Below are 62,837 nucleotides of genomic sequence, written 5' to 3'. Positions count from 1 at the left end.
CACACACAGAGGCAAAGACACAGGCAGAGGGAGAAGCAGGCTCCATGCAGGGAACCCGATGTGGGACTTGATCCCGGGTCACCAGGATCACTCCCTGGGCTAAAGGCAGCGCTAAACTGCTGAGCCACCCGGGCTACCCTATGAAGTCTATTTTAAGGAAATACTAAAAGATACGCAAAAAATAAAAATAAAAATAAAAAATAAAAGATACACAAAAATAAACTTGGATTTAACAAAAACAGATTTTTTATTTTAATGTTTCATTTTTGGGGAAGCCTGGGTGGCTCAGTGGTTGAGCCTCTGCCTTGGGCTCCAGACATGATCCTGCGGTCCGGAATCAAGTCCCACATTGATTGGGCTCCTTGCAGGGAGCCTGTTTCTCCCTTTGCCTATGTCTCTGCCTCTCTCTCTCTGTGTGTCTCACATGAATAGATAAATAAAATCTTTTTAAAAAATAATGTTTCTTTTTTTTTTTTAAAGGAGGCTCCATATCTAATGTGGGGCTTGAACTTGCAACTGTGAGATCAAGTCTCACTTAGCCAGCCAGTCGTCCCCAAAACAGATTTCTGATTTATAATAAGACAATTGCAAGGCAACTGCGAGGTTTCAACATGAACACTGTTCATCTGCATTAACATCCAGAGAGAATTACAGCACTGTTGGTCATCGCTTTATTTAAAAACAAGATAAAATTAAACCAAGCTAAAGAATATCAATCTATAGGGAGGTACAGCAAAACTCTCTTCATCAGGTAGGTAGAGCCTGCAGCTATAAAATAAGGAAAGGTTTGGGATCCCTGGGTGGCGCAGCGGTTTGGCGCCTGCCTTTGGCCCAGGGCGTGATCCTGGAGTCCCGGAATCAAATCCCACGTCGGGCTCCCGGTGCATGGAGCCTGCTTCTCCCTCTGCCTATGTCTCTGCCTCTCTCTCTCTCTCTCTCTCTTTGTGTGACTATCATAAATAAATAAAAATTAAAAAGAATAAAAAAATCAAATAGGGAAAGGTTTTCTGGAGGAGGTGAAGTGGATATTTATCTAAAGTATTTATTACAATTTTATTACTTTTTATATAGGAAATGAAACATGTTCATGTCCCTCCCTCTTTCTTCCCGGGTAAACGAGTTAGGGGGTGCCTGGCTGGCTCAGTTGGAAGAGCACATGAATCCTGGTCTCCAGGTCATTAAGTTCGAGCCCCACGTTGGGTGTAGTGATTACTAAAAATAAATAAATAAATAAATACACTTTTTAAAAAGTGTTATAAATGAGTTAGGATTCCCATAATCTAGATTCACAGTACAGAAATAATGAAGGGACATTCAAATCTTCCCCCATCATATTTATTTACTAAAACTAACACATCCATTAAGATCACATCACCTGAAATTAGTATTTCCTTGGAATGGTTGCCAGCACAGCAGATGTGTTCATTATATTTGTGTTAACAATCAATGTCAATTGCCACATGATCAATTTGGTTTCAGCTGCCAACACCCCAAAAAATAAATGCCCTTCAACTCCTCCTGGTGTTAGCATGCCCAAAACGTATACATCTTTGCAGCTCACATACCTTGCCTGTGAAGCTTTTCCTGATCTCCTCCACTGAGGAGGATCTGTGTTTCTTTGTTCGCAACTGCTTGCAGGCCAGACTCCCATCAAGGCCAGCAGAAGCAGTGGCCCTTAAGAGCTTGTTAGAAATGCAGAGTCTCAGACTCTACCCCAGACCTATTGAATCACAATTTCTGGGGAGGGAGTCCGGTGTTCACTAGCCCTTTGGAGTTTGCATGCTAATGTTTAAGAAGCACTGACTTAAGAGCACTTCACCAGAGCCTCATCAGTTTCTGCGTACAAATGAGGTCACATTGACATTAGTGCTCAAATGACCTGAGCTCCCTTGATCACCTACATTTGCAGGACTCTGAAATCCTTTTCAGGTCTGCTTCCTCCCCCAAGAGTATTTCTGGGAGTCCTGAGGGTCTGCTCATACATGCAGCAGAACTGATCAGGATTGCTGCTCACCTCTGCAGTTGTTACTGATCTCCGCTGTTATACAATACTTTCAAGCAGACAATTCTGCACAATCCACTTAAAAGCTAGTCCAGTCCCCAAAGTTATAGAAAGTACAAAATGCATTTTGGCCTGGGTAGGGTGAGATGAGGAAACTACTGGACACAATGTGGAGCTATACATGATGTTGGCCGCCAGACAACTCACACCAATCTATCGAATTGCCCAGCCAGAGGCCACTTGATTGCATCCCTCCAACTGAAATAGCCTACTCCAGGGCTTCAACTCTGCTATTCTCCTCCCTTCTCCTGTACATCCATTCATCCCTTCTGCAACTTCCCAGCAGCATATATGTGATTTAATATAACCCACTTAAAAAAAAAAAGATTCACACACACAAAAAAAGGATTCTTCATGCTGTTCTGGCAAGTTAAAAAGCTTGGAAGTCACCACTCTGTCCTAATAACAAGCAGAAAGCTGAACAAACTGAAAAATCACCAACTCTTCTTAGAAAAGATAAGTGGGGTCACAGGGCAAACTGCTGCCCCGAAATTGGAGAGACTGACAGGCAAATACAGAGAATCACAACTTACTGGAGCAGAAAGCTCCAAGGGATGCAGTGCTGGGCAGGAAACCTGAAATGTAATTGACACATTGCTGGAGGCTCGTTGTGACAGAGACCAAAGACTCCAGGGGAACCCAGTCATCACTGGGTCTCCACAGTCTTGTGAGTTTTAGCTCTAGGAGCTTGATCAGGTTCTCACACTGAATATCCAAGAAAAATCCCACCTCCTGCTTCTGGCAGTGGGAGGGGAAAACAAACCACTTTGAACACATCAGAGCATTCTGGGATTTTTGTTTGTTTGTTGGCATTGTTTTTCTTAACAAGGTCTGCCCTCAAAGAAACAAAAGCAAAAATGAACTATTGGGACTTCATCAAGATAAGAAGCTTTTGCACAGCAAAGGACACAGTCAACAAAACTAAAAGACAACCTACAGAATGGGAGAAGATATTTGCAAATGACGTATCAGATAAAGGGCTAGTTTCCAAGATCTATAAAGAACTTATTAAACTCAACACCCAAGAAACAAACAGTCCAATCATGAAATGGGCAAAAGACATGAAGAGAAATCTCACAGAGGAAGACATAGACATGGCCAACAAGCACATGAGAAAATGCTCTGCATCACTTGCCATCAGGGAAATACAAATCAAAACCACAATGAGATACCACCTCACACCAGTGAGAATGGGGAAAATTAACAAGGCAGGAAACCACAAGTGTTGGAGAGGATGCGGAGAAAAGGGAACCCTCTTACACTGTTGGTGGGAATGTGAACTGGTGCAGCCACTCTGGAAAACTGTGTGGAGGTTCCTCAAAGAGTTAAAAATAGACCTGCCCTACGACCCAGCAATTGCACTGTTGGGGATTTACCCCAAAGATACAGATGCAATGAAACACCGGGACACCTGCACCCCGATGTTTATAGCAGCAATGTCCACAATCACCAAACTGTGGAAGGAGCCTCGGTGTCCATCGAAAGATGAATGGATAAAGACGATGTGGTTTATGTATACAATGGAATATTACTCAGCAATTAGAAACGACAAATACCCACCATTTGCTTCAACGTGGATGGAACTGGAGGGTATTATGCTGAGTGAAGTAAGTCAATCAGAGAAGGACAAACATTATATGGTCTCATCCATTTGGGGAATATAAATAACAGTGAAAGGGAATAGAAGGGAAGGGAGAAGAAATGGGTAGGAAATATCAGAAAGGGAGACGGAACATGAAGACTCCTAACTCTGGGAAACGAACTAGGGGTGGTGGAAGGGGAGGAGGGCAGGGGGTGGGGGTGAATGGGTGACGGGCACTGAGGGGGGCACTTGATGGGATGAGCACTGGCGTTATTCTGTATGTTGGCAATTTGAACACCAATAAAAAATAAATTTATTATTAAAAAAAGAGCAAGGATAAAGAAATCTTCAGGTTTTCAAAAATAATAATAATAATAAAAACAAGGTCTGCCCTCAAGAGAAGCAAGTTACTAGGATTTTATCAGAGCCTAACTGACCTTGGGGAATGGAAAGTTGATTCTTGAACAACATGGGTTTGAACTGCATGGGCCCACTTATACATGGATTTTTTTCAATAAATATAGTACTGGAAATGTATTTTCTCTTCCTTATGATTTTCTTTTTTTCTTATGATTTTCTTAATAACATTTTCTTCTCTCTGGCTTTACTTTATTGTAAGAATACAGTTTATAATACATAGACCATACAACATGTGTGTTAATTGACTATTTTATTGGTAAGGTTTTCAGTCAACAGTAGCCTGTTAGTAGTCAAGTTTTGAGGGAATGAGGGGTGCCTGGCTGGCTTAGTCAGTGGGGCATGCAACTCTTAATCTCAGGGATGTGAGTTTGAACCCCACAATGGGTGTGGAGATTATTTTAAAAAATGAAATCTTTTAAGAAAGAAAAGACAAGAAGAAATTACAAGACATATTAAAAGGCAAAAAGCAGTTTGAAGAGACAGAGCAAAGAGAACCAGAGTCAAATATGTCAGGAATGTTGGAAGGCTGAAGACTCCTCATCCAGGCCCCTGGCTTTAAATATCATCTCAATGCCGATGTCACCAAATTTAAATCTCCAGCTCTGACTTCAACCCTAAGCTTTATAGACATATCAAATTGCCTGTTTGACATCTCATGCAGATGTCATATAGACAATTCAGGCCATGTGGTTGGGACAGAAGCCATCGCTTGCTCCCCTCCAAGAACCCTTCCCTTCCCTACTCTTCCCTGCTACAGCTAGGAGCACCAGCAGTTGCTTGCTTGGCCAGGACAAAATTGTATAAAATCATTCCTGATTCTTCTCTTTCTCTCAAGCCCACATCCACTCCATTAGCAAATGCTATTACCTCTACCTCCAAAATATATGCAGAATGAATGCAGTAGTTTCTCACCGTCTCTACTGCTATTTGTTTAGTCTGAACTATATCACTTGTCAGCTAGACTCCTGCCCTCGCCTTCATTCTTTTCCTTCTCTCCAGTCGCAGTGATCTTTCTTTTCTAAATTAAATTAAATTTATTTTATTTTATTTTTTAAAAGTAATCTCTACGCCCAATATGGGTCTTGAACTCATGACCTCAAGATGCAGAGATGCATGCTTTACCAACTGAGCCAGCCAGGCACCCCACAATGATCTTTCTTGAAGCATAAACCAGACCACATCACCCTTCTGCTTAAAAGCTCAAAAGAATTTCTTTTGTAGGGATGCCTGAGTGGCTCCGAGGTTGAGAGACACAGAGAGAGAGAGGCAGAGACATAGGCAGAGACATAGGCAGAGCGAGAAGCAGCTCCTCGCAGGGAGCCCGATGTGGGACTCAATCCCTGGACCTGGGATCACGCCCTGAGCTGAAGGCAGATGCTCAACTGCTGAGCCAAAATTTCTTTTTTTTTTTTTAAGATTTTATTTACTTATTAATGAGAGACACGGGGGATCCCTGGGTGGCGCAGCGGTTTGGCGCCTGCCTTTGGCCCAGGGCACGATCCTGGAGACCCGGGATCGAATCCCACATCAGGCTCCCGGTGCATGGAGCCTGCTTCTCCCTCCGCCTGTGTCTCTGCCTCTCTCTCTCTCTCTGTGACTATCATAAATAAATTAAAAAAAAATTAATGAGAGACACGGGGAGGGGGGGCGTGCAGAGACACAGGCAGAGGGAGAAGCAGGCTCCATGCAGAAAGCCTGACATGGGACTCGATCCCAGTTTTCCAGGATCACACCCTGGGCTGAAGGTGGCGCTAAATCACTGAGCCACCTGGGCTGCCCCCAAAATTTCTTAACATCCTCATCCCCCACGTTATACCTATCTCCAAAATATGTTCTGAATCCAATCATTTCTCACCATTTCCACAGCTATGACCTATACTACCATCTTTACTTGCTTGGACTACCAAAATAGTCTCCTTTCTACTCTTTCTTCTGGTTCGTTCTCTACACAGCAGTTAAAAAGATCTCTTTGAAACAGAAGTCAGGTTGCATTACCAGTCTTTAAAAATCAACTCTCAGGGATCCCTGGTAGCTCAGTGGTTTAGTGTCTGCCTTTGGTCCAGGGCGTGATCCTGGAGTCCCGGGATCAAGTCCTGCGTCAGGGGCCCTGCATGGAGCCTACTTCTCTCTCTCTCTCTCTCTCATAAATAAATAAATAAATAAATAAATAAATAAATAAATAAATAAATAAATAAATAAAATCTTTAAAAAAATCAACTCTCAGGGCACCTGAGTGGCTCAGTGGGTTAAGCATCCAGCTCTTGATTTCTGCTCAGGTCATAATCTCAGTGTTATAATCTCAAATAAACTCTAATGGAGTCCCATGTTATTCCAAATAAACCCATGCCCTTCCCATGGCTCTCAAGCCATGCCTCAGAATCTTTTTGGTCATTATTCCCTCTGTCTAGAATCATCTTCTTCAGCTCTTCACCTAGCAGGTTCTTTCTCATAATGTGGGTGCTGTCTTAAATGTCACCTCCTCAGCAACCTTCTCTTCTTACCACCCTAAAGAATGCTCTCCTGCTACCAAATTGTCTGTAGCAAATCATCCTGATTTGTTTCTGTGCTATCTTAATTTATCTTTTAAAAATATATGAGTATTGTCTATTCCCCCCCCCCCCCCCCCCCAGTTTTCTCTTGTTAATCCCTGTATTCTCAGACCTAAAACAATGTCTGGCCCATAGTTTGGGTTCATTGAATGAATGAGCAGATGAACTAATAGTCCAGAAAGTTTTTTTTAAGACTTTATTTTCAAGTAATCTCTATACCTAACGTGGAGCTCGAACTCGATCAGAGTTCCAGAGTTGCATGCTCCACCAACTGAGCCATCCAGGTGCCCCATTTCAGAAAGTTTTATAAACAAACTCCCAATTGCATGGGACTCAGATATAAAAAGCCTAAGATTTGTAAACCTGCTCTTGTATTCCATGCATATACTTGAACACTTCCACTCATTCATTTGAAGAGGTTCATTGCCTTCATCATTATCCCTATCATCATTCTGGGTGATTTCAACATCAAAGTGGTTGATGAATTTCATTACCTTGGAATTGAGATAGTGAATTTCTAACAGAAATATAAGTAAATGTATGATAAAATATAGTCTTCTTGCCAACTTGTCCAAATCCCTATTAGTAGTGCTGGCATCTGCATTTGAATCTGGCTCTCATTTCTTCATTGTCATCAAAGATGAAGATAGTTCTAATGGTTAATGATAATGTGTCTAGTCAAACTGGAAGGGACCCAAACACGTTTGTAAAGTCACAGAATTTTGGTAAAATTTTCCAATTTGTGGAGCAGGTGGAGAGAATAAATAACAGAGAGGAAGAGTGTAGGGAAGTTAGAGAATCAAGTCATTTTAGACATCAAATCAAGGTATTTTCCAAAGGAAATTTTGTATAATTCATTTAAGAAAGACATTTTATATCCAGTAAGATTTCCAGAAATGTGGATTCCATAAGCTCCCCTCTGAGAGGCCCTAGTGATTGTTAGAAAGCTTAACATGTCTTACCAAGGCCTTTTACTATAATTCAAATCCAGTTCTCCATGAAGATAATGAACAAGAATATAATGAAACTGTAATAATATAATCTTTATGTCCCCAAATGGTGATTAACTCTATCAGTGAGCCTTGTATTTTCAAAATCTCATCTCATTGGTTTAGTATTATAGATAATTGTTCCTACTCCCCTTCTTTTGCCCTACTTAAAGTTCTGCACATTTCTCTAAAAATGTGGAGCTCCTCACAGAATACAACACATTCAGGATGAATTATTCCCAGCCCTGAAAAAGTATTTGATTGTCTATTATATGCCAGTTACTGCTCTAGGCCCTGGAGAGACAGAAGAGATCAGGAGAAAGCCTGGCTATTGTGGAGCTCACATACTGCTACAGTGAGGGGAGGAGGGGACGAGACAAGTAAACACATAAACCAAATAGTATTAGAGTGTATAATTACTCTGGAGAAGATTCCACAGTGGAGGCTTGGAGGAGGAGCTGGATGGAGAGGAGGGGCAGGGGACCACAGGACGGTCAGGATTTCTAAGTAGGTGATACTTAAGTAGCCTGAAGGATGACAAAGATGTAGCTTGGCTGGGGAAAGGGCATTCCAGGCCAAGGTACATGCAAAGGTCCTGACATTGGGTGAGAAACAGCTAATGCCCACATGACTGAAGAGTGGTACAGTACACTAGGGAGAAGCACCCTGCAATGAGTCTGGAGGGGCAGGCCACAGTGAGGAGTTTGGATTCTATTCTAAGAGCTATTGGAGCATGGTAATAGAATGCTACTCAGGGCATTTTTTAGGCAGTGAAGTTTTAATTGCCCTGGTTGTCATGTAAGAAAATCCTTGGAGGGGGACAAAAGTACAAATGGGGAGTCCAACTTGGAAGCTCTCTGATGGGGTTATGGTGCTTTGTACTACTGTGGTAGGATGGGGGCATGGGGAGAAGTATTTAGATTCTGCGTATATTTGGACTTCGAGGCTCTGTCAGGGCTTGGATGTAGGGGGTGAAGGAGACCGAGAAATCAATGATTCCTAGATTTTTGGTTTGCACAGCTGGGCTGTTGAGATGGGAAGACTAGGGTGGGGGTGGGGGGTGGTTAGAACAGCATTGTTTACTTCAACACTGAAACCATTAAGAATGTTAACAAGGTAATGGTGAAGCCAATGAACTTCAGTGATGATGAATGGGGATATGCAAGTATATCTATAGGATAAATGAATTCATCCAGCAACTATTGAGCCTCTAGTATGCAGCAGGCTCTGTTCTAGACTCTGGAAATGATATTGCTGGATCAATGCCACATTTTTGGGGGGCTGCCTTATCTTGACATAGATTACAACTGCCATTTGAGGAGGGTCTACACCTAATGCTGCCTTTATGTCCACTGCCCTACCTCTTCTAGCATATTAATGGACATGCAGTAGTCTAATCTCTACTTGCTAATTGAACCAAATTATATTAAACAGATGCTGTATTAAATCTAAATCAGTAAGACTAAATCAATAAGACTAAATCAATAGTCTAACACTACTAATATCTCAGTATGGTAATAAATATATTTCCAGTAAACAGTGCTATCAAAAGCATTGAAGTAATGTATAAATTTTTGAGACCCTAATCTATAATTTCTAAGTATCACCAAAAAACCCAAAGTTTATGGGGCACCTGGCTGGCTTAGCTGATAGAGCATTCAACTCTTGATCTCAGGGTCCTGAGTTTGAGCCCCATGTGGGGTGTAGATTACTTAAAAAAAAAAACTCCCCAAAGCTTACATTGTTTAAAAGCAGTATAAGGGCAGCCCTGGTGGCCCAGTAGTTTAGCACCGCCTTCAGCCCAGGGTGTGATCCTGGAGACCCGGGATCAAATCCCACATCAGGCTTCCTGCATGGAGTCTGTTTCTCCCTCTGCCTATGTCTTTGCCTCTCTCTGTGTCTCTCATGAATAAATAAATAAATAACATCTTTAAAAAAGCAGTATAAAATACTTTAAGAAAAAGAGAGGTCAAGTTATCACATTTTCAACTTTAGACATATAGTTGAGTCTAGAAATTTGATGTTGATGCTGCAGGTTTATCATCACTATTATTTCAATCTAATTTCTATGAAAAAAGTTGGAAATGGCCGATCAAAAAATTTATTTATTAACAGATTAAAAATAAATTTTTTAGTAATCTCTACACCCAGTGTAGGGCTCAAACTCACGACTCCCTAGATCAGAGTCACATGCTCCACCCCCAGCTGAGCCAGCCAGGCATCCCCAGGTTTTATTTTTTTAAGTTCTTCATTTCAGTATAGTTAGCATACAGTGTTATATTAGTTTCAGGTGTACAATAGAGTGACCCAGCACTTCCATACATCAGCTGGTGCTCATCACAAGTAAACTTCATCCTCCCCCAACACACCCACCTCCCCTCTGGTAACCATAAGTTCTCCATAGTTGAGTCTTTTTTGCTTTATCACATGGTATTTGTCTTTCTCTAATTTTCATTAGTATTATGCCCTCTCGCTCCATCCATGTCATTACAAATGGCAAGACTTCATTCTTTTTTATGGCTGAAGAAAATATATACTACCTCTTCTTTATCCATTCATCAATCGACACTTAGGCTGCTTCCATACTTGGCTATTGTAAATAATGCTGCTATAAGCATGGGGGTGTATGTATCCCTTTGAATTAGTATATTTGTATTCTTTGGGTAAATATCTAGTAGTATGGGGCAGCCTGGGTGGCTCAGCGGTTTAGCATTGCCTTCGGCCCAGAGCCTGATCCTGGAGACCTGGGATCGGGTCCCACATCGGGCTCCCTGCATGGAGCCAGCTTCTCCCTCTGCCTGTGTCTCTGCCTCTCTCTCTCTCCTCTCTGTGTCTCTCATGAATAAATAAGTAAAATCTTTAAAAATAAATAAATATCCAGTAGTGTGATTGTTGGGTCATAAGGTAGCTATATTTTTAACTTTTTGGGGGAACCTCCATACTGTTTTCCACAGTGGCCACACCAGTTTGCATTCCCATCAAAGTGTAGGAGGGGTCCTTTTCTCCATGTCCTTGCCAGCACCTGTTGTTTCTTGTGTTGTTTTTAGCCTTTCTGACAGGTGTGAAGAAATGCTTTCTGCTTAGAGCTTTACTCTTCTCACATCACCATTGCTATTTCAGCAGAAGCATTTAGAAATAGTGCAAATGCTGGCAGTAGCAAAGCCACCTTCGTGCTGCTGCTGGTCTAGCTTCCCTTACCCAGCCCAGGACTAGCAGTGCATCTTAGTGTCATAGTCTGGAAGTTCTACAGATAACCCAACTTTAAACACAAGCTGCTCCGTTTTTGCTTTCTATGTGCATGTAATGCATCTGTCATCCCACAACATCAGAATCCTCTCAGTTCCAAAAGAAAAGTAAGACAGATCTGTGGGACTCGAAATACCTAAAAGTAAACCTTAAACCATAAAGTAGGGCACCTGGGTGGTTCAGTCGGTTAAGTATCTGCCTTCAGCTCAGGTCATGATCTCAGGATCCTGGGATCAAGTCCCACATGGCTCCCTGCTCAGCCGGGAGTCTGCTTCTCCCTCTCTCTCTCTACCCCTCCCCCACTGCTCGTGCTCTCTCACGCTGGCTCTAATAAATAATAAAAAAAATCTTAAAAAAACACATTTTTCTCAAGCAATTGATCTCTGTGATAACTGGTGTCCAGGATTTTAGGCTATTTGCAGTTACTGATTTGTGAACTTAGGGGTAATTTTAACTTTAAAAAATTATTTATTCATGAGAAACAGGGGGGGTGGCAGAGACAGAAGCAGGCTCCACGCAGGGAGCCCAATGTGGGACTCGATCCCGGGTATCTAGGAACACATCTTGGGCCAAAGGCAGGCACTTAACGGCTGAGCCACTCAGGGATCCCCTAACTTTTGTTTTCTTATATCAGACTAGTATTTCACTTAGATATGAACAAGCCAGTCACGTAAATGAGGTGTGGTAAGAGGCAAAAATCATCTGAGTGTTCTCATCTTAAATGAAGTGACTATCTAAAACAAAACAAAACAAAACAAAACAAAAACAACCCAGCATGCAATCAATTTATACGTGACTCCATAAGGAAAAAATAATCTTTAAGAATACTGACAAATAGGGATCCCTGGGTGGCGCAGCGGTTTGGCGCCTGCCTCTGGCCCAGGGCGCAATCCTACATCGGGCTCCTGGTGCATGGAGCCTGCTTCTCCCTCTGCCTGTGTCTCTGCCCCCCCTCCTCTCTCTGACTATCATAAATAAATAAATTTTAAAAAAAGAATACTGACAAATACTCACAAGGGCCACACTTATAAGCCTTTTCCTATTCTCCAAGCCATAGCTCTGTTCAAATGAATTAAGAGCACTTCTTGGCATTATATTGAAATGCTTGGTTCACTTTAAGATTCACATTATTTGAGAAAGGTGTATTCAGAAAATCAGCTGCCTCCTACCTTTTCTCCAAGCCTCAGAATACACAAACAACTTATACCAGAAGAACAGATTCCATTCTTAAAAGGAAGAGGCAGTGGCTTTCAAATGGACCAGATATGGCCACTTTGGGCTTCAGAAAGAGCCCAGAGTTACCACAAATGGAGAAGGAAAACAGAGACCTTTGAACCAAATTGCCCCAATTTTACTCTATCAGGTTTCTTTTGTAGAAAGCAGTAGTAACTTCAAATGTCTCATGAATATTGCAAGGCCAGTAACATCTTTTTTTTTGTAACATGGAGTTTCAAGTTTACTCCTATACAGGGCACCTGTAGACTCAAGAGAGCTGGCACTCATACCATTTGAAGGCATCTTTGAAGCCACTTCTGGTTCAGGCAATCAGGGTGGGATGTGTGTTAAGTAAGCAACATAGCCTTAAGGAACATTAAGCTTAGACTTTGTCAGGTAGTTAAGCATTGCTGTGCTTAAAACCCATCCCTGTATTGTTCTTTTCTTTTGCTACCAGGACATATTGTTGCTTCGCAATAAACTCCGTCAGGACCAATAAAACCCGACTTAGTAAACAGGTGACTGTGTGTGTGTGTGTGTTTATGTGTGTGCTCATGAGCCTTGATGTCTTGTCAACATCACCTCACAAATGATTTACCATTTTTACAGCTATTTGTGACCTTTGCTTCCAGGGTGTTTATATAAAAAGAGTGTGTTTGATATCAGCCAAATTAATGAGCAGGGGAGAAGTCAGAAAGAAAACAGCCCCCTTCTAACGGTCTTGGAGCTTGTCTGTGTTCTAGTTATGTGTTCCAGCCATTGTATATGAAGAGAAACAGCAGCCTGCCGCTCAGGAAATCAATCCTCCAATAAATGGGACATTTAAATGCTTCTGGCTTACCTTTAAAGGAGCACTAGTTTGGTCTGCAACTTTTCTGTATTTTAGTTTCTTTAGCTCTTTTATGGACTTACACCTGGTGAAAATCCTGAGATTTTAAGAAATCCCAGCGACCACAAAATTCTCAGCTTTGGCGTGAAATATAAGAACACTTTTTTTTTTTTTTTGGTCTGAAGAGGGTTAATGATTACACTTACAGACGGTATAATGAAAAAGCACCAATGCAGTTTATTTTAATGCTTCTAATTCACGAGAGTTACTTCTTAATTCTACATCAGAAGTCATTTCACCAATACTCAATTTGGAAAGCACAATCAAGAAAGACTCCAATTTTTATTCGGACTACACAACTCAGCACAGTACTAGGCATCATGAATCTAGAACAAAAAATCGAAGTATGCAGGACACAATAGATCTTCAACTCTAGGGATCCATGAACCTCTGGGAAGTGTATACAAAAAAAGCTGTGTAGTGTGTGCTTACATCTTTCTGGGGAAAGCTCCAATGATTTCAATCAGCTTCTAAAAAGGTACCCAAGCAGTACATAGGAGAATTCTCATCTCCTCCATATTTCCAAAAACGAAAGCCGGGACTTCAGGAAGTTCACTTTCGCATATTTCAGAGTCAGTTTCCACAGGGACAGAGGGTGGAAAAGAAAACAAATGAAAGTAACTTGCAAGGACTAGGCAGGGAAAAACTCCAGAGTGTTATTTACTTTATAAGTTTAGTAACATGTTCTGGGTTAGGGAGGGGAAATGGGGATGTTAAGTGCTAAGGGCGGTGGGGAGCAAGAAGACTCCTAAAAGGCTTTTTCAAGTCCTCACAAACACCACACTTGAGTATGAATGAAGCAACAGCAAGAATTTCAAATGCAATGTAACGCCAAGTCCAATTCTTCAGTTTCAGCATATTAACAACTTATTTTTATTTTTTAATATCACAAACTTCAATCAGAATACTTTAAAAAATATTATTCTGCATGCACTTAACAAATTGGACAAAGGACAAGTATCCAGCTGACTTGCATTATACTATGAAGTTTTACCTGAACAGCCAATTAACACAGATTTAAAATCATTAAGTACAGGTGACAGTGAAAACTTCAATGCATTACTCTGCTGGCATCCTACCACTAGGCACACGTTCATGTAACACTACTAGCAATTACCCTGGAGCGCGGGCAGAATGCGGATGGAGGAAGCTCCCTACAAAGCAAGTTTAAGGGATTAAATGTCATCATCGACATCGTCGTCGCTACTGAGGACAAAGCTGCTGCCTGTGGACAGGGGCCCTTCCTCCTTCACGTTGCCCACACCCCTCACTGTCCCTCTCTCATCAGAGTCGTCAAACAGCTTCTCACTGGAATCCTCATCGTCATCATCAAACAGCTTCCCGTTGGAATCATCCTCTTCAAACATCTTATCATCCACGTCCTCACCTTCCTTTATCTCTACTCCTTCCTCATCTTCTTTGTCATCCGAGTCTTCGAACATCTTCTCATCAACGTCTTCAAGCCCCTTTTCATCTGCGTAGTCTTCATCCTCTCTTTCGTCTGACTCGTCATCAAACACCTTTTCATAGGTGTCTTCCCCTTCTTCCTTGTCATCAGACTCTTCGTCAAACTCCCTCTCAGAGACTTCCTCCTCAAACACTCTCTCAGAGCTGCTATCTCCAAATTCTGATTTGTCAGAGTCATTGTCTTCAAACTCCCTGTCGAGAATGTTCTCACCGAACTCCTTGTCAGAGGCATCCTCATCAAAATCCTTCTCGAGGCCATTTTCTTCAAATTCTTTCTCAGAGCCGTCTTCAAACTGCTTTTCAGAGAAGTCTTCTTCGGATTCCCTTTCTGAGTCCTCTTCTTCAGACTCCTTTTGAGGGCTCTCCTCCTCTTCACACTCCTTGCTGGGGCCATCTTGGTCAGAATCCTTTTCAAGACCGTTCTCTTCATAATCATTTTTGAGCCTCTTCTTTTTGGATTCTTGTTCGGGGCCATTCTCTTTAGACTCTGCTTTAGGACCACCCTCTTCAAACTCTTTTTCAGGACTGCCTTCTCCAGACTCTCTCTCTGGGTAGTCTTCCTCACGCTCCCTCTTGGGGCAGCCTTCCTCAGACTCTGTTTTGAGGGAGCCTTCTTCAGATTCTTTTTGGGGGCAGCCTTCCTCAGCCTCTTTCTCGGGACCACTTTCTTTGGCATCTTTTTCCAAAGCATCTCCTTCAAATTCTCCCCCATCTTCGGTTTTTTCAAACTTCTTTTCATCGATGGGTTCTTCAAATGCCATTTCCCTTGTGGCCTCTTGTGCATTCATTTTCGATGTGCTAGGGCGCTCTGAAAAATGCCTTACCCTAGAAGGCCCTGCCCTTTCCGAAGCACAGATGGAATTTGAACGCCGAAGGCTTCTGTTAGCCTCGGGAGCATTAAGGAAAGCCTCCCATCCTCTCAGCCTTTCCTCCCTTTCTCTTGTGGTCTCTTCCACCTGTGGAGAAAGGGGAATTGCCATTAAAATGAGTTTTAGGCAAAAATAAATAACAACTTCTCTGCACACTTCTGATACTGACACAAATACCCTGATTTCATACAGCATCTCTTCTTAGGAAATCAGAGCATTTCCCTATATTCAGTTTTCAAAATTTTATATCTTGATTAATGGGAGTTGAGCTTAAAATCATTTAAACAAAAGCCCAACACCACAGTCCTGCAGAATTTTTAAATTAAGAAATCAAAGAAAAAGTTAATACTTGAATGCTCTCCATCCTTTACTTACCACTATTCTGAGCACACCTCAAAATTTCAGGCTTATAAACGGAAAGACTAAAACATTTTTCTTTCTATGCTCTGGATGCAAAGTATTATTTAGAAGAACTGTTACATTAAACAGATTAAACTGAGCCCAAAACTTATCTGAAGGACCACTAGATCAGCATTTGTTGGTAATTACATAAATTAAATTGTTGTTACAATTTATGTGCCCTTGATAGTTGCAGAATTTACCTGATAATCTGTAGTCCCATCCCACGCCTGGGCAGTGATTTGACGGCCACCAAACCACCTCCCATCAAGAGTTTGTATACAATAGTCAGCTTCCTCGGGATCCCTGAAGGACACAGAGGCCACACCATCGGGGTGTCTCTAGAAAGGGAAGAAAGAGCAGCAATGAATGATAAAACTAAAAATAAAACATACACATTTGACAAAATAAGTATGTAGTGGAGTTCTTTGATAACTTAAGCTTCAAGATTTTATGTATGAAGCCATTCTTCCTTTTTACTCCAGCCAGTGACGTGAAGCTAGCTGCTTCTTTTAAAAAAAAAAAGATTTTATTTATTTGAGAGAGAGAGAGAGAGAGATAGCGAGAGAAAGCACGAGCTGGGGAAGGGGCAGAGGGAAAAGCAGACTTCCCACTGAGCGGGGAGGCCGATGCAGGGCTCGATCCCAGGACCCTGGAATCATGACCCAAGCGAAGGCAGTCACTTAACCAAATGAGCCACCCAGGCACCCCAAAGCTAGCTGCTTCTTTAGCTTAATCTTGTCTATCAAGAACCAAGCATGATGTCCTTGGAAATGCTTCTACCACTTAGCAGCTAAATGACCTTGAGCAAGGTGCTCACTCAATCTCTAAACTCCCAGCTTCCTCATCTGTAAAATGGGTAGAATAGTACCCACCTACCTCAAAAGATCATGAGAACTAAATGAGGTAACATGTAAAGTAGCCCGTATGCAATCAATAAATGGCGAACCTTTTAGTATGTGTCAATCTAGGAAGTAACAGAGTAAGAAGGGAAACATAGAGAAGAATATTTTGTTTGATTATTCTTCAAATATGGAGGAGGAGAATAATTCACCAAGAGGGGTAAATGGGGGCAAATAGGGAACCACAAGATCTCACACGTCTGTCTCACACGTCTTTCTTGTACTCCTTTCATCTGATCACACACTCTAGAGTAATAAAGGGAAATCACCAAGGCATACCAAGTCTAGCAAGCCCTGACTTACAATCCATGTTCATCTAACTACTGTTGACAGATGACTACTACTAGATAGCAGCCCTACTATAGAAAAACATCAATCCAAAATTTGGGGCATACTGACCTCTGGGAATAACTTCTCAAAGGGAAAGAATGCTTGGCTTTAGGAATCATTTGTCTAAGCCACGAACTTACATCAAAGAGAAGAAGCTTCCTAATTTGTCCAAACTTTGAACACTCTACTCGAAGGTCTTCTCTGATTTCATTCAGCACCAATGGATCATCCTGCAAACATACACATGATTAAAACAGGTTTGCCCCCTTTAAATACAAACCCTGAGAAATCACATTTCTTGCTTTGACAAGCCAACATATCGAAAAAAGTTTTACTTAAAAGTAGTCTTGTCTGAGGCCTACAAAATCTTAAAAAGTCAAAACGGATTAAAGTTAGATCACCAAGACTGCAGTCACTGCTACAGGGCAGCCCTGCTTTCAGCTTGAGGAAAGGGCTGAGAATGGCGGGCAGCAGTAGGACTGTGCTGGAGCAGAGGGGGAGGGAAAGCAGGGAAGGAGGACCGGGAATCCCCAATAACAGCAGCTGTACAGGCAGGAAAAGTCCTCTGACATATATGCAATCAGACACTGCTCATTCCTCTGTCCTGCACGGGCATCATGAGTGTACTGACCAGAGCCTTCTGCTTTGGGTTTTGCATAGATGCCTATTTACAGAAATGCTGTCATGCAGAGAGAGATAGCCCTTTCATTGACTAAGTGTTCTAAGATAGTTCTTTGTGCTTCCAAGATTCTATTTTAACTTACAGGGTAAACCTCCCTTATAAGGGTGCCTGTTCATCTTGTCTCCTACCACATCACACCAGAACCACACAAATAAAGCACTGTTAATAAGCACACGAGAAAATACATTCTTAGGGTGTCTGGGGGGCTCAGTAGGTTAAGCGTCCACTTTCAGCTCAGGTCATGATCCTGAAGTCCTGGGATGGAACCCCACATAGGGCTCCCTGCTCAGCAGGGAGTCTGCTTCTCTCTCTTCCTCTGCCACTTCCCCTCCCCCCTCCCTCCCCCCACTCTGTCCTGGCTTGCGCGCACGCGCACGCGTGTGTGTGTGTGTGTGTGTGTGTGTGTGTGTGTATGCTCTCTCTCTCAAATAAAATCTTTTAAAAAATAGATTCTTAGCTGTTGCTTTCTTACAACTGTAAGTCTATTAAGAGCACTCAAGAACTGCTGCTTCTGGTGGTCTTGAGTTCAAGTGGACTATCTACCCCACAACAAAAGCATTTAAGATTACCAATAGGAATTAACAAACCTTTCCTCAAGTCCCAGTACATGGAAAGGGCTCAAAAAATGTTACATTATCCACTTGAATTTTAACTACATAAACATATAAATGAAACATCCTATATATGAACTTCTACTGAAGTAGACTTATGCTTTTTAAGAAACACTTAACTTCATCTTGCTCACGGGTTTTTATTTTCCTCACCAACTAAAGAAGAACTGCAAAGAACAAAAAAAAAGTGTCTTTTCCCTCCTAAAGTTCTCTCAGAAAGCAAAAATAAAGAACTGATAGGTAGTTACTGATATCAACTTTAAAATAAAAGAATACCCTACAAATGAGCCTTCTAAAGGCACAGCTGGCAGCACTCTGGATTTCCCCCACTTACAAAATCTCATTTTAGAGAAGATGCTGTTTGTTTTAGATAGATTTGTCAGCCCTAAGAGGAATAGGAACCAGAGCATGAAAGTCATATGGTGGCCTATAGGGATGTGTGCATGGTTGGCTCCTACTGGACTACATGCTTTCTAAAGGCGGGAATCTTGTTTGAATGAGTTTCATATGCCTCACAGAACCCAGCACTGGTGTTTCCACATGGTGAGCAGTCAATAAAAAGCTTCTTCGAGATAAACAATTGACAATACCTCAAAACTTTATTCACCAAGGGAAATCAGGACTATAGTAAAACCACACAAAACTGTCACAAAATATTCAACAAATTTAAGTGTGATTCCATTGTGGGGGAGGGGGAGAACCACTCTATTTTTGTACCAAAGTCTCAGTGCTTTTCCTACAAGGATGTCAGATTTTAGCCAAAATCTTTGTACATTTCTGTTTTCACTTATACCAGCTTGAAAACCTAATCTAGCCTCACTGCTGTATAGTGGCCTGAAGCGTAAATATAACAGTCCCCTCCTCTGGAAAACTCTTTAACATAATTAAGAATGGAAAGTTTCTAAACACAACACTTTGCAAGTAACAGACTTGAGACGAAAATCAGACAGATGAGTTGAAACCTCCTGTTCAACACTTAGTTTTTTTTTTCTTTTTTTTTTTTTTTTTTTTTTTTGCCAGGGTGGTGTTTTGTTTTCCCAGGAAGAAATAAATCATGTTTCTCATTCCTTTCCAATCTAAACTTACACTGGCCATGACGGTGGCCACTAACCACATGTGGCTACAGAGCACTTAAAATGTGGCTAGTCCCAATTGAGGTGTGTTCCAAGTATGGCATGAACACCAGATTTTGAAGATTTAGTACCAAGGGGGAAGAAACAACAATGTAACTCATGAATATTTTTATATCGCATGTTGAAATTAAGAATATTTTGGATATACTGGGTTAAATAAAGTTCATTATTAAAATTAATTTCCCCCATTTCATGTTATAGTTTAACCATAGCTCCTGGTAAAATTGTAACTACACATGTGGCTCACATTCAGTTGTTTTGCTGTTGGCCAGTTCTGTGTACGCAATGAGAAACCTAACGCACTGGCATCACAGTTTTGGTTCTTCATCTCCTAGGATGCAAATTTGCCAGGTATGCCGTTTATTTTTTAAAGTTCAATGTTTGATTTTTTTAGTAATCTCTATACCCCACGTGGGGCTTGAGCCCACAAGCCCGAGATCAAGAGTCACACACTCCTCTGACTGAGCCAGTGAGGCATCCCCAAGCATGCATTTTTAAGTAAGGTGTTGAATTAAATACTGAAAACCCTCTGAAGTTACATGAAAAATATTAGCCTTCACATTTGTTCACCCTGATACCAAAGAGTATTTTTAGGTATTTTGCTTCTCACACTGGTCAACTATTTGGAATAAAAATATATCCCCCCCCCCGAATCTGATTTCATTCTGACACCCCAGGAAACCTGACCATCAGTTTTTGTTTCCCACAACAAAGCTCAGTGCTGATGACTATTCTTTAGATTCACATGGAATCTTTAGTCAAATCAAATACTCTCTCCAAAATGCCCAATAGCATGTTCTCCTGCTGCACACCTCTATGACAAGCCATACAGTGTCTACACCAGCAGTGTCCAACAGGACTTCCTGTGGTGACAAATGAGTATCTGCATTATCCAAAACGGAGGCTGCTAGCCACACGTGGCTGGTCCAACTAAAGAATTCCATTTCTAATTTTCTTCTATTTCAGTTAAATTTAAATAAGCACATGTGGCTAGAGTCGACCCTATTGGACAGTCTACTATGTTGGACAGATTTATACTGATACACTTTGAAGTTCAAGCCCATAGAGACCCAGAACAAAAGACAAGATCCCTCTATTCTTTTTCTCCCTCTCCCTCTGCCCTCCCCCTGCTTGCTGTTCTCTCTGATCTAAAATAAATAAATCCTAAAAAAAAAAAAACCACCAAAGAACAAGATCCTCTACAGACTCTTATCAAGCTGGCAGGCCACACAAGAGCAGGCAGGTAGGCGAACAAGGACAGCACTCAAGAGTTTTTCCATCTGTGAGCACTGAAGCCTGTCCCTGCTCTCTCAGCTTCTGTGGCACAGTGTCTGAAAAGAACATTTTCCTTCATTTGCAAAGATGCTCAAAAGAAAATGTTTTATCCATGGAGTGAAGCAAAAGACTCTGCCTTGTGAGTAACAGGGCTCTCATTCAATCACTCTTTCACTTTTTCTTCATATAAATATTGAGGGTCTGTAAAATAAATACATATTGAGGGTCTACTGGATGCCAGGCAGAATTCTAACTACTGGAAATATTATAGCACACAAGGGAGGCAGAGCCCTGACTCTCATGGAGCTCACATTCTAGTAGAGGACATCCAATTATTCCAGATAATAATAAATGTTATGAATAGTTTTTCAAACCAGCATAAATGAAAATGAAAGTCTAAGATGACTTTGGCTCTAAACAGGGTAATTTAAAGACTTACTATAACTCAAAGTAAGGTTTACACTAAACCAGTGGGAGTGTTTGAAAAAAGAACAAAGAATTTACAAGCATGAAATGTCTATCTTTAAAACTATCCACTGGAGGGAATTTGTAGGGGTCAAAGTAAATTAGATGTGGCTTTCTGGAGGAAAGAATACTCATTAAGCTAGGAGAAACTAAGTCTGCACAATGTGATGGCCAGATTCAAATTAGGTGGCTCAATGAGCAAGGCAGGGAGCAAAACACAAAAACAGATGTAATTACACAACAGACTTCTACTCACAGAGGTTCCAGATAATTTGAATTAAGTTTGCATTAATATTCACATTCAAGTGTTAAGAATACGGAATGCATGCATCAAACCAAGGACATTAAGTCATAGACATTAATAGGTCATCTAATTTTAAAAAGCCATTTAATATTTAAATGAGATGAACTCTAAGAAATCAGGAGCCATACCTAATAGATAGGATACCCTGGGGTCCATCTAAATTCCTTTCAAATCTCTATTTGGCAGGGGAACGGTTTCAAAAAGTGTTTCAAGATGAGTCAGGATTCTACTCAGTAGAAACATCAAATGTTACAAATTGACCACATGTATCTCCCCAGTGATCTCAAAAGATGCACAGACCATATGGGTGCACAGCAAACTCTACCACATGACTCTGGGCTGGGCTGGAGCTCAACAGACCATGTGGGGGTCCTCTCCAAGGGGGCTACAGTGAAACTGCCATGCTCACTGTTTCAATGCACAGGAGTAAGAAAGGTCTTTGGTTGCACCTAGATCATTTGTAAATCTGGAGTTTCACATTATGAACCTTTTTTTGTTGTTGTGTGACTTGTTATTTTTATGTTTACTTATATTGACTTGTGGTCATTATCTATCTTGTGTGTAACTGGTTGTCATTAATTTCAGATTCCAGGGAGAGGAGAAAGACCTAATGCTGCACAAGTGCCGTCTGTGGTTTGGATAAAAGACTAGCCCCAAGGACAAGAGGCAGACCAGCACAAGGTGCCCTGGTGGCAAGCTATACCTTGCACACTTCTTGCACCTGTCCAGCTCTTCTTTCCTCTGTTCACTTTTGTTTGCTGTTCTTAGAATTTTACCTGGACACTAAATATTTATAAAGTCCCCCAATAGCCACAAAAGCATTGTATGAACATCAGGTCTTGAAAAACCACCTTTAGTATTTAAACACCAGGAGCTGTATTTCATTAACCTGAGGGTTTTTTTGTTCTGAGGATCAAATTTGTGGTACCAAAGTGAAATTCTCATTTGCCAAGTGTAAAATGACTCCCCGCCCAAACCAGCCTGTGCTTGTTGAAATGCACTCAAAATCCATAAGCAGCGCCCAGAAATCTTTCAGTGATTATATTTTTAATGATTTCCCAAAGTAGCTGCTGTTTACAGCCGCAGTGTGGGTGTTAAGCAGTGTTCCCTGGGGGACAACTAAAAGAACCCTAGGCTGAATGTGGGAAAATTTAAACACTTTGATGCACTCTTAGCTCTATTTTCCTACCTTGACAACTACATGGAGGGGTAGCATGTGACATGTGAAAACATGGGGTGAAGCAAGCTTGGGACTCCCATGAAAGAAAACACATCAGTGTTTCCATCAGTGGGAATATCACCTCCTACCTCAAAATCCATCGGATGAAACATATTTTTGATGATGACAACTCGCTCGTGGCGCATTCGAGATGGGCCAGCTCTTCTCTCAGGTCTCCAGTCCAACTGCCTAATGCAATAAAGCAGGAACAAGAAACTGAATTTTGTTTCATACTTGCAGGACAGAAAAAAAGGCGTTGTTACAATCAACCTTTATTGAGTATTTAGTGATGCTAATTATTCGATTCTCAAACAGCAATATGTATTTCTGGAGAACTTTCGAAGTAAAACTAATGGGCAGGTGAAAGATGGACCCAGTGTCTGAAATCCCCAGAATGTATCTTTTTTCAGGGCTGCTGTCTGGTTACAAATGTTCCAGTAAGATTCCTGTAAAGAGCCAATTATTTAATATTTTTGACTATCTGGTATCTATGCCTACACTTTGAGGGCAAAAAATACATTCTAATTGTATTGGTTTTGAGGCATTTTATGATTATAAAGACCAAACTACATTGAAATATGTAAAACTACTCTGTTACATAACCAAAAATTTTATTGCTAGGTGTTTATAAAATTGGTAGGTATCTAGCCTATTCCTGTAAAAACTATAGGATATCACAACTCAACTCCTTTATCAGCACTGTTATCATTAAGTTGAGTGCAGTGTTAGAAGTGTTATTAGAACTCACTGTGATAGAAGAAAATACTTATCATTTCAGCCAACTTCTTAAAACCAGCATATTTCAAAAAAAACCCATTGACATGAATGGATTAGTAGACATTTGATGATGTTTACTGTACACACCGTGTACAACCCTACCAAATACAGTCATAAAAGATGCTGTTTCTAACTCCTACTAATGAGCCTACACAGACGCCTTAGCTCCTGGTGTAGCTGATGTCAATTCACATTAGAAATGAACTAATGGCTCTGGTAAACAAGCCTCAACTATTTTATTTAACTTCATGTTCAACTTCTTCCAGAGATGGCCTTCTCATCTCACTGAAGCCCAGGTTATATTACAAATTAACACTCCAGGAAATAGACATGTTGCCACTGCCAGATCATCCTGCAGTAGAGATGACTGAAGGTTTCTGATGATCTAAAGAAATTCTTTGAAAATAACTTCTGCATACATTTGATGGAACACAACTAAGGAGCTACACCCAAAACATAGTCCAGGATATGTAAATGAAATCATTCAAAAAGGGAAAAACAATACAAACTTCTGTTGCAGAGACAGCTTTTTCTTGTAGTCTTTGCACTTCTTCTTCTTCTTTGAGGCATCATATTCTCCCTTCAGTTGAAACTTGGCCACTTCGACATGCAATTTGTAGCCTCTAATTTCATCTTCGTCCAGAAGCTTTAATGCGAGATCCACAGATTCCCTCTTTATAAAAAGGTAAAATGAGATAGAATTTCCATGCTGAAATGAAACTTGGGGAGGTTTTTTAGACAAACAATAACTATATGGACAATAAAGATTTCATCACAACTACCTCCTTTGAGATAAAGAACTCTAGGCTGCCTTATCAGGAAACCTGCACTCTAGACACAGCTGTCCTCAACCAGTTTTGTGAACTTGGGCAAGTTATTCAATTTCTTTATCTGTAAAATGGGAAGAAAAATGCCTTCTTTGCAGGGTTCTTGACAAAATCAAATGAAAGCGCACATAAAGGATAGGGACTGGCATGTAGAAGGTACTTAAACTGCATTATTATTGGAATAGGAGTATTACCTCTTGGGAGTCTCGATTTCTCAATGAGGCAAATGGACTCATGTGACTTTTAAGGTACAGTTTATTTATTTATTTATTTATTTATTATTTATTTATTTATTTTAAAAAATGTATTTATTTATTCATGAGAGACACACACACACACAGAGGCAGAGACATAGGCAGAGGAAGAAGCAGGCTCCATGTAGGGAGCCCAATGCGGGACTTGATCCTGGGACTCTGGGACCACGCCCTGAGCTGAAGGCAGACGCTCAACTACTGAGCCACCCAGGCATCCCTACAGTACAGTTTTAAAATTCTCAGGTACTACTACTTAAAAGACTACATGACTCAAGGAACTGGGAATAACAGCCAGCCGTTAATTTTTTTGTTCACCAATTAAAATGTAGGTCTGCGATATTAAACGAAGATGATTATATGATGGCTAGTACATTAAGTACATTTGTGGATTCTGGGTTCTACACAAAAGGGCAGTTGTCAGACCTATGCAGACCTGAGGAAAACACAAAAAAATACCTGAATCCATAATCAAATATGGATCTTAGAACAATTACATATTTTTAAAAGATTTTATTTATTTTAAAGGGAGAGAGAAAGAGCACTCAGGAGTGTGTGTTGGGGGAAGTGGCAGAAGAAGAGGGAGAGGGAGGACTCCACACTGAGTGCAGTGCCCGATGAGGGGTTTGATCCCAGGACCCTGAGATCATGACCTGAGCCAAAACCAAGGGTCACAATCCAACTGACTGAGCCACCCAGGTGCCCCTTAATTATATTTTTTTGGAACTTAATTTACTGGTTGGCCAATCTTGTTCTTTTTATAAAGTTACCCAGAACTCCATTTTTCTTTTGAAAAAATTAGAAAATTGAATCAAACTCCCTAAGAATCTGTTCAGATTAATAACCCTTTAATAACTAGTAAAACTCTCGGGATCCCTGGGTGGTGCAGCAGTTTGGTGCCTGCCTTTGGCCCAGGGCGCGATCCTGGAGACCCGGGATCGAATCCCACGTCGGGCTCCCGGTGCATGGAGCCTGCTTCTCCCTCTGCCTGTGTCTCTGCCTCTCTCTCTCTCTGTGACTATCATAAATAAATAAAAATTTAAAAAATTAAAAAAAATAACTAGTAAAACTTTCAAAATCTCCTTGTATTTGAAAATTAATAACTACCTATAATGGCCATACCCACATGTAACTCCATTATGTTCAAGAACCAGATTCAAAACGAGTCTTCCCAAGAGCTGTCGGCTTAACCCTACCCCTTCCTGATTTCAATGAAATGCTGTACACTCACAACACACCTGTGGTATTAGTACTGTTGTTTAATCATTTTGATTTTACTTTGTTTTTTAAAGGATTTATTCATTTGAGAGTGCACACGAGAGAGAGAGAGAGAGAGAGAGAAAAAACAGATGGGGAGGAGGGACAGAGGGAGAGGGAGAAGCAGACTCCCCACTGAGCAGGGAGCCTGACGTGGGGCTCGATCCCAGGAGATTGTGACCCAAACCGACAGTAGATGCTTAACCGACTGAGCCACCCATGTGCCCCTGATTTTACTTTGTAATTATTTTCACCTTCCCTGACATAGGTACATGTCATCGTTGTGCATATTTCTTCTGTATTCTGCAGTAATGCATAAAACATGCTTCTAAGGTACGAGACGTTCTAGAAATGATGACTGCCTTTGACACTGAGCTTTCCCTGTGCAATTTATGGTACCATGAATACGTAAAGTTTTGCAAATTTCTATTAATACCACTCTCTCTTCTCTTGCATTCAAAATACATTTCAAAGCAGTAAGCATAGCTATCATTACATTTATGGTCTAATTCAGCACTCAGAAAACTTTTGTAAAGGGACAGTAAAAAAAAAGTAAAGGGACAGTTAATAAATATTTTAGGCTTTGTGGGTCACGTGGTGTGTGCTGCAGCCACTCAACTCCACTGCTGAAACACAAAAGCAGCCATAAACAAATGAGTAAATGAATGAATGAACGTGGCCACATTCAGTAAAACTTTACTTACAAAAATAGGCAGTGGGCTGGAGTTTGCCAAACCCTGGTCTAATTCATTCCAGTGGGCAAACAAAATGTTACTGGCTTTCTTTTCTTTGTGGATTTTTAAAATGTGTTCTGAGTTGATACATGCATATAGTCCTAAAGTATATATTCTTTGCAGTGAGAGTTCTTTTAAGACAAAAGCAGCACTTCAGTCACATAACTTACATAATACCTTGACCTGATAACATATTTTCCTAGAACAAGTAAATAACCTCATAAATGCAATACACACAGGCACAATCTGAAATTTCAGTTTTCTTCACATCCTGTTTTGAATAGTTCTCAGTCTTAGTTATCATCTATACAAAATTATAGCCTTGGTTCCTGAGTTAAAAATGGAAATACAAGAAACTTATTTGACCACATAACTAACCTTCAAATAACAGCAAAGACCATCTCCTTTAAGATTTCCTTGATTATCTTTGTAAAGTTTGACCTTAAATTCTTCTGTTTGAGGATCTCTCATAATGATGCCAAACTTGGACATGAGCTGTATAAATTCATCCACTGTAATGTCTGGAGGCAAACCTGGAACATTAGGGAAAAAAACTATAAAGGCACATACAGTAACAGTGAGGGTTACTTAAACATTCTACCAATTAGAAATCTGCAACTCAGATGAACATAATTTTGATTTTCTAAATGTACGTAAAAAATCTCACATCTATAGAACTGAGGAAATTTCACATTTTAATGTATTAAAATATACATTAAAATCATATTTGCTTAAGTCTTGTATCACTGTAGGGGCAAGCTGCCATAAGTTACCTAAAGCAGACAAAAAGGATATTATACAAAGTTACACACTCTTAATCTTTCTTAGTTTTTTTAATAAACAAAAAACATTTTCCTTACAAATGTAAGTAGACTCCAAAGAAGCTGAAAAGTAAAAATCATATGTTCTCTACTCTAAACTTGTTTAAAAGAGGAAGGGGGGGGATGGTTCCTGGATGGCTCAGTTGGTAGAACATGTACTCTTGAGTTCAGGGTCATGAGTTCAATCCCCACGCTGGGTATAGAACCTACTTAAAACAAACAAACATAAGAGTATACATACCAGACACATATACATTTGTATTTCTGTCTTCTTCAACATGAAACCATCCTAAAAATCAAAATGAAAAAAAAACACATACGAGGAAAGGTAAGAGTCACATTATGAAATCTTGACAATGTAGCAGTTTCTTGAAACTTCCAATTTTTTTTTTACCCTTAGAACAAGAGAAACTAACCCAAATCACTATCCAGATTTCAAAGTACTGAATCTTTTGACACATAATTAGTTTCAGAGACTTGTCTGAAAAAGGATGGCTAGTGGGACACCTGGGTGGCTCAGCAGTTGAGTGTCTGCCTTTGGCTCAGGATGTAATCCTGGGGTCCCAGGATCGAGTCCCACACTGGGTTCCCTACATGGAGCGTGCTTCTCCCTCTGCCTATGTCTCTGAACCCCTCTCTCTGTCTCTCATGAATAAATAAATAAAATCTTTAAAAAAATGAAAAAGGATGGCTAGGTATGTTGGATATTAATGATTCTGATACAACCTTAAAAAAACTCATCCTTGCACTGACTTTGGGCCTGCATGCATAAATTGCTTCTGACTTCAATCTACTGTGTTGGATATGGCCAAGCTGAGGCAACACTGCCTTGAGTTCAATTTAATTAAACTCAAAAAATATCAGAGAATTACCTTAAAAAACAGAATTTCTGATGATCCCCTAATAACAGCTCTATTTTACAAAGGAAGAAACTGAGGTACAGAATTGAAATAGCCTCCCCAATGCCCACAAGTTAGTGTGCAAGTCAATGGATAAATCTAAATAATAATAATAATAAAAAAATCCTTCATCTTATGATTCCTTCAAGACTATTATAATTCTTCAAACAGTAATCATATATACACATGCTAACATTTAACATTTTTACATTCATATTTTGCTAGCTAAATCCACTTGCCTGGTTCAGCCTTTCTCTTTTCTCCCCTCTTTTTGGGATCATTGGGTTCAGGGGTTTTTCTTTGTGGTGGTTCTTCTGTAGTCCTAGCACTGACTTCTTGCACATTTGCAGTAGAGCTAGATGCCCCCTCATTAGAAAAGCCATAATTGGCCTGATATGTAGCAATGAAATCTTCAGTGATCTAAACAAAAAATTCAGCACACACACAAATAGAAATTCAAAAATGACTTCTTCCCATAAAAAGTGTACATTGTGATAAATTTCTGCATATTTGGTTATACAACTGAACACAGAAATGTTTCTGCAGATAATGGCTGTAGTAAATAAAGTGTAAATGCAAGAATAGTCATGTTATACAGAAAATGTGCATAAAATGACAAAAAAATAAGACGGGTATTTGGATTATCAACACAAAACTCTTAAGGATACTATTGGCACTATAAGTGGTGTTGGCGCATTTTCTAGTTGTTTCATTTATAAATCACTACCTCTCTACAGTCTACTTGACTAAGGCTACAAGTACATACAATAAAGGAAGTACCAGATAACAATATAACAAAAACCAACAGTCAATAACCTAACAACAGTCTCTTTTGCTACAGAGATACACAAAAGTATACACGCATTAAATATTTGAGTGTCTGTTGCATACAGATGCAACCCAAGATGAAACTGATTTAGTATATAGAGAATACAGCTAACAATTGTAAAACTAAATGCTTATTTTCACTCTCTAATTAAATGACACTATCATTTAGTGTCAGAACAAACTAAGAACAAATTCAACTCACATCCATCTATCCTCCTGGCTTTTAGGGGAAAAAAAGCCTAGTTGCACAAAGAAAGAAATAGGAGTTCTGCCTTCATTCTGGTCAATGTTACGCACATACAGGAGTGGGGAATATTTAAAACTCAAAGTTTCAAGAGTTATGGGTTTCAATAACATAAAAAGATAAGAGTCACAAATGAATCCATTATCAGACTATTGTTAAAAGTCCTCAGGAAACCAAATCTGCTCTGGAGCTGGGATGACCAGAACCAGCAAAATGATAAATGCAACAATGTAAAGGGAATGAAGTATACAGAAACACAAAAAGGAAAATAAAAAATTGAAACAAATAATTTTAAGAATAACAGTCAAACTACACAATGGAGACATGGTTTATATTACCAGCTTGCAAGTTGATTGCTACTGGTATCTTTTCCCACCCACATGAGACTTCGATTAACAGGGTACTTTTGCTGAAAAGTTTGCAGAACCAAGGTAACACCGGTTACTTACAACCTGGAATAAAATACTTAACAATTTCCAAGCACTCTACACAAATATACACAGATATCTTCTATCCATATTCCATGCCTGTGGTTGTATGGTTCGAACACACATGCCTAGGGACAAAATCTGATAGGAAAGAGAGGTGCAGACCAAGTTCAATCTATAAAGGGATATAAATGGCTATTTTTTTTAAAACCAAGAAGCTGCATTTTGCACAACGTACATAAGCTAAACAAACATCAGGATTCCTAGGGTATATGAGGTTGGCTATCCGAGACCCACAGCTACTAAATTTGCTCTCGGTGTTTTTCCTCTTTGCAATAAAAAGCAGTAACCAATGCAATAACCAACTATGACCTTCACAGACAAAATTAATAAGGCATAGAAGAGACTTAAGAATTAAATTACACTCGAGACATCTCGGTAAAGATCTACGTTTCTCTAACATCGGTTCGGCAACAGAAACAACAAAAAGAAACGTCACTATCCATGGGGCTCTAACTCAAGACCTCAGCAAAGAAAACGGAAAAGGGGCGCCCCGCGAGGCTGGCCAGGCGGGCCCGCTCTGCAGTGGCGCCCGTGCCACCGTCGTACCTTGGGGAACCAAGCCTTCTTGTCCAGGTCCCACTCGTACGGGGTGTCAGCCGGCTGCTGCCCGAAAGAATCGGGTTCTCCACCGGGATCTTTCTGGGTGTCGCCGTCCTTGGCGTCGCCGTACAATTCTTGCATTCGCAACTGCTCATCAAACTCGTCGTTCCCATCCAAGTTGTTGCCGCTCATGTTGCCGACTTAGGCAAGGGCCAGGGTCCGCGCGAGCAAAGAGGCCGAGATGCAGCCGGAGGCTACAGAGAAAGGGAGGTCAGTCGCACTGGGCCCGCGTCCCGCCGCCCCCCGGCACGCCTCCCCGCGGCGCCCCAGCAGCCCCCGGGAGGTCGGGGCCGACCGGCGCCCGCGCCGCCCCCTGCTCCGCCCGCTCTCCCACCGCGCGCGCGCGCGCGCCGCAGGCTGCAGCCCTGCCGCGCCGCCGCCCACCTGGCTCGCTCCACCGGGCCTCGGCGCCGCGGCTCGACCCAGGGCGTGGCGGGAGCGCGCACGCGCGCCGCCGCCGCCCCCGCCGCCGACCGGGTCGGAGTCGCCTGCAGCCCCTGCAACCCCCGCGGCTCCCGCGGCTGCCGCGGCCCCCGTGTCCCTCGCGGCAACGTCAAGAGGTTGCCGGAAAACTGAGGCCCGCTCAGGCTGACGCAGTCGCCATTGTTGGCACGTCGAGACGTCGCGGGTCGCGCCGACACGCCTCCAGTGGCGTCAATAAGCGCCGACGCGGGCGGGCGGTGCTGGACCCTAAGGGCGGGGCGTCTTGCGGGGGGCGCTGCTAATCGCCCGCCGCTGCCCACCCGGGCCTCCTGGGCGGGGCGGGGCGGGGCGGGGCGGGGGGCGCGGGGGCAGCTGCGCTTGGGGACCTCGGGCTCGGCGGAGGCCGCGGTGGGCGGCAGCCGGAGGCGTGGGAATGTTCCCACTCGGCGCGCGCCATCTTGGGGGAGTGGATGGGGTGGGCGGGACGGATTTGTGTTCCTGAGAAAAGACAGGCCTCCTTCCCCCGTTCCGCTTGGGAAACGCGACTTTGGCTTATTTCTTTATGATTTCCCTAGGATGGGCGCCGGCTCTTGTTCAGCTTCTTGGCCTAAGCTCCCAGCCCAGGGTGTGGTGTCTAGTGCGTATTAAATGAGCGAGTGAGCAAATGAATGAATGAATGAATGAACGAACGACGGGTGGGGACCAACCTTCTTTTCCCAGCCTCAGGCCCCTCCTTTATCTCTGGTACTTTCTCAGGCTGGAGATCGACTCTGGAAAGGCGGAGGGGGAGAGGGGGCAGCAATAGTTTTCTGCCTCTCGTACGCCACGATTCAGAGGTGCTCAAGCTCCAAACCTGAAACTTAATACATCCAAGTATAAGCAACAGCTTTACTGGCCCAGCAACTTCGGGTTTTTTGTCTTTCTTTTAGAAAAGTACAGAATATTTTCCCTCTACACAGCTTTTTATCAGATTACGTATTTATCGTAGAAAATAAAGAGGTCTGTATATTTTTTATAATAGGGCACATATTTATTGAGCAACTAAATGCCTGGGACTGTGCTAGGCTCTGGCGAGCCAGCAGCCAACAAGACAGGCACAGCTCAAGGGAGACGTACTTGTTTATGTAGATGATTCTTATCAATATTTGTTATAGTCAAAACAACAGTTTAAAAGGGTTTTTTAAAATCCCTTTAAAAATAACAACGATAAACTTCTTATGTACAAACGTAAAATTTTATAAACCAGACCTGAGGGTAGAGAAAAGCTTACCAGAAGAAATTAGTTCTGCTATCCCAGTGATCTTTTACTTCTAAATATAGCAGTTGCGTATGGGCTCTAGAAAATCTTAACTCCCCAAATACCGACTGTGAGAATATGGTTTCAACCCTTAAAGCGATTTTTAAATAGTAGCTTGGGTTTGAGTTGGGTTTTTTTTTTTTTTCAAGTACATTTCTCTTTCATGAAGTTCTTGTTCTGTTGCAGACTACAGGAGAACTGAATTTGCATGTTTTTTTTTATAATATAGATAACATGAGTTTTATTAGGCTCACTTATTTAAGCATTGCTAAGTATTTCTTCCTGGATCCCAAAATAGTGTACAGCTGTTTTCAGCAATGTGTTATTGGGCTCCCATTTCATTCCTGAGTGAGTTCACAGCATAGGTGATAATATGTTACATAGCCCTACTACTGCTCGTGACCCTCTGAATGTCTGCTGTATCCACAGGCCCCTCTGAACAGGTGGCCAAAAAAATTCCTTATGGGTAGGTCCCATGTGACCCAGCCACCGTGGCCCACAGGCTGCCCAGAGGCCTGTGAGGTGACCTGATAGGGTAGCCCTGCATCCTAGACTGAATTTGGCTATATGAGCCAATAAACTGCCTTGTCTAGAGACTGGAATGAGTATGGAATGGGCAGGGATGTGATCAGAGTAGTACAGAGGCAGGGAGGCCCACATAGGCAACTTAATAAGCAGAACAGAGGCCTGCTGTGAAGAAGTTCCCCAGAGGTGAGAAGAGAAGCTGAGGAAGGGACAGAGGGTCACTGAGTCACCATAATAATGCTGAGTCCCAGTGGAGTTGGGAGCTAAGCACATTTGTACCTACAGTGGCATTGTTTGGCCATGAGACCTGACTATTGTTTTTGCTTTAACAATGCTATTGTCTCTATGAGGCCTGGTTCCTGTGTGTTATCTCCCTGTGTACCCGTAGAATTAACGCCCTGGTAACTGAGGTAGTCTGTAAGCCTCTCTGTAATCTTTTTCAAGATTTTTTGCAAGTTACAGAAACACTCAAGGTAACAAGCAAAACAAAACAAAACAAAACAACCTATATATTTCTTACAATGATGAAGATAGCACCTGAAATTCCAGGATTGAAATGTAGGTGAGTCTCATGAGGGGCTACTGGACCCAGGAAGCCAAACCAGTTCTCAGGACCTGGAAAGCCAGCTTCTCTGAATATCTTCATCTTTCTCTCTTTGACCTGTGTTAGGGCACTATATGCCGTACCCCTGGCCTAATAGGCCATGGCCTTCTTGGTGGATAAAAAAATACATTAACTTGTAAAAGCAGAGACTCCTTGGCCAAAGAAGTCTCCTGCCTGGGTTAGGAATGCTGGAGAATTACTGAAATATACCAAACTAGATTTTTTTTAATTTAATTTAATTTTATTTTATTTATGATAGTCACAGAGAGAGAGAGAGAGAGGCAGAGACATAGGCAGAGGGAGAAGCAGGCTCCATGCACCGGAAGTCCGACGTGGGATTTGATCCCGGATCTCCAGGATCGCGCCCTGGGCCAAAGGCAGGCGCCAAACCGCTACGCCACCCAGGGATCCCTAGATTTTTTTTTTTAAAGCGCCTATTCAAGTTCATTCTGTCCCCACTTCCTGTAATCTCAAGGTTTAGTGGAAACAAAAGTAACTCCTTTTACGAAGTTACAAAAGAGTGATGGATCCCTGACCTCAGAGGTTTGAAACTGCAGAAAGTCTTTAACCTCAAACTTGCTACTTTCAGTGGATATGCCAGTGTTAAATGTTTGCCAGCACTTTCAGCTTCAATGACAAGGACTCACCCATTGCACGTTTTGGGAATGCCTAAATTTGTGACTTTGTTTTCCTGTTTTGTAACATAGTATTATGGTCCTGTATCCTAAGATGGGTTGGGGCAGACCCTGAGCAAAACTGAGACATATACAGAATTTGTTTTTCATGTACCGACCTTTTGCCCATTTAGGACCCTCTGCAAAGAAACAAAATCTAGCATAATAACATTCCTGGCACCACAGTAGGCAGTGTGAAAGCAACTGTGGACATTGGGGTCTACTTATAAGGTAGGTTAGGACCATCTGTTAAAAAAAAAAAGAGAGAGAGAGACCACCCCCTCCAAAAACAAAATCAAAACAAAGCCATAGATTTTAATCCCAATTCCCCAACTCTGGATGGGGGAGCTGATGCCCTATAAAACCATTTAGGGAATTATTTTATATCAGAACCCCAAGTCCCTACAGATTGCTAAGAAGGAAGAAAATGAAAGTTCTTTGAGTTCTAGTTTTATCAACTGCTAAACAGCTTTCTTGGCTTTTGTTATCTGGTACTTTTATCTATTTCTAAAATGCTATGTTTAGGAAAGTAAAGATGTAGTTTTTACTTAGAGTGAGGAAACAGTAAAATATCTGGGAGATTTATGACTTGAAAATAACTTAGGGGCGCCTAGGTGGCTGGCTCTTGAGTTTGGCTCAAGTCATGATCACTGGGTCCTGGAATGGAGCCCTGCATCAGGCTCCAAGTTCAGTGGGCCTCTGCTTGACATTCTCTCTCCCTCTGGCCCTCCTTGCCCACCCCCCACCCGCTAGCATGTGTGTGCGTGCTCTCTCTCTTTCTCAAATAAATAAATCTTGTTTTTTTTAAAAGGACTTAAATGTTATTATTAAAATGGGTTCTCAGTTATATTCTGTTACAACTATTGTTTCTAGAATATAAAGTTACACAAAGTCATTTAAAGCTTTATTTCATGTTTGTTTCCCACCACTTATTACAATGTCCAACCTAATACTAATACAGTATTGGCACCCCCACTTTCAGTAAAACAATTTTACAGAAATGTAAAGTTTAGTGTTAATAATATATATCCCCTTTTTGAGCCACATCATTAGCAAAAATTCACAACTACACAAGCCATTTAAGGAAAGCTCAAAATTGCCAAAAGCATACTCTAAAATCAAGTTTTTGGAAATACAAATCTAACTATAGTACCAAACTTTAATTTGCCCCAAGAAAACATTTTCTAAGACCACAAACCTATATTTGACACATTAATTGACAAAAGTTTGTCTGAAATAACAATTATTAAGCTTATAGAGTTAGCAAGTAGGAGCAGAGATTAGAAAATCAGAACCTTCCATCTGATTCCCAAGGGCAGAGTAGTTAGGTCACACTCTCACAGGACTTAGGCACCCATCAGGTTTAAAGAAGTCAAGCAGGAAGATGACCTGGCAATAATTGCACACCCAGATGTTAGGGATTTCATATGGTACTTCACCATTTTTTAGAAAGAGGGCACTGCTTACCAGAAAGAAATGAATTCCTTAAAGGAAGAATTTCAGACACTGGCAGGTTCACAGGTTTTTTTCAATGGAGGTCCTTCTCTGGGGCCTTCAAATGACAATAAATATGGCCACTGTGTCTGTGAATAAGGCGAGTTCGTCACAGTATTTATGAAAGATAGCTTTGCTCAGTTATCAATCAGTAGTAGTCGTGAGTAGAACTATATTAAGTCAGTGTTGACCCAGTAAGGCAAACACTCTGCCTCAGATCCTTACTCAGAACTTTATACTCGCTGACCCCCAAACATTTCCATTGTAATTGCAGAGCTTTACTTATAATGGAATAGAGATTAATGGAAAAGAGCAGTCAAAAAACCCTGTGAAGGTTTATTTTTTAGGGCTTAGTTTCTTAAGAAAACTGCAGAAGAGAAGTTTTATCTCTTTTTGATCCCCTTTCCATATGCAAAGCATAATCTCTAGATTTACACCACATAATAAACGCAAACACAGTTTTACGAAAATCACAGGAGTATAGGAGAAATTAGAAACATGGATGTGATGGGAACAAATAAGATTTTCCAGTGTCATATTGTTTATCTCACTCTCTCTCCTATTCAACCTCCCATAGGATTCATTGACATACAAACGTGTCTTTCTACACTTAGTGGGGCTTCATTTTATTCAGAAAGCCCAATGACAATGTATGTTGACAAAGAATCATGGTTTGTCTTTTACTTTATAAGAATCTTTCACTCCTAAGATTTCAGCACAATTCACAAACAACAAAAATCCTGACACCGTACACCTACGCATAGCTCAGAGTCGGATACACATGCTGGGAGGAAAAATACCATTTTTAATTGAAAAGCTAGACTCTGTCATCTTCCTTCTTTACACTACACCCAGTGAACAAGGTCACACTAATTTCAGACACCTGTGAGCTTCCAGGGCCTGGGACCCTTCCCATCACAGCCAGGTTGTTAAGAGGGGTATCGGTGGGAGGAGGGTCCGGCAGCTCTGTCTTGCAACAGAATAACTGAGCTTTAAAATGCTGCTGGAAGGTTTTGCTCAGCCAGTAAAGAGCAAAGGGGTTTACGCAAGAATTGCTAAAAGCCAGAACCCGAGAGAAAATGGTGACAATAAAATGAATGGCAGAGGGGTCCACGTAGGTTTGATAAGAGAATGAGTGGTAGAGATACAAGAGGTGATTCGGCAACCAGCAGAGAGCAAACAGAGCCACCAGCACCAGGACGGTTTTGGCAATTCTCTTCCGGGATTCAATCTAGAAGTGGGGAGGAGGAGAAAAATGACCACAAAAACAATCATTTAGCTGGCAGAGATTTTAAAGAGCCATTCTCTAGGTTTACATAGAAATTTACAGTTAACAGGCTGGAGTCCCTTTGAGCATGCGTTTGTGAAAGAACTGCTTGGAAGGTGTGGGAAGGCAGCCTGTGCCTATAGAATACAGCCAGTTAATTGGCATGGTAACCCATGATCTTGGTCTCATTAGTTCTAATACAGAGACTCCCAGCCCTGGTTTTGAGAGACTCTAGGATGTCTCCAATTACCTCAACGGTGTTGTAGAATTCTTGAAATTTTAATTTGATTAGAAATAGAGGCTACACAAAGCTGCTTTCTCCACCAGCAGAGGCTGACTAGGTTAGAATGTTCTTACGGGGTTCATGGAAGTTGCCAAGTCGGTACCAAAAATGGTTTATGATCTATAAGAATTCTCACCATATAGTGAAGGAATAAAAACCAATGTGTCATCCTACCTACAAGTGAGAAAATATACCTCTTAGTGAGAGAAATGAACCAGATTGAGTAAAGTCATAAGAATCTTTCACTCCTAAGATTTCAGCACAATTCACAAACAACAAAAATCCAGAGCAAAGAGAACTATTCATGTGGGTATGGCCAATGGAACCATCTCCCTCCTCGCCCCAGAAAGATAGAAATCCTCGTGTGTGTGTGTGTGTGTGTGTGTGTGTGTGTGTGTGTGTGTGTTTAATCAAATGGAACATTTTGGCAACATTCTTTTTATCCTGTTCATATTTCTGGAAGGAGGACACACCTGGCTCTTGCAATGGTCTTAAGCTTCTGTGACTCTCTGTGTTCTCTGCCACCAGCACTTACTTTATCCCTTGAGCCCTCAGTTTGCTCTTCTGTGTGTAAGTTGTTTGCATTGAATAATGTTAGGGCGTCTTGCCAGTTCTATCATCCCGTGTCTTTCTATCATTCTGTTACACTTTCTAAAACAAAAGATGCTTCCCTTTGTAGTCTCACCTTGGGTGCTGTTCCTCAGTCTTCCACAGGATGAATAATTTTGACTTCTCCCAAACTTCAGCTGTCCCCTTTCTACCAAAAACAGTCCTACCATGTATTGAATGCTCACTGTGCACCAGGAACTAGGTTGAGCACTTTATATATATATATATATATATATATCACCCAGTCTCCATCTTCATTTTACAGATAAGGAAATAGGCTCAGAGAGGTTAAGTAACTTGCCGAAGATTGCTCAGTTAGTATGTGGTACAGTCAGAATGAAGTCCTGGGGCTGACATACTCCAGAGCCTGTGACCCTAACAAAAATACTGCACTGCTATTGCACTTATTGCTCACAGGTGAAGCAGAAATTTCATTTCTAAATTGATGCATGAGGGGCGCCAGGGTGGCTCAGATGGTTAAGCATCTGCCTTCATCTCGGGTCATGATCTCAGGGTCCTGGAATCGAGCCCCACATTGGGGTTCCCAGCTCAGTGGGGAATCTGCTTCTCCTCCCTCTTCCTTTCCCCCTGCTCATGCTCTCTCTCTCTCTCTCTCTCTCTCTCTCTCTGTCTCAAATGAATAAATCAAGTCTTTAAAATAAATTAATTAATTCATGTATGAGTCCTGATTAATACATACCTGCTTGCGAGCATGGCTCTGTTCCTCAGTAGGTATGTTCAGGGTGCTTTTGTAAAGAGTCCTGGCAATTAGAGAATAATAGACAGAGATAATCGAGAGTGGAATAATATAGAACACTAAGAAACACAGCAGAGAATGTATCTCCTGCATGAGCTTCTCAGAAACAGGATAAGAAGTACACGCCTCAAGTGTCATATTTTTGTCGGGATCTTGTAAAGTATACACATTTGAAAATATAGCCTCTGGTAGAGCAATTATCATAGACGCGATCCAGACGCAGCCAGCTTTGGCACAGGTCTTCAGGATGGCATTGGAGGGCTGCCGCTCCAGTGGCTTCACAACTGCCTTGTATCTAGAAACAGACAACCATAGGCAAAAATCAAAATAAATACCAAAACTATAGAATCTTGGGGTTAGAAGTGACCTTAGTGGTCATCCAGTTCTGCCTCCTATCCACATATATATAACCAAGTCAACATCAACCAACTGAAATTATTATGATTTCAAATACATCATCCGTCCCAATATTTTATATTTATGCTAATCATCCTTTTCTCCTATTCCCTAATAGGAACTATTTAAGATTTGCAATTTTAGAATTTTGTGTGTAGACCCTCTATTTAGGACGAATGCATTTTTTTTTCAGCATGATTTTTTGGTATGATTGAGAGTAATTCATTACTTGTGTAGAACCTTACATGTTCTAAAAGACTTCCTTTTTGCACAAGTGACTGCTTTTAAACCTAATTCTCCTTCCTTCATGAGTGAACAGTCGTCAACCTTCCCAGAAAAGATTTCCAAGAGTTTGTGCAGTGAAGAGGGTTGATTTCTTCCCTGTTCATAAGAGCTACTTTGTTGCCCAAGCTGATCTGTGGGTAGATTTAGAGCAAGGCAAGGGTGAAACCGGACACCCTTTGCCCGTACAAAGGTGCCTCCTTATGCTAACAAACCTTAAAATCTACAGCCTTTAAGTAAATCTGCCCTCAAATAGAATATAAAGCCAGTCAAAGCAAAAATCCATAAAAGACACAGGGAAAGCTTTTCCTCCTCTCAGATTCCAGAATCTGAAGAAGCTATTCCTTCTGGCACGCTAGGCATTGATTAGTTACAGGCTTCTAGCAGGCTTTTTTAAGCATCACTTTTAACGTTTGGAGCCTCAATTTTCTCCCCTGCTTTCACAGTTATTCTACACTAGGAACACAGAAAAACACAGTACGTAGACCGAAAATACCCTAACAGAGCCTGAATACACGGACTGCCAGAGGTTCTCACACGCTCTATCCATAGAGCTCTAAAAGTCAACCGGATTAATTTATTTCTCCGGGAACAAGACTGTCACCGAATGCCTATGGAGAAAACAAATACAATTAAGTGATGACATTACACTGAGTTACCAGGCAGCCGAAAACCTCACCGTTTTTCTGCCACTGGCTAATTTGATGAATTTCAAATAAATTGGATGCATGCGTCTTTTTACCATTCTTCCGGTGGACAATAATCTATATGTGGTCAATTTCACACCTATGCTGATGTTTTAATGTTAACAATATTGCACCACTAGGCTGCACTAATGTATAAAGCATGAATTGTTTTTCTTTTACACCTGGAACGGTTTGCCTTACTTACTTAATAAATAAACGGGGAGGGGGGAAACACTGTTCCGTATTCTTTCAAGCAAACAATTACACTTCAAAGAGAATAAATTATTCCTAAAGCACACAATTTCAGCCTTTCCTCCGATGCTAACACAGGAATTTTAACATTCTTACACCAACTTTTATTTTCAATGCCCTCCCTCCGATTTTCTAATCTTACATCCACGTTGCAGACTGTAAGAAAAGCAGAATAGTAGCCTGTGAATGCTAAGTACAAGCTTTCCTCTCTCTCTCTCTCTCTCTCTCTCTCTCTCTCTTGCCTAATTTCACATCCTGACAAATAAAACTGAGAAAAGAAACCCACCTGTCAGCGCTGAGAATGGTTAATGTGAACACTGATACACCAACAGAAGTGAGCCGGATAAAAGAAAGCACCTTACAGCCAATTCTCCCGAACAGCCATCCTTCTGCAAGGTAGTGGGTTGCATCCACTGGCACACAAGTTAGCAGAAGTAAAAGATCCCCAAAAGCCAAGCTGGTGATGAAAATATTTGGAACTGTTTGCATGGATTTGGTCTTGAAAAAGACTTTGATGAGAATAGCATTTCCAAGGATGCCCACAGAAATGATCACAGCATAAGTGATGTAGATGGCACACAAAGCTTCTATTCCTGGAGAGTTGTCTCCGGTCCGTCCTTTATTTGTGGTATCATTAGGAACGAGAGAGCTTGATGATTCTGTGTCATTTGTGATTGGAATTAAAGTCTCATTAGGTGACTGAGGCTGTCTTTGAGACATTTCTTCTGAAGACTGCCTTTAATATTTCTTCTTCTCAGTTTAAATGTAGTTGATTGTCACGTCTAATGCCTACGTCTAGTAACGAGATGGTAGAACAGAGCAGAATGGCAAGCAAATTCAAGACACCCGGATCCTCCTTTCCTTCAGTTGTTCTGTGTCTCCCAGCATGCTTGGCTAAATGCTTACCGATCCTGGCATTGAAGGTGGGAGGTGGAGGAGTTTTATTGGCGTTTCCGTGACAGAGGGAGGGGGGTTTGGGAAATGCTCTGCAGTTGCTTGTTCTTCCCCTGTTGGGGAATCTTATGAATAACTAGTTATTATAAAATAACACTTACTGTTTAGTAGAATCACCCTGTTTCCTTGTCTGGCCACGAAAATCTGTATAGGTCTTGTCCGTTTTTTCCCCAGAACTCATTCATGCCTCTGCAATCAGAAGATGGTCTAATGCATTTTCTTTTACATGATAAATAAGTATGTGTGTCCCCTGAAGCACAAACTTGAATCCACTTCTCTAGATTTAATATTGGAGAGGCGCTGAAGCAACAAATCATTCACACTTTGACGGGGCTGATGTCACTTCCAAGGAGGAATAAATGCAGGTGACCCTAGGCTTATCACCTAGCTCTGACACACAGTAATTCCCCACTCTGTGCACGTTACCGGGGCCGTGCTGCAGAAGAGCACAGCAACCTTTAAGAGACAAGAAAATCCAAGCAAACCACCAGTTGCTTTGTCTCTGAATGTCCTAATCAAGCAGTTTTTGTTTTGTTTTGTTTTGTTTTGTTTTTTTTTACTGTTTGACTGTTTCAATGCCATATGCATTTTTAAAATGCTGTCGAGGGTTTCTCTCCTCATAAATGGTTAAAATGAACATGTTCTGTTCCAAAGCAAAATAATACAGGACCCTGCTCAGAGGTCCTGACATAAAAGGACTTGTAAGAATGAAAGCCATTCGGGGCACCTGGGTGGCTTGGTTAGTTGAGTGTCTGCGTTCAGCTCAGGTCCTGATCTCAGGGTCCTGGGAATGAGCCCCATATTGGGCTCCCTGCTCAGCAGGGAGTCTGCTTCTGCCTCTGCCCATGACTCTCCCTCTATCGCTCCCTCTGCTCCTGCTCTCTCTCTCAAATATATAAATAAAATCTTTTTTTAAAGGATGAAAGTCATTCTTTTCCAATGAAGGAATGTGGCAGGTGACTCCAGAGATGACGGGCATGTAGATGATGTTTACATCAAGTGGAGAAAGAAGAAAAGGAAAGCAATCACCTTAGTAGCAGCAAGAAAAGCCCCTTGTTAAGGAGGATGTAGGTATGTGATTTCTGTGTGTGTTTGTGGGGTGAGGGATTGCTTGGGACTGGAAGGCCAGCAGTCTGAAGGCATTTAATAATAACCTGCGAAGAACTCCCAAAAATGATGAAATTCTAAGGATGATCTCTCTGTGTAGTGAATTTTTTTAATAAATATGTCCATATCAGAGTTAGTCTGGGAAGTGAAATGAAAAACAGCAAAGTATTTGGCTAGCCAGTGAACAGGAGGAGCAAGCAAGGATTGCTCTTTCTACCTGACAGAGTACGTGCAATAAATTCTACAGGGAAAGTGAATGGGATGAAGTGAATCAATTATCTGGTTAAATTGAGGCCCCCCGAAACCACACCCATCCCCCACCCTTTGTAAAACTACCCCTACAGCTTGAATTACTCAGCCATAAAACCTTTTTCTGATGGGAATGGGGAGGGGAAGTATTTGGATAAACCCAACTCCCTTAGCTTTTAAGTATACACACAAATAGTTTCATGCACTGGGCTGGCTCTTTAAGATCATCTCTGCAGAAAACAGCTCTATATACAGTTCATATCTTGTTCTCACAAGCCAATGATAAAATCTCTCTGGGATTCCTGTGTGTCATGTAGCAAAGAGCAAACAGTATCTTCCAATTCACACCTCGGCTGATGGCCACACAGCACTGTTTCGTAAGAAACAAACTCTTGCGTATGAGTTCCAAAATTATCTGAATTCCAAAGATCTCAGGGCATGCTTTCATGAGGCTGCAGCCACAAGCGTGCCTTTCTTTCTCCCTGCTCCTCCTGGGCAGAAGATAGTAGTGGTGTTGGGGCGCTGCTGGAGCAGTGGTGTTCTTGGATCTCTAGAATTCCAGAATTCCAGAATATTGGAGATGGCAGTGAACTCAGAGATGCTGAAAGCAAATCTTCTATTTTTCTCAGACGCAGAAATGAGGTTCAGAGAGGGCAAGTATCTCATGTAAGGTCACACAAGTACTCAGTAGCAGAGCTGAGATGAAACAGGTTCTCTTTGAATTCTGAAAGCTTGAAAATCAGTGACAAGAGCAGAGCAACATTTAGTTCCTGACAATGAGCCATATTTGCTCATTTGGCATCAGAGACTCTGTATTTCTGCATGTTCTGTTAATCAAAGGACAAGGGGTTTCCAGACTAGCAAGTAAACGATGATAGATGATTCATGTGCATTTGCCTCTCTATCTACTTACTTTACCTTATAACTCATCCACAAAGCATAGCAATGTCTAGTTAATTATTCCTAGTTAAAGTTGGAGGGCACTTAGCCTAGGAGAAGGATGGAATCCTTTGTTGTTCATATTTGGTGCATAAATGGTCAGTATTAGCATCCCAGTTTCTCAAAACCAATGACTCCTTAGAGATTGAGCAATTATAATATGATCCTAATGTAGCCTTTTAACCCAGGTAAGTGTTGGATACTGAACAAATAAATTGCCAGTTTTCTGAAGTTGGGTCTCCTGATTTGGTCCCTTCAGTTAGTGTTGCTAAAATCTTTTTTTAAATCTCCAAGGAGCTGGGCCTCTAAGGGGGCTGCAGAGCACTTTTCTGCCTCTGACGTGGCGGAGGAAAGGGATGAGAGGGCAGTTGCTGGAGAGAGGTTGTAGATTTGGCATCAACGTTCTCAGTCATCAGTGAATGGTTCCCAAAGTTTGGCTTGTGTCTGAATCACCCCGAAGGCTTATCAAAGTATATTACTGGATCTCACCTCTGGAGTTTTAATTTGGGTAGGTCTGGGGTGGGGCCCCAACATTTGCATTTCTTTGTTGTTGTTGTTTAAAGGTTTATTTATTTATTCATGAGAGACACACAGAGAGAGGCAGAGACATAGGCAGAGGGAGAAGCAGGCTCCCCACAGGAAGCCTGATGCAGGACGGGATCCCAGGACCCCAGGATAATGCCCTGAGCCAAAGGTAGATGCTCAACCACTAAGCCATCCAGGTGCCCCTGCTGATTTTTTTGTAAGATTTTTAAAAAATATTTGATGTATTTATTTATTAATGAGAAACAGAGAAAGAGAGAGAGAGAGAGAGAGAGAGAGAGAGGCAGAGACACAGGCAGAGGAAGAAGTAGGCTCCATAAAAAAAAAAGAAGAAAAAAAAAAAAAAGAAGAAGAAGAAGTAGGCTCCATGCAGGGAGCCCAACAGGGAACCTGATCCTGGGTCTCTAGGATTATATCCTGGGCTGAAGGCAGTGCTAAACTGCTGAGCTACCCAGGCTGCCCTAAGATTTTATTTTTAAGTAATCTCTACACCCAATGTGGGTTGAACTCAAACCCTGAGATCGACTGTCACGCTCTACCACTGAGCCAGCCAGGCACTCCCCCAATTTTTTTTAAGTAAGCTCTACACCCAATGTGGGGCTCAAACTCACAACCCCAAGATCAAGAGTTGCATGCTGTACTGACTGAGCCATACAGGAGCCCCAAACATTTGCATTTCTAGCAAGTTCCTAGGGGATACTAATGCTGCTGGTCAGGGACTACATTCTGAGAACCACTGATGCAGGACAAGAATAATCCAGCTGTTCAAGAGAATCATGGCCTTTCCTGATACTGAGATCAAAGAGATATTTCTGTGGGTCTTCATTAAGGGCAAGGGAATTGTGTGATGTGATGAATACTTCACGAATCCTGCCTATATCTCTCAGTCCCTCGTAAGCCCTATTTCCAAGTCACCCAAGGGGCTTAGGGTGATCTTTCCAACAGGTGAAAGATGAAGTGGTTAAACTTTGTGCCTACTACTCGAGCACATTTTGTATATTTGAGAACTGATGAATGAATGAAAAAATCAGAATTATCAATCTGTAAGTCTCTAATCACAGAAGTTCCCTTTCAAAAAATAGTCTTATGCTGGAAAACAGGATGGATTTGTTACTAACTAACTGGGCTAGATCAGTTGTGAGAGGAAACAATTTGACTTGTGGGTATATTTGGATCTATGTAATAGTGACTCTTGTCACAGTTCTCTGTTCTCCTTCACAACTTGTTGCTTCAAATTTCATATTTCATATTTAGTTTCATATTTCAAGGGGAAACTGCTATTCAGAATGAGCTCTGCAGAGACCAGACAGAATAAAAACTAACCATGCAATGTTAGGCTCTACAAAGAGTAGAAATTCTAATTAACTCTCTTAAGTGGAATTTTTTGGTTAAAGCTAATTCTTGTCATAATTAAACTTAATGGCTTCCTAAAAGTGGACAGCCGTGTAGGCTGTTCAGATTTAGGTGCTTTTATTGTTGCCCTGATCACTGTACCTAACCATGCACACATGCTCGCTAGTGTATGCTATGGTTTGCATGGAGTTGCACAATTATGATAGATTGAGGCAGTTTGACATCAGATAAAATGTTTAGACTTCCTGAGTACTGAGGCATAAATTATGAAGTAAACGACACTATCTCTTAATGCACTTCTACCTCTCTTCTCAGTAATTCCCCCTTTCCTAAAATTCTCTTGCATAAAAAAAAAATTATCTTGCATACCCCGAATTACATGTCCCATTCCCACAGGGCTTTGTGTCAGCCTCCTACAGATTGATCCCATGGTGCTTCAGATCAATAGAAACTATACACTTACCATGTGGCCCCACAGAGCCACTCTTATGTATCCACCCAAGAGAAATGAACACCTATGTCCACCCAAAAACTTGTATGCAAGGGCACATGGAAGCATTATTCACAAAAACAAACTGGAACCAACCTAAATGTCCATCAGTTAGCAACTGGGTAAACAAAATGGGACTTCTCCATATAGTGGAATACTACTCAGCAATAAAAAACAACAAACCGCTTTTTAAATCCAGGTCATTGGTTATCAATTTTACTATTTTTAAGTGACATACAGACATTAGCATTGTGTGTCTATTTCATTAGCAATATGAATCCCTTTCACAATCTATAATTTGCAGTGGGAATTGTTCCAGATAAGAATAATAACTTGCAAAATTGAAAATCGCAGATTATTAGAGACACAAATGATTTTTTTAATTGGTGTTCAATTTGCCAACATATAGAATAACACCCAGTGCTTATCCCATCAAGTGCCCCCTTCAGTGCCCGTCACCCAGTCACCCCCACTACCCACCCACCTCCCCTTCCACCACCCCTAGTTCGTTTCCCAGAGTTAGGAGTCTCTCATGTTCGAGACACAAATGATTAAATGCATTTTTGTGATTTCCCTCTCAGCCTCACTGCATGACTGGAATAACTTGAGAAGGCCGGTTTTCCTGCGTATTAACACTAGACTTTTATGAGTTCAGACTGGTCACGGTACATGTTACAACATGGATGAATCTCAAACATATGCAGTGAAAGACACCACATCCTCTGTATGATCCCTTAATATGAAATTTCTAGAAAAGGCCAAATGCTAGTCATGGAAGGCACATCAGTGCTCACCTGGGTTTGGAGGTTGGAGCAAGGGTGACTGCTAAGGAGCACAAGGGAAAAGTTTAGGGATAATGGAAATGTTCTGAAATGATGTAGTGTGATAATAGTTGCATGACTGTGTAAATTTATTAAAACTCAAACTCTACACTTAGAATGGATGAATTCATGGTACATAAATTATACCTCACCTCAAATAAGCTAAAAAATGAGCAAATAGTAAGGCTAGATGCCTTCAAGAGATAGAGCTGAGGAAGATGTTTTTAGCCCCAGGGATGGTAGATTGGGGCAGTCTCACCCATGCTGGGAATGAGTCTGCTCTGTCCACACGAGTCTGCTCTGCCCACATAGCTGCTGCCCCAGTGGGCATCATCAGACTTTGCCCTGCAGCATTCTGCCAGGACTAGTGCTCATACTTTGGGGAGATATGAAGATTAACAGAACTCAGCACTTGTCCTCAAAGAACTTAATGAGAGAGAGAATGTAAGGACAAAAATAAGCAAGAAAACCAAATTTCTCTGGCTCCTACACATACTTGTTCACACAGGATCTTTAGCTTCTTGTGACGTCCCTTACCTCAAGCACTTCTGGCAGCCCCTGAAGATGAGGGTCTTACCTGTAGTTGGGGATTAAGGTTGTGCTAGAGTCAGTGGCCATTGGGACTATACCAGACCATTAGACGTTGCTCATGCCTTTGGATCTCAGAGGGCTGTGTTAGCAAGAGGGGGTCAGGATCTCATTCCCTTTGCCACCATGACAATCCTTCCTAGATACAAATAGGTGCCTGGATAAGATACAGACATGCATCTAGGGAGGCTGGGCTGGGGTGGATTCAGATAATAGCCATCATATTGTACCCCAATTTACTGCTTCCTACTTCAGACTTGGATTTTGTGCCTGATCAGCTCTGTCATGCTTTGTGATTCCCCCCTTCAGGAGGATTTTTTAAAAGATTTATTTGTGTATTTTAGAGAGAGTGTGAGCTGGAGAGGCAGAGGGAGAAGGGAAGGGGGAGAGAAAATCTCGAGTAGACTCTGCACTGAGCATGGACACCAACCTGGGATTCGGTCTTATGACTGTGAGATGACAACCTGAGCTGAAAACCAAGCATCAGTCACTTAACTGACTGCACCACCCAGGCACCTTAGGAGGATTTTTAAAAAAGATTTATTTATTTATTTCGGAGAGAGAGAGCATGAGCTGGAGGGGCAGAGGGAGAGGGAGAGAATCTCAAGCAGACTCCCCATGGAGCACAGAGCCCATGGACCCTGAGATCATGGCATGAGCTGAAATCAAAAGTTGGAAACAAGCAACTGAGCTGACCAGGAGTTTCCCCATAAGGAAGATTTATCTCCTCACCACTGTTCCCTCAAGTTACCCTTCTGCCAAGTGTGTCTGAACCCCAGCAAGGGTTGCAACCTTGGCTGAAAATAGAACCCATGTCACAAGTAAGGTAGAAAATAAATTCTATCATGGTTCAAAGTGAAGAGAGATCACATCAAGTTGGGGGAGACTGAAGTATTTCAGTAGATAGAGATAGGGGACAGGAAAGAAGTTGATAAATAAAAGTAAATAGCAAAGACATAGGGGTGGGTGCATATGGGGGCATGTTCAGGGAATAAATTGTCCAGTTTGTTTGAAGTGTGGATGTGAATAGGGAAGCAAGATGTAATAAGCCTGGGAAGAGAGATTGAGGTTAATGTGTGGAAAACAGCTGAATGCTGTGGGCTCAGACTGCACTGAATTCAATGGGCAATAAGTGGTTAATTTGGGCCCCCTCTTCACAATCTCACACTGGAACCCCAGGGGCATTCTCCTAGCTTTTGATTGGCAAGTTAGAGATACAGCAGCCACACCACACTTATGGCTGGGCTGTGCAGTTGGGCAAATTCAAGTAGGTATCTGGATTATCTTGGCTTCTTTAAAAACATACAAGGCATACCTTGTCCTTCACGAGGAGCACTAAACCATGGTAGGCTGGTTGGAATCATTTTTGAATATCACCTTGACCTGTCCATACCTCATCTTATCTTTTTTTTTCCTCATCTTATCTTGGATCACATTATCTCCTTACTTGGTTTTAAAATTGAGTCTTGTTTTGCTTTTCTAGTTCCCCTTTTTCTTGGTCCATTTAGGACATGCAGGGCTTGTTGGAGTACAGTGAGGGACTGGAAATGAGGAGCTTCAGAGGTGGTTTCTTTTTTAAAATAGATTTTATTTATTTATTCATGAGAGACACAGAGACATAGGCAGAGGGGGAAGCAGGCTCCCTGCAGGGAACCCGATGCAAAACTCCATCCCAGGACCCTGGGATCACGCCCTGAGCCAGTGCTCAAGCTTCATTGAGCCACCCTGGAGTCCCTCAAAGGGGGTTTCTAAAGCCACACCAATTTAAAAAGAAGCCTGTTTGCTGGAACTGATGGTGGAGGAGAGAACCCATATAATTGTGGAGAAATGCATTCTGGCTAAAATAAAAATAGTCCCTGGGTTCAACTATAAAGAGCAGAATATACGTGTCTTTTGTCTTCTTATTTGACCACAACCAGCTTTACACTAGGTGGCTTGATCTGAGGAGGATCAACAGCCACCACGCACTACTATATGCTGGGTGCTATAAAATATGTCATCTCATTTAATCCAGAGACAGCTGTGGGAGGCAGATGACATGCTTTTGCATTTTAGTGGTGAAGAAACTAAGGCTCATAATGTAAAGAAATTTGCTTAGATTCACACACACATTTTCAAGTGGAAGAGCCAGAATTCAAATCTGGATCCTGCTGGGATGAAGTTCTACTTTCTTTTTATCCATCTACAAGGCCTGACAGAAAAGGAAGAAGCCTAAATATGAGCTGGAAACAAGACAAAAATCAGATGCAAGAAATGGAGGCCGATAACAGTTGGGTCTGTGCTAAAGCATCCCTTTTCTAGGCAGGTACCTGGTACACAGTAGAGGGATAGGTGTGGCTGTTTAAAACGTCTCTAGAATTCTACTTTTTTTTTTTTTTTAAGAACAAGCCATTTCTTTTTTTTTAAGTTTATTTATTTATGAGAGAGAGAGAGAGAGAGAGAGAGAGAGAGGCAGAGACACAGGCAGAGGGAGAAGCGGGCTGCATGCAGGGAGCCCAACGTGGGACTTGATCCCGAGTCTCCAGGATCACACCCTGGACTGATGGTGGCACAAAACCGTGAAGCCACCAGGTTGCCCTAGAATCCTACTTTTTGAGTAGTGACTGGAATGGTCTTCAACAGAGATTCCTTTGGCACTGTCTTGGGAACCCCCTGTTCCCTTATGGGCAGTTTTGACTGGCTGGGTCTGGCCTGGTTTCTGAGTTGGGCTCCTTTTGAGGACACAGGTAATAATAAAGCTAAGCAGTTAAAACTTCTTAATTGATTCTAGGAGGAAGGAGAGTTGTGTATGTATGTCAGAGAACATGGGATACATAAAAGGGAGAGGATGAAGATTGGTGATCTGGAGCTAGTTCAGGGAATCTTCCAGAATCTCTTAGTAACATTTCAAACCTATGATTCACCCACCTGCACCCCCCACCAAGAAACAAGAGAGCTCCCCATGGAGGGAAGAAAACAAATGGTATTTTGCAAAATTATCAAGAGAAAGATTTGGACAGGCCCACCTCAAGAAGCAAGAGAAGTCAGAAATACACAACTTAGCCTTACACCTAAAGGAGCAAATAAAGCCTAAATCCAGCAAAAGAAGGGAAATAATAAAGATTAGAGCAGAAATAAACAATATAGAAACAAAAAACCAGTAGAATGGATGAACAAAACTAAGATCTGGTTCTTCAAAAGAACTGATAAAATTGATAAAACCCTAGCCAGACTTATCAAAAAGAAAAGAGAAAGGACCCGTATAGATAAAAATGAAAGAGGAGGGAAGCCTGGGTGGCTCAGCAATTTGGCGCTTGCCTTCAGCCCGGGGCGTGATCCTGGTGATTCGTGATTGAGTCCCATGTCAGGCTCCCTGCATGGAGCCTGCTTCTCCCTCTGCCTGTGTCTCTGCCTCTCTCTCTCTCTCTGTGTCTCTCATGGATAAATAAATAAAATATTTTAAAAAAATGAAAGAAGAGAGATCACAACCAATACCATAGAAATACAAATAATTATAAGAGAATACTATGAAAAATTATATAGAAGAAATGGACAAATTCCTAGAAAGTTGCAAGCTACCAAAACTGAAACAAGAATAGAAAATTTGAACAGACCCATAACCAGCAAAGAAATTAAACTAGTAATAAAAAATCTCCCAACAAACAAAAGTCCTGAGTCAGATGGATCCCCAGTGGAATTCTACCAGATCAATTAAAGAAGAGTTAGTACCTGTTCTCAAATTGTTCCAAAAAAATGGGAATAGAAGGAAAGCTTCCAATCTCATTCTACCAAGCCAGCATTACCTTGATTCCAAAACCAAAGACCCCACTAAAAAGGAGGATTACAGGACAATATCCCTGATGAATATGGATGCAAAAATTCTCAATAGAATATTAGCACATTGAGTTCAATGGTACATTGAAAGAATTATTCACCACAATCAAGTTGGATTTATTCCTGGGCTGCAGGGTGGTTCAATATTCGCACACCAATCAACATGGTACACCACATTAATAAAAGAAAGGATGAGAACCATATGATCTTGTCAATAGATGAAGAAAACGCATTTGACAAAATACAGCATGATTTCTTGATAAAAAACCCTCAACGAAGTATAGATAGATGAAACATACCTCAACATCATAAAGGCAATATATGAAGGACCCACAGCTAATATCCTCAATGGGGAAAAACTGACAGCTTTTCTCTATGGTCAGGAACAAGCAGAGATGTTCACTTTCACCATTATTATTTAACATAGTACTGGAAGTCTTAGCCTCAGCAATCAGACAAAAAAAAGAAAGAAACAAAGGAAGAAAGGAACCAAGAAACAAAGAAAGGAAGAAACAAAGAAAATGAAACAAAGAATGAAACAAAGGAAGAAAAGGCATCAAAATTGCCAAGGAAGAAGTCAAACTTTCACTATTTCCAGATGACATGATATTTTGTGTAGAAAACCTGAAATACTCCACCAAAAAAATTGTTAGGATTAATACATAAATTCGGCAAAGTTGTAGGATATAAAATCCATGTGCAGAAATCTGTTGCATTTCTATACACCAATAACGAAGCAGTAGAAAAAGAAATCAAAGATTCGATCCCATTTGTAATTGCACCAAGCAATAAGATACCTAGGAATAAACCTAACTTAAAGAGGTAAAATATCTGTACTCTGAAAACTATGGGTGAAAGAAATCAAAGAGAATAAAAAGAAATGGAAAAACGTTCCATGCTCAGGTATTGGAAGAACAAACACTGTTAAAATGTTCATACCACCCAAAGTAATCTACACATTTAATGCAATACCTATCAAAATACCACTAGCATTTAATGCAATACCTATCAAAATACCACTAGCATTTTTTTCACAGAGCTAGAACAAACAATCCTAAAATTTTTATGGAACCACAAAAGACCCCTAATGGCCAAAGCAATCCTGAAAAAGAAAAACAAAGCTGAAGGTATCACAATTCCAGACCCCCGCCCCCACCAGGGGAATACTAACATTTATTTTCTTAATTTTATTTTAATATTTTATAAAATTCAATTTACCAACATATAGTATAACACTCAGTGACAATTTCAGACTTTAAGCTATATTATAAAGCTGTAGTCATGAAGACAGTATGCTGCTGGCACAAAAACGGACACATAGATCAATGGAACAGAATAGAGAACCCAGAAATGAACCCTCAATTTTATGGTCCACTAGCCTTTGGCAAAGCAGGAAAGAATATCCAATGGAAGAAAGACAGTCTCTTCAACAAATGCTGTTGGGAAAACTGGACAGCAAGATGCAGAAGAATGAAACTGGACCATTTTCTTACACCACACACAAAAATGAATTCAAAATGTATTAAAGATCTAAATGTGGGACAGGAAACCATCAAAATCCTAGAGGAGAAAACTGGTAGCAACCTCTTTGACCTCAGCTGTAGCAACTTCTTACTAGACATGTTGTCAGAGGCAAGGGAAACAAAAGCAAAAATGAACTATTGGGATTTCATCCAGGTAAAAAGCTTCTGTACAGCAAAGGAAACAGTCAACAAAACTAAAAGGCAGCCTATGGAATGGGAGAAGACATTTACAAATGACATATCAGATAAAGGGTTAGTACCCAAAATCTATAAAGAGCTTATCAAATTCAATACCCCCAAACCAAATAAGCTAGTTAAGAAAAGGGCAGAAGACAGGAACAGATATTTTTCCAAAGAAGACATTCAGATGGCCAACAGACACATGAAAAGATGATCAACATCATTCATTATCTGGGAAACACAAATCAAAACCACAATGAGATACCACCTCACACTCATCAGAATAGCTAAAATTAACAACACAAGAAACAATAGGTATTGGCAAAGATGTGGAGGAAGGAGAGCCCTCTTGTACTGTTGGTGGAAATGCAAACTGGTGCAGCCAGTTTGGAGAACAGTATGGAAAACAGTATGGAGCTTCCTCAAAAAGTTAATAGAGCTAACCTATGATCCAACAATTGCACTACTAGGTATTTACCCAAAGGATACAAAAATACTGATTCGAAGGGGCACATGCACCCCAACGTTTATAGCAGCATTATCAACATTAGCCAAACTATGGAGAGAACCCAAATGTCCATCAACTGAAGAATGGATAAAGAAGAGGTGGTATATGTATATGTAATGGAATATTACTTGGCCATCAAAAAGAGAAACCTTGCCATTTGCAACAATGTGGATGCAGTTAGAGTGTATTATGCTAAGTGAAATAAGTCGAGAAAGACAAATACCTTATGATCTCACTCATATGTGGAATTTAAGGAACAACAGATGAACAGATGAACATAGGGGAAGGGGAAAAAGAAAAAAAGGAGAGGGGGAAACAAACCATAAGAGACTCCTAACAATAGAGAACAAACAGAGGGTTGATGGAGGTAGGCTGGTGGGGGACAGGCTAGATGGGGAATGGGCATTAAAGAGGGCGCTTGTTGTGATGAGCACTGAGTGTTGTATGTAAGTGATGAACCACAGAATTCTACTCCAGAAACTAATATCACACTGTATGTTCACTAACTAAAATTAAAAAAGAGAGAGGGAGGAAGATTTGGGCCCATATTTAGAAAAGGTAGGGAAAGGTACAGTTGAGGTCATTTAAATTAAGTACAAAGGCAGAGCCACAACAGTAAGAAGCTTGAAGCCGAGCCCAGAAAGCTGACCTGGAGCTTCTAATATCCCGCTGTGTCTTAAAGCCAGTACCACTCTTATGAACTGGGAGCTGGGACAGAATGCACAAGTGGGGGTCCTATGGACCCAGAAATAGTCCAAGAAGGTGACAGAATCTGTTCTGCTCCTCTCACAGGCCATAGGAAGCGACTGAGAGTCTGGTGCAAGAAATGGGCTCCTGTGGGCCATGCTTATCCCCAGAACATCCCTTTCTCAGAAGAGGCACTCCCAGGCTCAAGGGGCCATGCCCTTGATGCCTTTGCTGTTGAGTGTTATTTGGGTGAAGTAGAAGTACAGAGGACCTGAACAATAAATCATCTCATACCATGAGAAAAGAAAAACAAATATCAATCCTAGGAAAACAAACATGTAGTTGAGCTGAACTAATAGTTGCGAGCGATAAAGATAATGTGAAGCTCTGGAGATGCACATAAATAATAACAAGTGGACCATGGACTCCTGACAAGCAAAACAAATTGCTTGGCATTGTGAATTGGTAATTATGTTTCAATTCACATTTTCTTTTGTTAGTTATAAGATGCTATTCCTTCAGATTTCATACTATCCACTTTCTTTCCAGCAGAATGCCATGGTAAAGAGCTCTCTGTAGAACCTGGGGTGTGTAAGAGCAAAGGGACCTGGCCCCTGTCCATTCCCAGGGGAGAGCACATGACCCTGGTACCAGCAGGGGGCAGTTAGGAAGGCCTAGGCCTCGGCTGGGGGTTCACTGCTCAACTGGCCTTTACTGCTCCAAAGCTCACCTCACCCAGGAGATGGCTTCACATTGCGCTTTGCTAGGCAAACCCAAGTGTTCATTCTTCCTTCCTGGTTAGGATTCCAGTCGGCTTGGCCTGCTCCTTGAAGCACATGCCTAGGAGGCAGTTCTGTGTTCCAGGCCCCTTATCAAGATGGCCACATGGACTTCGATGCCAATCTGAGTCTCCCTGCTCTTAGCTAACTAAGGTTCCATGGTGGGCATGAGATTGGAGAACAAACATCCCCAGATGAACTTGAGATTGGTTAATGGAGGCAAAGTAAGAAAAAGGCAGCCCTTGGGCAGCCCGGGTGGCTCAGCGGTTTAGTGCCACCTTCAGCCCAGGGTGTGATCCTGGGGCCCTGGGATGGAGTCCCACATCGGGCTCCCTGCATGGATCCTGCTTCTCCCTCTGCCTGTGTCTCTGTCTCTGTCTCTCTCTCTCTCTCTCTCTGTGTCTCATGAATAAATAAATAAAATCTTTGAAAAAAGAAAAGAAAAGAAAAACACCGCCCAAGCAAGTTTCCCCTGCGCCTCCAATGTCCCTGTAGTCTAGAATACGTAACAAGCCTGCCTTAGTAATGTCTGTACAAGGGTAACGAAATGAACTGTTTTATGGATCTCTCTCATACCACATGTTTGAGTGCACATCTATATGCAAAGTTACTTACATAATCTCGAAGATATCTCTTGGAAGGCTTTGAAAAGATTATATGGCTCTGACAATCCTGAATGTAGAAGGGGGAGACAAGTTGGTAAGCATGGAACAATTTACCAATACAGCCACTCTGGAGTCCTTTAGGGTTGAGACTGCACTTCTGACGAGCCTGGGCACTCAAGCCTGTCTCCCTCACCCCATTCTGGAGCTCCCTTGTAAACCAAAACAGTGATGTTTGGGTCTTTACCGGGCTAGAGTGGAGGGTCTAGGTAGCATTTTACACTTTCTGCTCTATCTCCCATGGACAAGTTAACGCTACCCCTCTTGGTTTCTAACACGAGCAAGTCGGGACAAATTTTTGGCTCTTTGGCAGTAGCTCAGTGGAGCATAAAGATGAAGGATATGTGGTCGTGATTTTCAAGGAGTATAAAAGCAGAAGCCAGAAAACAAAGATTCAGGCTTCTCTTAAACCAATGAATCCTCTTTCCCCAAGGATCAATGCACCGTCTACACACTCTCTCACATTCTGTTTTTGCCTCTCTGTCCTGGTCAGTCCAGACTTTAGGCTCCTCAGACCCCCTCCTCTCCATTGGATAGACCACAACTGTGCAGTTGCCTTTTTGTGCCTTCACGGAAGCTGGGAAGCAGAGACACCAGCAACTTTTCCATTTTCCCAGAGCCGGATCTCTCTTCAGTACAAGGAGTCTGATATCAGGGGGATGGATAAAGACTCACCCTCCCCTTGCTAGGGAGCTAAGAGGAAGCCCAGAGAGAGACTTGGTGGACCAGCCCAGACAAGGAGGTCTGGTATTTGTCCAGAAAAATGGTGGAATGGCAGGCACAAATCTGCTTCCCTGTCCACACTAGCTTCCCTGTTGTAGGTGTTACTCTGATAAGAGAGAGGCTGAGTGTGAAGGCCCACACGGGGAGCTCTGACACTGGTCCTCCAGAGTATGGTAGACATAGAGGAAAACACGTTTCGGCTTCGGACCAGCGGGTGTGGAGATCCCCTTTCTGGGATATAGCAGCTGTGTTCTTGTCTCTACAGAGGCAGGTGGCTGGAATTACTCATAGCATTTCTATCATCCTTGAGCTTTAACTGTGTAGAAGGGATACGTGTGGGTGGTGATTTGCAGTAGAAAAATTTGCATCAGTAGTGATCCTTGCCTTGTGTGGTGGGCTGCAATAGAGCTCAGAGCCTGGCTTGCCAGAGGCTGGGCCTATATAAGGGCCTCTGGAAGTATTCTGTGGAATGGTAGGACCAGCACTGGAAAAGTTATGGCCCTGTCCCCACTAGTACCTCCTTCCTGGGGAGTTTCTTTCTTTCTTTTTTTTTTTCTTTTAAGATTTTTATTGGGACACCTGGGTGGCTAGCAGTTTAGTGCCTGCCTTCAGCCCAGGGCTTGATCCTGGAATCATGGGATCGAGTCCCACATCGGGCTCACTGCATGGAGTCTGCTTCTCCCTCTGCCTGTGTCTCTGCCTCTCTCTCTCTCTCTCTCTCTCTCTGGGTCTTTCATGAATAAATAAATAAATATTTTTAAGAAATAAAGATTTTTATTTATTTGACATAGAGAGAGCTGAGAGAGCACAAGGGGGTGGGGAATGGTAGAGGGAGAGGGAGAAGCAGTCTCCCACTGAGCAGGAAGCCCGACGTGGGGCTTGATCCCAGGGTCCTGGGATGATAACCTGAGCCAAAGGCAGACACTTAACTGACTGAGCCACCCAGGCGCTCCCCTTTTGGGAAGTTTCCAAAGTGCCAATAGACTCACGCACTCTACACCTGCACATCTTGCTCCCTTTACCAACACTTCTGGAGTTTTCACCTTATGGACGCAGGGGCCTGGAGAATCTAATGTCCTTTCCACTTTTCTGCTTTATTGTTTTCGGAGGGAAAACTATGTGTTGGTTCACAAGGGCAGTGGATCAGTTCTCAGATGACTTCTTCTAGGGTTTTAAAAAAGAGCCCATGGGAGGGAAGAGACCAGGGATACTTGACTATTTACTTCAGGACTGAACCAGCAGTGGTAGAATTGAAGTTCGGCCAGGTAGTGAAAGTGTGATTGATTTGTGGTTCAGTCTTTTCAGAGTGCACCTCCACTGAGCCCGCAGAGGCTACAACTCTTTCTGAGCCCTGGTCAGCGGTAGCTGTGCCGCCCTTCACCCCACCGGCTTCCCTCCACTCTCACCCCATCCCATTTTATCAGAGAATCTCAAAAAATACAACCAGCCAAAAGTAAGAGAGCCGGAGCTCAGAAGGAACATACTCTCTGGTTGTTAGGGAAAGCCCTCTGCCTCCCCACCCTCACTCGAACCTCCATTCCCCTCACCTACATCACTCCCCAATGCTCCCCAACCCTTTTTGAATGATGGCTCCCATATAGGGCTATTCCTATTCAAATGAGATGTGGCCTAGGGTCCAAGGGCAAGGCCACCCTTCCCTAACCTTAGCCCACATCTGCTCTCCCTTCCTCTATGCTAAGGCTTTGGGGAGCAGGAAAGGGGGAGTATTCATGTGGGAGAACACAGGATCTGGCACAGGCACTAGCCTCCAGGGACCCCCCTGCCTTTAGGTTAGGTCCATGCCCCGTCCCCCCCGGCCCCCCCCCCCGGGGCCTATGAGACTGCCTCTTCTCAGAGAGCAGGCCCCTTGGTCCCCATTGACTGCATCTGATGGAAGACAGCACCTCAGGCCCCCTGGCTGACCTCTCTCTCTCCTTCCTTCCTCTTCCCTCCCTTCCTGCCACTCTCCTACTCTCTCTGCCTTCCTTCCTTTCTCTTCAGGTCTGTGAGTTTGGCTCTCCTAGAACAGTAGGCTGAGGCCCAGGATTGGGCTTTGGTGCCTTGGCTGGGGACCAGAGGACCCCCTCCAGGGGAGCAGCTCACTTCCTCTGGTATAAGGCAGCATGTGCAGCCTGCCTTAGCTCTTGTTGGCTGTGTAGCTGGTGGTCTGGTCACCTCACCCCAGAGCAGGACTTCCTGCAGGTGGGTGGGGCCTTGGTGCTTTAAAGAGGACCTTCTCTGTCTGGCTTTTTCAGGAACATTCTCTCTTCCTAGACTTGGTGCAAAAGTTGGCTGTTGGGTGGCTGGGTGGGGGGTTGTGGAAAGTCTTGGAAGGCCTGGTATGTGTTGACTTCTTGGGTGTGCTTTAGCTGCCCTGAGCTGGGAGGGTCTGAGGAGCAGCACCAGAGAGCTACTGTGGGAGCAGGAAGACCCAGACACTATCAGAAGCAGGAGATACTTGGAACTGTTTAATGCAAACATCTGTGTTTTCTTTACTTCAGGCCTGATGGAAAGGCCAGGCCAGATGAGCAGTCCAAGAATGACAATAGACAAGTTTAGGATTACTTTGAAATAAAAAGAAAAATTAAAAAACAAGAGAGAGAAAAGAAAAAAAAGTCGAGGGAAGGGCCTCATCTAGAATCCAATAGTCCCTAAAGGGGAACCCTATCTATCTATCTCCTACGTGGGGTTTTCCTGGCCTGACAGAGAGCCCACCCCACCTCACCAGGGCAGTACTCAGTACTAGTGTCCTTAGTCTCTCAATCTCATTAGAAGAAGGCAGACCACTTTTGAGCAGAATCAGTATGGTCCAATAGGTCTACCATCCTGAGGAACACCTAGAAGGCAGAAATACCCCCTTAGCCTGGAAAAGGCCCCCTCGGGTATAGATACTTTACAACTCTTTCTTGGGAGTGCTCCCTCAAATTACAGGGTGTGTTTGCTGCCCCTAACGGGACAAGCAGCTGCTATAACAAGGACCCTTGAGGGATCAGAATTACAGGTGGTCATGAGGCTGTCCCAATACTTCAGTCCCACCCAATTCAAGTGCAAAAGAAGCCTTTTGAACAAGAAGGTACTAATAAGGGCTTCCGGGGCCAAAACTGCAGGACCTCCAGCACACTCACTGGCACTGGAAACTTGGAAATTTGGGCTTTGCCAACCACTAAATCTCAGTACAAACCATCTTGGAAGAACAATACATCTTAGAATTGGCCCTACGAATAGCCTGATGGACACACTGACAAACCAAAACTGTTAACAAGATAACTAAGATTTCACAGGAGATGCCCTTAATTCCCACAGGCCTTTTCTCCTGGGTGATCCCTGCCCTCCCCTGCACCCCTACCTAGGGATTCCTCTCGCTTTTGCCTGTTGCTTCTAACCCACTGGTTAGAAGGCTCTGTGGCGTTCAGGCAGAGGAAAAGAGAGTAAGTGCCTGGTCTTCAGGACACATACACACACACACACACACACACACACAGGACAGGATCCTACCTACAGGATTTTTGAATAATGCTGGGTACTCATTGTGGTGTGGGGCAGAGATTGGGGGAGAGATTAAAAGAATCAGGGCAGTTTGTCTTATAAGGGACTTTTTGGATGAAGTGAGTACACCTAGGGCTTCTGACAGTTTCTGACGTGACAGATGTAAATAGTTTGGTCAAATGTCATTTTCTAGGAGTGACTACTTAACTAAGCTCAATTCCATTTTCCTGCCAGTTCATCCCTGACATTTGCTTCACCCTGCCAGGACTCTTGGAAGTATCCTTGCACATACGTGGTGCTGGTTTGCCATGTCTAGCTAAGTATGTAAGCCCACCTGCTAGCAGGAGGGACCCTGGAAAAGAGGCACACCCAGGAGAATTTATTCAGAGTTGTTTTCAGGAATATGATGGGAATGGGGGAAGAAGGCTAAAGTACCCCAGTCCCTCAAGCTACCTCTTGACTCAAACACTTTGTGAGGATAAAACAAAGTAACAGTGTGTGTAAAAGATTTACTACAGTGCCTGGTAGGTAGTAAGTAGAACCTTAACAAAATCCAGTTATACAATTTGGTCCACAAAGACGAGAATTACGCCACAATGATCAGCAGGTTGGACTGGGTTTACAGTGATTCTTAGTTCTCACTATTACCCAGAATCATCTGGGGGAGCATGTAAGAGATACCTATGCCTAGGCCCCAGCCCCAGAAGCTCTGAATCAATTGATCTGCTTTGGGTCCCTAGCATCTGTATTTTTAAAAATCTCACAGTGATTCCTAAAGTGCAGCAAGGGTTGAGAACAATGTTAGGGCCTGAAGATATTGCTAAGGCTACAGCGGAGGGTCAGATTATTATAGCCTAGGAAGAAGGGAGCCCTGAAGGCCCTGGATATGAGCCAGAACCTTCAAAAGTAGGGGTAGGGGGATGGTAAGTGACCACATGTATCAAACCACTGGGTGTTCCCTTTTCCTTCCTTTTGTTGTGAGGTATAGCATTGTGTCAATAGAATGATACCCACAGTGTTTTTTCTCATGCTTTTCCCAGTTGAAATGCCATCTCATAAGATACTTTGGGAACCCACTGGTTAATTGAATGAATAATTCAATCTTCAGGAAATTAGAAGCAGCAAAACATCCTTTTTAAAAAAATTTCTACTTTGAGCTCAAGATGTTGCTTGGCAAATGCATTTGAGAATATATCTATCTTGTTTATTTCTGAGTCCACAGTCATCTATTCTGGTGACTTACACAGAGTAGGTTCTCAGTAATTATTTATTGAACGAATGAATGAATGAATGAATGAAATGAAATGAACATGGCTCCCATGCTGATCAATGGAATTGAGCTTATCTGCTAAGACATATTCTAGTTTAGAAATGCATACATGAGAGGCAGGTCTCTTGTCTTTCTATTAGAGAGCTACTGTTACTTTAAAATAAGTTATTGCAACAAAGAATTCTCATGTGTGCTGCCTCCCTCAGAAGACTTGAGTGAAGAGGAGGTAGAATTATGACTCTGAGCTGGTCTATCAATAGTTCTGATACTTCCTCCTTGAATATGTGCCACTAGATCTGTGCAAGCTTGCATATTGATTATTGAAAAACTACTTGGGTCAGAGTGTATACAAAATACCAAGGAATTAATGCTTGTAAATAAGCTTGTAAGATTATTGAGTTAGTAATGTTGCAGGATACGAGATCAACACGCAAGATTCCTTCACATCCTTATGTGGTAGCAACATACATGTGGAATTAAATTAAAAATATAAAACCATTTTTAATCACCCCAAAGAAAAGGCAATACTTAGATGTAAATCTAACAAAATGTGTATAGGATCTCTATGCTGAAAATTATAAAGTGCTGATATAAGAAATCAAAGGTTTAAATAAATAAACATATCTTGTTCACGGATTGGAAAACAACGTAATAAAAATGTAAATTCTCCCCCTAGTTGGGCTATAGGTTTAATACATTTCCTCTTTTTCTTTTTAAATAGGTTCCATATCCAGGGTGGAGCTCACAACCCTGAGATCAAGACCTGAGCCAAGAACAAGAGTTGGACACTTAACCAACTGAGCCACCCAGGCACCCTACTTAATGCATTTCTTATCAAAGTCCCAGCAAGATGTTTTGTACATATAGACAAGATTATTTCAGAAATATATGTGGAAAGGCAAAGAAACTAGAATAGCTAAATTAGTTCTGAAAAAGCCTAAAGTGGAAGGAATCATTCTACCTAATATTAAGACTTATAGCTACAGTAACAAGACTGCATGGTATTGACAAAGAAATAGACACATAGATCATTGGAACCGAATAAGGATCCTAGAGTAGACAAACTCCAATATGACCAATTGATATATATATATATATATATATATAATTTTTTTTTTACGAAGATGCAAAAGCAATACAAAAGGGGAAAGGATAGCATTTTCAACAAATGGTGCTAGACCAATTGGAAGTCTGTACACAAAACCAAAATGAACCTCAATGTAAACCCCATGTCACATTCAAAAATTAATTCAAAGTGAATAATAGATTTAAATAAAAACATAAGGGCTGGCGGGGATCCCTGGGTGGTGCAGCGGTTTGGCGCCTGCCTTTGGCCCAGGGCGCGATCCTGGAGACCCGGGATCGAGTCCCACGTCGGGCTCCCAGTGCATGGAGCCTGCTTCTCCCTCTGTGTCTCTGCCCCTCTCTCTCTCTCTCTCTCTCTCTCTCTCTCTCTCTCTGTGACTATCATAAATAAATAAAAATTAAAAAAAAACAAAAACAAAAACATAAGGGCTGGCCCGGTGGCGCAGCGGTTTAGCGCTGCCAGCAACCCGGGGCCGGATCCTGGAGACCGGGGATCGAGTCCCATGTTGGGCTCCCTGCATGGAGCCTGCTTCTCCCTCTGCCTGTGTCTCTGCCTCTCTCTCTCTCTCTCATGAATAAATAAATAAAATCTTTAAAAAAATAAATAAAAACATAAGATCCTTTAAACATTTTTTAATTGTATTTTTAAAAGATTTTATTTATTCGTTTCTGAGAATACACAGAAAGGAGAGAGAGTTTTGAGACATAATGATAAAGGCATGATCTAGAAAAGGAAAAACTTAGTAAGTTGGACTTCCTCAAAATTAAACCTTTTCTCTGGAAAGACCCTGTCAAGACAGTGAAAAGACCGGATAAAGACTGGAGAAAATATTTACAAACTGGATTCATTTACTAAGGTTGCCATAACAAATCACTGCAGACTTGGTGGCTTAAAACAGCAGAAATTTATCATGTCACAGTTTTGGAGGCTAGAAGTCCAGGACAGAGGTGTCAGCAACTTTCTCTGAAGGATCCTTCCTTGCCTCTTCCTGACTTCTGGTGCTTGCTGGCACTCCTTGGCACTCCTTGGCTGTAGACTTATTGCTCCAATCCCAGCTTCCTTTGTCACATGGTGTTCTCTTTATGCGTCTGTGCCCAAATTTCCCCCTCTTATTGGACACCCATCCTAATCTAATATGACCTCATTTTAACTTGATTATATCTGCAAAGACCCTACTTTCAAATAAGGT

The 62,837-nt window shown here is 41.9% G+C and overlaps 2 protein-coding genes across 2 annotated transcripts; both read right to left on the bottom strand.

Moving 5' to 3' along the window:
• Positions 1 to 13,106: 13,106 nt before the first annotated feature.
• On the bottom strand, positions 13,107 to 30,966 carry HTATSF1 (HIV-1 Tat specific factor 1). Its single transcript, XM_041741634.1, has 10 exons — positions 30,722 to 30,966; positions 30,284 to 30,531; positions 28,414 to 28,594; positions 27,517 to 27,564; positions 26,833 to 26,987; positions 23,895 to 24,058; positions 22,698 to 22,797; positions 17,060 to 17,149; positions 15,891 to 16,028; positions 13,107 to 15,375 (listed from the first exon to the last, which is right to left on the bottom strand). Exons 2-10 carry the CDS (start codon positions 30,467 to 30,469, stop codon positions 14,128 to 14,130), a joined length of 2,310 nt encoding a protein of 769 aa, XP_041597568.1. The 5' UTR covers positions 30,470 to 30,531; positions 30,722 to 30,966; the 3' UTR covers positions 13,107 to 14,127.
• Positions 30,967 to 36,171: 5,205 nt separating this feature from the next.
• BRS3 (bombesin receptor subtype 3) lies at positions 36,172 to 40,606 on the bottom strand. The gene is made up of 3 exons (XM_041740204.1): positions 40,173 to 40,606; positions 38,214 to 38,565; positions 36,172 to 36,585 (listed from the first exon to the last, which is right to left on the bottom strand). The coding sequence occupies exons 1-3, from the start codon at positions 40,604 to 40,606 to the stop codon at positions 36,172 to 36,174; spliced, it is 1,200 nt and encodes a 399-aa protein (XP_041596138.1).
• Positions 40,607 to 62,837: the final 22,231 nt, after the last annotated feature.

Source organism: Vulpes lagopus, chromosome X, assembly GCF_018345385.1.
Source record: "Vulpes lagopus strain Blue_001 chromosome X, ASM1834538v1, whole genome shotgun sequence".
Classification (NCBI taxonomy): domain Eukaryota; kingdom Metazoa; phylum Chordata; class Mammalia; order Carnivora; family Canidae; genus Vulpes; species Vulpes lagopus.
The sequence above is the reverse complement of the archived record's forward strand: the minus strand, read 5'-3'. Positions and strand labels throughout refer to the sequence as shown.

Bases quoted from the DNA above. Each gene is read 5' to 3' on its own strand.
- HTATSF1 (XM_041741634.1), bottom strand. From the start codon at position 30,469: ATGAGCGGCAACAACTTGGATGGGAACGACGAGTTTGATGAGCAGTTG. The intron at 26,988-27,516 runs GTATGTATACTC...CTAATGTTCCAG, and splicing joins TACAAATGTATATGTGTCTG to GTTTGCCTCCAGACATTACA. The intron at 24,059-26,832 runs GTTAGTTATGTG...CTTTTTATAAAG, and splicing joins GTCTTTGCTGTTATTTGAAG to AGGGAATCTGTGGATCTCGC.
- BRS3 (XM_041740204.1), bottom strand. From the start codon at position 40,606: ATGTCTCAAAGACAGCCTCAGTCACCTAATGAGACTTTAATTCCAATC. The intron at 38,566-40,172 runs GTGGGTTTCTTT...GTCTGTTTCTAG, and splicing joins ACCATTCTCAGCGCTGACAG to ATACAAGGCAGTTGTGAAGC. The intron at 36,586-38,213 runs GTATGTATTAAT...CCCCACTTCTAG, and splicing joins AGAGCCATGCTCGCAAGCAG to ATTGAATCCCGGAAGAGAAT.